Source organism: Eurosta solidaginis, chromosome 5 (assembly GCF_040869045.1).
Source record: "Eurosta solidaginis isolate ZX-2024a chromosome 5, ASM4086904v1, whole genome shotgun sequence".
Taxonomy (NCBI): Eukaryota; Metazoa; Arthropoda; class Insecta; order Diptera; family Tephritidae; genus Eurosta; species Eurosta solidaginis.
The window spans coordinates 26,079,363-26,151,451 of record NC_090323.1 but is presented as its reverse complement, the minus strand read 5'-3'; positions in this window follow the sequence as shown (position 1 = coordinate 26,151,451).

The following is a 72,089-nucleotide window of genomic DNA, read 5'->3' as shown; positions in this document are numbered from 1 at the left end:
TTTCTTGGCACTCATCTCCTATGACCACTTTTTATATATATAACATTTTGGAAAACACAAAAAACTTGATTATTTAGTAAATAATACACATCGAAATTCGATGTGTGGACTGATATTGAGACTCTTGATAAAAATTTTAAAATATTTTTGAAAATAAAAAATAAAATCAATTTTGATTTTGATGGTAGCGTGCTCCGCCTGCCACACCGTATGCCCTGAGTTCGCACCCCGGGCAAAGCAACATCAAAATTTTAGAAATAAGGTTTTTAAATTAGAAGAAAATTTTTCTAAGCGGGGTCGCCCCTCGGCAGTGTTTGGCAAGCGCTCCGAGTGTATTTCTGCCATGAAAAGCTCTCAGTGAAAACCCATCTGCCTTGCAGATGCCGTTCAGAGTCGGCTTAAAACATGTAGGTCCCGTCCGGCCAATTTGTAGGGAAAATCAAGAGGAGCACGACGCAAATTGGAAGAGAAGCTCGGCCTTAGATCTCTTCGGAGGTTATCGCGCCTTACATTTATTTTATTTTTTATTAATCATAAATCAAACCCCGCTAAACCTATAATAACAAAACTTGCCAGAGAGGTTGCCTTTTCAATAAAACAAGCTTCGAAGAAAAAGTGTTGCTGTTGTTGTTTGCAGCCTACTTTCGAGATACCTCTCTATATCCGATTCCCTGTGACCCCATTATGGCTCATCTAAATGAGGTGATATGCTCAAAATTGTTGTTTTTGTTGGAGCCAAAATCAGTCTCTCAACATATATGTCCTGATAGAATGGCCTTTGGACGGCTTCGCCACCTAGATCATATTATGGACGTACTCTCATAGATCCCGTATTTGACAGCAGAGGCAGAGAAATACCTCCACTGAATGCGGATATACAGATAGAGGAAGAACTGATATCCATTGCTGTTCCATGTTGTAGTGAAATATTGAGAAATGGAATTGACTGGCGTAGAACGCACGCAGGAAACAAGTTGGAGCAGAAATTGTCGTTTATAGTTTGATGAAAAAAAGCAGGGAAGTTAGGGGCTTAGGGAGAAATGGAATAGCTGGAGGAGAAAGAAATGTAGAGGATAAGGCGAGACGAAAGAAAAAGAAGAGAGGCATTGATATAGAAATATAGAGCGAGATAATGACAGTGAAAATATGATAAGTAGGAAGAGAAGGGAAGAGAGCAATTTGTAGAGGTATATATATGTATATAGCTGAATTTAATAGGTAAGGTAGGGGGCGAATTAGAGAGAAAGTTGGCCTGAATGTTTTGGTAAGGCGCAAATTGATGTTGGTGTTGATGAGGGATTGCTCAGACACGACTCTCTGAAAAAAGGCGGGTATTTTCCTCGGGTGTCAAAAATAATTTACCAATTATTATTTTTTCGTTTTTGTCGGCCTATTGATTAAGGATTATTGGTTCGAAGTTGAGCTCGTTAAAAACAAAAATTTATTAGGACCACTCTAATATGTACTGTACTCAATAAAAACCACAAAATCTTTTTAATTTGTCAAGCATAATTTTTCTGTTTTAATGCTAAGTAAACAGTTAAGATAGTTTTCTTAAAATACCTTTCTTTACTTTCTGCCCATTGAAAAAAAAAATCACAACACTTTCCTCTTTTCCCTGTTTCCCTTTGTTAACTTAAACTCAATTAATTGGCCTTTCAAATAAATCAAATTCACTTAAATTATGCCCATTACATTACACCTTTCTCTACTTAATCTGAAAGACTGTCAATATATTTCCACACTTTTACACATCTTCCTTCACCACCATGACTTCAGTTTTGCTTTAATTATTTGGTAATTTATGTTTGCAATTAATTAAATGCGTAAATGAATAAAATTTGGTTGTTAAGCTTGAAAAGGATATACACACATACAAACATACATAAACACATTCAATTTTGCCCTCTATGACCTCTATTAGCCATCAGGCACTCAATATATATGTATTGTAATGCTTCTTTGTGTTTGTTTACAATAATAATTTGGTAATTTAAGAGGCGCTATTCTATAAATCATTCAGTAACCTACAATAACTCAAAGAACCTTTGATGCGCGACTTACATAAATGCTTACAGGCAGGAATGAAATTAAATTTTAGTGGCAACCAAAATCAATTTACTCACAACGGGCGAGTTTGTGTGCGTCAAATGCTTGTTATTGACATTAACCGTTAGCTAGAAATTCGATAGCTAGCTTATCTTTGCATGACGATAATAAAGTAAGCATTAGGGTGGTTTCGATAGTTTACTTGCTGAAAAGTTCGAAGAATGCAAAGGAAAGAATATAGAGAGAAAGATGGAGTGTGAGTAGTGAAGATATAGAGAAAGAGTAAGCCAAAAAGGGAGACAGAGATAACCAAGTGAGAAAAAAATTGATAAAAAGAACGAAATTTAAATGGGCATCAAAGAACAACCAGAAAAAATGACAGAGAAATGATCTTCACAAAAAGAGGGATATGCCTACAGTACTTAGGGAAAGAAAGAGCTAGATTCTGTATTCTGGTAGGGAGAAGGTCCGCAGGAAAAAAGTAGGAGTAGAAATTGCCGTTTAGAGTTTTCGGAGGGGGAGAAAATCTGAGCCGAGAGGGAGAAAACGGGTAGAATTTCATTGAAGGGTAAAATACAAATATGAGAGTTTTCAAATAAAAAAGTGTTCGAGTCCATATACCAGGCAATTGTTTAGAGTTAGATGAAAAAAAGCAGGGACGTTGGGAATATAGGGAGAGCGAGAATAGCTGAGGGAGAAAGAAAGGTAGAGGATTAAGCGAGACGAAAGAAAAAGAAGAGAGGCTTTGATATAGAACTAAAGGGCGAGATAATGACAGTGAAAATACGATAAGGAGGCAGAGAAGTGAAGAGAGCAATTAGTAGAGGTATATGTATAGGTGAAATTAAGAGGTAAGGTCGAGAGAGAAGTAGAGAGAAAGATTGGAGATAGGAAGATGGAAGGATGTGATGAAATGGGTAACGTAGAAAAAAATAAGAGAAGCAGTGAAAAGGAGAAGGAAGAGCAGAAATAGTACAAAAGGAAGAAGAAGCAGGAGGAGAAGGAAAAGCACAAGAAGAGTGGGATAAAATGAAAATTATATCAAGAACGAGAGAAAGAAGGAGCGAAAGAGGGATAGCGGGAAGGGGCTGAACTTATTCTAGAAGAAACATAATAAGAAGTGGGATAATAGAAATGAGGAACAGTTGAAGAAGGAGGAGAAAGGAGAATGAGAAGGAGGAGGAGAAAGATAACGAGGAGAAGAATACCAACCAGAAGAAGAAGGAGTTTGGGGAGGTGAAGGAGTAGGGGAAGAAGAAGGAAAAGTTGGGAGAGTAGGAGATAAGAAGGAGAAGAAAAAGAAGGAGGAGAAGGAAATGAGAAGAAGAAGAAAAGTCGGAGAAGGAGACGAAAGGGAAAGGAAACCAAAAGAAGAAAAAGAAGGAGAAGAAACAGGGTTGATGGTAGTAGAATAAGTCAAATTATTTATTTTACCATATTTTGCTTCTTATTTTGGGTTGAAACGCACACCAGCTCGTGTGGAAAATTGCACATGTGTATGCCACGCAAAGTCTTTTGGAGTTTTTCATGTTCTGTTTTGCTTATTTTAAAACTGGTGCGCTTGACATGTTAGCCAAGACAGGAAACTGAGTACTGGTTATCTCAAAGAAACATATTCCTAATGAACGTGCAGCATACAAATGCTAAACTTCTATAATGTTTTCTCACTTGAATAGTGGCCGGCTGGGCTACAGTGTAGTCTGGTCTACTTAAAATTTTCATGCTTACTCATGACTCTTCATGAGTCTCGACTCTAATGCCATCTATTATTTAGAGTTAGCTACTTGCATTAGCGAAACAATTTTTAAGTAGAGATAGACTGCACAGGTAGACTATAAATATAGATTATTCTAGAGTCGTCTCAAATTTAACTGTTGCTTAGAGTTGCCCTATTCTTAACTGTTGTTCAGAACACTGGCCAAAGCTTTTAAAATAGCAAATATTTAGCTTGCAAAACAGAAACATGGACCGAGAGAGCGAAGTACATTCGCTCATAATTGATGTCAAGAATTACACCAGCGCTTAATTTCAAGTAAGGTTTGGAGCCATTTGTAAAAAGTATAGAATATAGGCTCAAAGACTCAGCGCTCTTACTTACTTAATTGGCGCTTAACCGTTTCAACGGTTATGGCCGTCCAACAAGGCGCGCCAGTCGCTTCTTCTCTCTGCCAACTGCCGTCAATTGGACACACCAAGGGAGTTTAAATCATTTTCCACTTGGTGCTTTCAGTGGAGTGGGGGCCGGCCTCTTGCTCTGCTTCCATAGGCCGGTTCCGATAGAAACACCTTCTTAGCCGCAGCGTCATCTTTCATTCGCATAACATAGCCTAGCCACCGCAGCCACTGCATTTCAATTCGCTGGACTATGTTGATGTCTGCATAAAGCTCGTACAGCTCATCGTTAAATCTTTTTAGGTACGTCGCAAACTAGTATTATAAAAAAATTCTCTAGCAAAAGCAATGATAGCGCGATATTCTCTGGTCGGTGGTGTTAATAGTTCAAGTCCCTGCAATATCCTCCAGCCCTTGCACCATTCGTTCCTTTTAATGTTGCTGGTAGGTTAGTGATCTTTTAGCCAAGTCTAACCCCTCTAATTTTTGAACTAGCGACACACATTTCTCTTTCAAAATTTAAAATTTTGAAACCGTTATTTAGCCTATAAAGTGCGTGCTTTATTTTGGATTAATCTTTGAAGTATTATTTCCTCTGAATGTGTTTGAATTCCTTCTTTCTTAGCTGCTTTAGAGCTGGATTAAATATGGAGATAAGAATAATAATATAATTACTTTGAGCGGTATATATCCTAGCAGATTAGAAGAGAAGCTCGTCCAATTTTTATCATGCTAACTTTTAAACATTTTTTCTACAAATTGGTGGGGCGTGACGTACATGTGTCATGCACACAGATGAATTTGCTCTGAGAACATTTTCATTTCAGAAATACACTGAGAGTGATTGCCAAAATCCCGCCTTAAAAAGCTTTTCCTTAAGGGAGACTCCCCGATGAAGATGCCAAATTGCGTACAAGCGCGTATATGTAGGTTAGGGTGAACTGGCCGGTCAATAAAGACCTCACATAGGCTGAATGTGTCCATAGTGTCACCAGAATTTGTTTGACGGCCAAACGGAAAAGCCCCAGTCAGCTGCTAGGACAAATTTTATAGAATAACTCCGTTCCCTTGGCAAATACTAGCAGTTTTCTAGGGCCCAGCTTAATTGCTGCCTCAAGACCTGGCAACTCTGCCGCCCGAAATAGCTGGAGCTTTGACCTGGCGAGCGCAGGACATGAACACGGAACGTGCTCAATCGTTTCTTACTGCAGCTCACACTTCCTGCACTTGCTGTTACTGACGAGGCCTAACTTATAAGCATGGGACACCAGAACGCAGTGTACAGTCAGTATGCCCATCGTGAGCCTTAAGTCTTCTCTCTTCAGAGATATGAGCCACTTTGTGAGTATAATATCGTAGTCTTTGCACATAATCTTAGGGTATATGTAAAAAATAATATTTTTCTTTTGCAGAAGAGCCGCCTGAAAATACCTATCAACAGGGTACAAATTCTAAGCTCTACAACAACAAAACATTTATCAAATTCATGAAATTTTTGCATAAGATGATGAGCAATAAAATTAATTTTTTCTTTCACTGTGTCTGTTCCATCTGACAGACAAGTCTCTTATTTCAATTAGTCAACATTTTATTGATCAAATTCAGCTACCAACTTTTGCAGTCACGCAATGCAAATAAAAATTAAGTGTAAAGCAACAAGAGGAAGCCATAAATTTTCTTCAAACTCACACGCATGGTTTGACGATTTTTCGCACTTACTGTAGCCTATCTATAGTATATAGTATATATACATACATATGCATAAATGTTATAACAACGGACTTCTAAAAGTATCGGCACGAGTTTTAGCACATTTTTGTACAACAAACGCCCATATTTTATCCATAAATTGGTTCAACAGTTGAATGACTTAGGTGTGAGTGGCAAGTAGGCAGGCAGGCAGACAGCTAGGCTGGCGAGTAACGCGAGTATATCCTACAAACTTTATTTGCTGTAAACTACAATGCCGTTAGATGCCTTATGGCAACCAAATACATATGTAGGTAGCAAGCAAAGATTCGTAAACAGGTAATATGAACAAAAGCAAAAACAACAATCATCTACAATAAAGCATAAATAAACAAGTACAGGTGCCAATTTTATCACCGTTCAGCCTGGCCAAACGTTCGGCCCACTTGTGCTCTCATTTGATCTGTCTCATTTCGATTACATGCAGTGATGCATACGCACACATATGCACTTAATTCAAAGATTTGTGGCAGCTGATTTGATTGCAATGAAATGGTTGACGTAGTATTTGGACGGTGAGTTTTTGGTAGCAAAAAGCAGTTAGATGCTAATGAATGCCTTGTGGGCAACCAGGCAAACATATTTTGAAATTAAATCGATTGCGTGGGCTGTTTATTTATGTTTTCGTTCGCACGTTTGTTGGCTTGCAGCGAAAATTATCACCTGAAAACGGTTTGTTGTTGGTCAATGAACGGTAGGCGATTTTGTGCTGTCAACTGGCGGTTATGTGAAATTGACAACAGTAAAATTGAACAGCAATGTCAGTGTGTTGCATGCTGACTTCCTGTGGGCGAGTTGAAATTTGGGGCAGGTATTTGCTGAGATGAAATTTGTGTATTGAGAATATGGGAGTTATTTTTGGTTACGAAGTGCTTTTGTTTTCAAAAGATTATGATTGAGACATTGCTGTTATTAAATCCAAAAGCTTTAGAAGCTTTTGTACTAGGAAAGAGCTTACGGTTATGAAATTTAAGCTAGAAGTTTTATTACCCGTATTAACATCTTAAAAAGGTACCTTTTCGGTAAAATTTTTGACACAAATAGAGCGATAGCGTATGTGAATACAATTGAGGTTTTGTAAGCTTTGTTTGCTCCTAGCGAAGGACTTTTAGTTTGTGAAGATTGGGCTTTAAAGTTTAAAGTATTTTTTTCGTTGAGATTTCAAATTAACGAGATTTTGGGGTAAAAGTATTCTGTCTGAGGCACAAATTTCTATTATTGGAGCATAGGAGCTTTTGCATAAAAATCTGAATATCAAAAAATTTAAGAAAAGAGCTTTCGGTGTAAAACGATTATGCCTGAAGCACTCTTTTATTAGCAATTTTGTATGAGAGCCTTAAATAAAAAAATACTTGGGGCGATTTACCTCTGAAGAGATTTGGGCTGAGATTCTCTTCCAATTTGCGTCATGCTCCGTTTAATTTCCCCTACAAATTGACAGAGCAGAACCCTAATGGAGTACTTATTTCACTCAAGCTTTAATAAAATGTGCCTAGATATAGTAAAGCTTTTAGATAAAGTTCAATGGAATCAATAACTGACTTACTTTCATTGCATAAACTTTTATAGAGGATGTTTTCAAGCGCTTTTAAGGTTTTGAATTGGTGGAGCATTTGTTGGGGTTTTAGCAGCCCTTGAGCTTTTTTAAGTATTAATAAACTGGACACCATTACAAATTGTGACGAATATTAGCAACACTAAGGGATGCTGTCGTCTCTAAGCCGATACTAAGCGGTGACTTGTATGCACATCAACAAATGAATCATTATGTCTACCCATATGTCCATACAAGCAGCGGAGAGAAAACGCACAAACACATGCATATATCTGAGATGCTCCCAAAAGTAGGCAATGTTTTGTGCAAGTATCGCTCACATACACATGCGCATATGAAAAGCTATACACGTGCATCTGTAGTTATAATTTTATAGCAGATAACTAATCGGTAGATTCTAGAAATGGAAGTGCCTAGAAGTATGCGAGTATAAAAGGCAGCAACAGTAGAGGCATGACAATCAGTTCGATTTAAGCAAGCTATTGGTTGTGAAGTATCAGTGTTATTGTGAAGTACTTTAATAAAGGCCATTTTGCAATATTGAAAAATTTAGTTATTTATTCAACAGTTTAGTGATTCGAACGTTAGCAGAAGGTTGCAAATAAGAGGAATTGCACTAAATTCGTTACAATATCTTTTGTAAACAAAAAAAAAAAAAAAAAAAAACAATTGGCTCTACTTAAGCATGATCGTGTACATCGAAGCTGTAACATTAAAACTAGCAATTTTTTTTATTCATAAGAGCTTTGAGCTCGTGCAGAGTTAAAATTTAAAAGATCGATAGCCAAAAATGAATAAAACCTTTTCCGAGATTCCTGAAACTTTTATTTTGCCAAATGAAACTTAACTTTAGTAAAAGAAATTCTTTTTTCAGTAACAAGCTTTTAAAGATATCGATTTTATCTCGAGTAAAATTATGCGTACGAAGAACTTAGCACAACGGCGGAGCTCCCTCCCTGGGACTTACCACTTACAATCGACATCAGCGACAATAACAGAAATAAAAAAGCTCCAGAAACAACAAAACACTTGCTAGAACTTATGTATTCAGTATTAGCTCAAAGAGCTTTCAAAAGCTTTGGAAGTTTTTATTTTTATTTTTTCCATGATCTAACAAGTTTGGTGATATTTTCAAGTACCTACAGTATTAAGAAAAAAATTAAAAGATACTAGGAAAAAGCTTCTTTTCACCAGAATAAGCCTTTTTTTAATGCCATAAGCAGGGTACTCTCTCAACTACATAGAGAAATATTATGATGTTTTTAATGCCAGCTTTGTTGGGCTTTCTCACATATAACCTCAAAATAGAAATTGCAAAAGCTAATTTACATAGCAAAGAATTGCTTGAGCAATATATATATTTAGTATAAAGCAGAAGTGTAGATTGATACTTCCTAGGCATTTTAATATATATACTTGTCATGTATGCGAGCTTATTTTATAAGAGACTTAAAGTTGAAATCGTTTTAATTTAAATTTAACTAATTTCTCAAATTTTCATCTGAAGTGAAATTAAAATCAAAAAATCTTCGACACCTCAAAATCGGCACATTTTTGAAAGCTTTTACTTTTCATTTAACTGCGTATGAGTAGTATATAAAATTCCATTTTCGCACTAAATTATATTCAAGGTCATGCACATGCAGAGAGCTCATTTATGAGAGCTCTTTTATGCCCCGACCAACTGCTTGACATTAAGTCGTAAGCTGCTTTTTCAGTTTAATGTATTTTTAGCACGTATAGCGCCATCTGTCGTCATCAACATAAAAACGCATACTTCAAATAACTCAACTGAGCTTTTTTACGACCGAATAAAATACCATTTACATTATTCAGTTTCTTATGCTGGTAGACATCGTTGTCATTTGGGACGTTGATGTGACATTTACAACACCATCAGTGAAATTTTATTTGCTAGAAGGGTGAAGCTAAAGGAGGGAGAGAGAAAAAGAGAGAGAAAGAGGCAAAAGGACATGATTCAGTAGTACGAGCATCAAAGGATTTCCAGCCATCGCTTGGTGCTTTGGTGTGCTATGACGTAGGCAGTTGCTAAGCTTTGCTAAACACGCAAGCGAAATTTCATGCGTATGCCGTCCTCTAGTATACGCGTCATTTGTTTTCATTATCGTCATCATTTAATACGAACTTTTACTTAGTGCTTTATTTCGTACTTAATTTAAGTGCAATTCACGCATTAAATTTTATTCTATTTAAAACGGAAGTTATAAATAAGAAATCTTAATGCCGTCACATAAATGTTGACTTTGCATAATTAAAGTCAAGGAGGATAAAATATGAGCTGGAAGGATGTAATGAAAGGGTTTGACATGAATTATTTCAATCTCGTTAGTGGTTCATAAAACTTTAATATTTATATGAAAAGAAAGCTTTATGCGGAAAGGAATGCTAAAGCTAAGTTGTGCCTAGCTTTTGTTTTCAAATGCTCTTACTGATATGAGAAATATATGCAGAAAACTGCGGGCAGAAGTGATTTTAAAAATAAATTAAATGAACCAATAATCGCATTCTTGAGTGGATTGAATGCCCAGCATAATCTGGCGGATCCAAATTTTTAAACTCGCTTATGACTCGTAGAGGTCGAAATGTCAGTTTAGGTATCATATACCTGGTCACATAATGGATAACCCCTGGGTTATGGAAATGAATTTTTCAACATATTGTGGTCTAGTTTGTGTTTCAATGGCATTGTAGTAGCATTTGCTAGGAAATATGCTAAATTTCTTAGGTAAGACGCCTGAGCCATATCATATTAAAGCCCGTTTTCAGCATTCTCGCTTAAAGCTTATTTTCTTTTTATTTGACAGAAATCCTTCTGTGATCTGACAGTCAAATAGTTCGTTAGCGTCAACCGTAACTGAAGAATATGGCCCTTGAAAGTTACGAAGAGTTTGTCTTAGTGATCGGTGAACTATACAAGAAACGAGATCTTCAGAATTGAAGAAATATTTACGGAGGCCTTTGCTTTAGATCAAATTGGAAGTGACTGTGATTGGTTAGTTTATGTTTCTAAAGTGGAGAAGAATAGGGAGCACCAAAAATGATACTGAAGAGAAAGGTTTATTCAAAATTTTACGGAAAATCGTTCAAAGATTTAGGCTATGTTTAAGTTGACTTTATACGAAGGGCCTTTTCTGGAACCTTGACATAGAGTGATACTCAATAGTCTTTACGCTTTCGTTTAACTCGTTTTCGGTAAGAAATCCACCTTGCTTTTTTCCCACATGCTTCGTAGGTTATACAGATTAACCAACTACTGTCAGCATACCATAATACACCACCTTGCCATTATGGAGCAGTCAGCTGCTTATGAGGCGCTGTTAACTACTTCTAGTGCGGAAGAAAACTTCAGTATGTGAATTATTATTTACTAACACATGTGAGAGAAATTAGAATATTTTACGTGAACAAGCACAAAAAAAGTAAACGAGTGCTACTGATTGTGCAGGGCTAGACATTAGCGATGAGTTTGTCAACACATCCGCCACCTACTCGCACACAGTGTTACGCAAAACCCACACTATGAGCTTTGTCTGTCTGAGCTGCGTATCTCCTATGTATAGGCAAATGATTACACTACCACAGGAAGATTGTTCTGAGTAGATCAAAATTACACAATTACAAGTCTGAACTTCTATTTCAGCTATAGGCACACATACGGAAAACTCGGCAATAGGGCGCTGGACATATTGATACATTCCCAACATGAAGCACTAGTCGTCATTATGATATAATGAAGTGGATTTCTACCTAACCTAGTTCTTTACTAAGCAAGCATTTTTTAAGGAGTATCACTGACGTTTTGAATACGAAATATGCGTTTGTGGTGGAGGTGAATCAGTAGAGTGTGTTGACCAATGGAATGTCCAAAGTCCCATACTTATAAATTGAGAATGCTAAGCATATTTGGGTAAGATTACACTCCCGACACAAAGTTTGGACAGATGCTCTAATTATTACCGACATGAGGAAGTGGCTAAAAATCTTGAAAAGGCTGTGCGAGAAGGGACGTGGGAACGAAAAAGGATCCAGCAAGAAGAGAATCAAAACGCGGATTGCAACACGGCCTTTACAATTACAGAATAAATATATACTAGATCTACACAGAGGTCGTACTGCCTCCAGGCCTAATAATAATAATAATTACAGAAGAAACAAAGAAGAAATAATAGAAACAGTTGAAGTATAGTTAAGGATTGGAGAAACGGCCTCTCAAACCTGAGAAATGACGACGTTAGAATGAAAAGGCAATCCCTTTATATGTAGTGATTGTATGGGCTCGGATTGGAGACATGGGCTCTTCAACCGGTGCAGCAAACGACATCGGAGGGCAACGCAATCGGAAAGTAATGAGGAAAAAAAATGAAGTAAAAAAAATAAAAAACAAAGATAAAAAAATAAATAAGAAAAACTATGCAACAAAAAAAAAAAAAAAAAAAATAAAAAAAAAAAGAAAAAAAAAAAAAGAAACAAAAATCAATGCTAAAAGAAGTTGCTGCTCCTATTTCGTAAGCGGTACATTAAGAAGCGAACGCATGGATTTTCCTGGAGATAGTACTGCATGGAAAGCTTAAAATAATTGAAAACAAAAGTGCTGCAACGTCATCCCCACAGACATAAAGCAAAGTAGAGTATGCAATCCAACTGCTGACCGAACACCACTCGGTACTACCGGGGTATAATGCTATTTATACAGTATCAAATATATTGTGGGTTAAATTCGCACACTGATTTGCACTGACTTTGAGGACTTGGGTCCGTTCTTTTATACAAAAAACAAATACATACAGAAACCTTAAGAAGTGTCACGAACCTTGGAAGTATTTTGGCCGAACTGAATCCGGCATGATCCGATTCTAGCAGCTGCTAGACTGGCCCAACTGCCTCAGAAGCTAATTTCTCGATCCTTAAAGATTTTTGTTATCTTCGAAAACTTGTGAAACCGTTTTTTGTTATGCATCTGCGCGGAACTTATCAGTAGTTGTAAATTCAGTGAATTACTTGTCCCACATCATTTCATGTCGTAGAAGACCATAATACAATATTATTAGTGAGATCGAAATATCATTTACTTTGATTCATTTATCTGTTTAACACGCTATATTTGCTTCACTGGTATGTTTCTGTATGTGTAACTCTCTGTTTGGATACAAATGTTAAGTTTACGCTTGTTGAGTTTTTTGCGATCAGTTCAATAATTTTTATTTTTTTATGATTTGTAGGCTAATCTGATCTAATTTATGCTGGTGCAAATAAAACGATTAATTCAGCTTACGCCCGACGTTTCGCTGAATATTTCAGCATCCTCAGGGGCAACACTATTTATTTTCAAATTAAATAAACAAACAAAAAATATTTTATGTTGAAAAGCACATACATATAAATTAACACAGTAGTTTTAAAGTAAACAAAATTCTACACTTACAACAATATCGGACAATATTAACATTTACTTATCAGTACCAACTTGTGTGGTAGTCTTGTCATAACTAATTTGTTTTCTGTTTAGACAAAGCATGTATGCTGCGGCAATATTATCGCTATCTTCCTTCTTGTTCATGGTCCTTTCCCTGTTTTCTAAAATGTGCAAGCTTTCCAAGGTATATCTCGTCATTTCTCTTTTCTTCTTATCAATAATTGTCGTGTTGGTAAAATCTGCTGTATGGCCGTTGCTAATCATATGTTGTGATAGGGCTGTAGTGCGTTTTTGTTTTTTATCTCTGCTTCGTGTTCGGCAATGCGAATACCTAGTGCGCGCTTTGTCGTCCCAATGTATGCTTTATCGCATTGCTGGTTTTCTTTTCCCATGCATTCAATTTTATATATGACGTTGTTTTTTTGTTGCTTGTCTATTGGAGATTCTGTTCTTGTTTATATTTTGGATAATGTATTGTTGGACCTGTAGGCTAGTGTAATGTTTTGTTGTTCGAGTATATTGTGATCGATGCTTGCACTTAATTTCGGTATGAACATATGTCATACTGTAGTATTTCTTTATATCTGTTCTTACTGTGTTAGAAGGTATGTTGTGTTGGTTGCTGGTTTTCATGGTTTCCTGGTTGATTAATTCGTGTATAAGGTGGTCGGGGTAGTTATTATTTTTCAATATTGCGTGTGTCTTTTCTAAATTAGCCTCATGGAAATCTCGGTGGCTTAGCGTTAGTATTTTGTGTATAAGATTCTTCGCTGTATTAATTTTGACTTGGTCGGTTGGGACGAAAAGAAATTGAGCAGGCGACCAGAGGATGTTGGCTTCGAGTACCAATTTAATTTGATTTGAGTTTACGCACTGGTACCCGTATTTCAGGTGGTTGGATATGTTTTGGTGTAATTGGTTGGTGTTTAATTAAACAATGTGCTTATGTATATGTATGTATGTGAATACCATCTTTACTAGCAGGTACGGATAGTACAGAAGAAAAAAAAAATACTTCAAATGACGTTTGAACAAAAAGTATCAAATGTTTAGATATTTCAAAATGGTTTCAAGATATTGATCAATATACCAACCCGTGCAGTAAATGTATTTCAAAGTTGCGCAAGCTTGAAATTCACTTGAAAGCCTGCTCTAATGAAATTTTTTTCTACGACGTTCATACAGAATCCAAATCTCCAAAAATGTTAAAAAAAAAAACATTTCATACTTATCGACCCACACTAAAATTCGCATGCTTTGCATGTAGTACATACTTGCGTCCTTACCCAAGTTATCCTACAAAATGCCGTGCCTAATTTTTCATTGGCTTCTGTGGCTTTACGCCAATTTGTGTGTAATTGTTATGGCGCAAGCTTTTCGAGTTTCGCTTTTATTTAAATTAAATTTGAAATATTTTTTGCTAACTAATTTTTTACTTAAGCTTGATGCAAGCGTTATTGTATTTGAAATCTTAATTTATGCAATTTATTTATTTTATTTTTTTGTTGTTACTTGCTTGCATTTGATATGCGCCATTCATACTTGTTGCTGTCGGCAATGTTGGTTTGTTATTGTTAATGCTTTTTTGGGGTTTCGACGTGACCGCAACAGCTTTTTGTCGCTTTGAATTTAAATTCAAAATTTTTGGGGAAAAATAACCAAACAATTTTTTTATTATACTCAGTTGAGCAGAGCTCACAGAGTATATTAAGTTTGATTGCATAACGGTTGGTTGTACAGGTATAAAGGAATAGAGATAGATATAGACTTCCATAAATCAAAATCATCAGGATCGAAAAAAATTTGATTGAGTCATGTCCGTCCGTCCGTCCGTCCGTTAACACGATAACTTTGAGTAAATTTTGAGGTATCTTGATGAAATTTGGTATGTAGGTTCCTGAGCACTCATCTCAGATCGCGAACGATATCGGACTATAACCACGCCCACTTTTTCGATATCGAAAATTTCGAAAAAACGAAAAAGTGCAATAATTCATTACCAAAGACAGATAAAGCGATGAAATTTGGTAGGTGAGTTGAACTTATGACGCAGAATTGAAAATTAGTAAAATTTTGGACAATGGGCGTGGCACCGCCCACTTTTAAAAGAAGGTAATTTAAAACTTTTGCAAGCTGTAATTTGGCAATCGTTGAAGATATCATGATGAAATTTGGCAGGAACGTTACTGCTATTACTATATGTACGCTTAATAAAAATTAGCAAAATCGGAGAAGGACGACGCCCACTTTAAAAAAAAATTTTTTAAAGTATAATTTTAACAAAAAATTTAATCAGGCCTGTTCTGAATTCCGATTCCGATCAATTTTTTCGGAATTAAAATGGATTGGTGTTCTCAATTTCGATTCCGACCAAAAATGATCGGTTTGAAAAGTATTGCCTCTGAGCAGTCGGAATGAAAATTAATTGACAGATTATACACAAATGTTGCGATATTTGTCTTTCAAATAATTTTTGTTTAATTCTTCATTTTATTTGGAAGAGTTGTGCGTATTTTTTTGTTTAAATTTGAGTTAAATTGGCATAATAAATCTTTCTTTAAAAACTTCTATCAAGAAATCTATTAGGCAAACAAATCGATGCTGATCGAAATGAAGTCGACCTGTTCTGAATTCCGATCCAGCGCATTTTTACGATTCGCGCGCACAATTGCACGTCTTCTTGCGTCTGCGCATCTAAAAACCATATCTGCAGGCATTTTTTAATTAAAATAAAATTTTATGTTACTTAAACCAAAACACATAAACAAAAACAGCTGATTAAACTGATTACCGAATCGGAATGAAACCGATTCGAAATCGACTTGGAATCGATTTTTTACAATCGGAATTGAGAACACCAAATAGAAACCGAGTCGAAATCAATGTCGTTTTACTTTTCATTCCGAGTCGGAATTCAGAAAAGGTCTGAATATCTTTACAGTATATAAGTAAATTATGTCAACATTCAACTCAAGTAATGATATGGTGCAACAAAATACAAAAATAAAAGAAAATTTCAAAATGGGCGTGGCTCCTCCCTTTTTCATTTAATTTGTTGAGGATACTTTTAATGCCATAAGTCGAACAAAAATTTACCAATCCTTTTGAAATTTGGTAGGGGCATAGATTTTATGACGTTAACTGTTTTCTGTGAAAATTGGCGAAATCGGTTGAAGCCACGCCTAGTTTTTATACACAGTCGTTCGTCTGTCCTTCCGTTCGGCCGTTAACACTATAACTTGAGCAAAAATCGATATATCTTTACTAAACTCAGTTCACGTAATTATCTGAACTCACTTTGTATTGGTGTAATAATGGCCGAAATCCGACTATGACCACGCCCACTATTTCGATATCGAAAATTACGAAAAATGCAAAAAATGCCATAATTCTATACCAAATAAGAAAAAAGGGATGAAACATGGTAATTGGATTGGTTTATTGACGCGAAATATAACTTTGGAAAAAACTTTGTAAAATGGTTGTGATACCTACCATATTAAGTAGAAGAAAATGAAAAAGTTCTGCAGGGCGAAATAAAAAACCCTTGAAATCTTTGCAGGTATTACATATATAAATATATTAGCGGTATCCAACAGATGATGTTCTGGGTCACCCTGGTCCACATTTTGGTCGATATCTGGAAAACGCCTTCACATATACAACAACCACCACGCCCTTTTAAAATACTCATTAACACCTTTCGTTTGATACCCATATTGTACAAACGTATTCTAGAGTCACCCCTGGTCCACCTTTATGGCGATATCTCGAAAAGGCAACCACCTATACAACTACCACCACTCCCTTTTAAAACCCTCATTAATACCTTTAATTTGATACCCATATCGTACAAACACATCCTAGAGTCACCCCTGGTCCACCTTTATGGCGATATCTCGAAAAGGCGACCACCTATAGAACTAAGGCCCACTCCTTTTAAAATACTCATTAACACCTTTCGTTTGATACCCATATCTTACAAACAAATTCTAGGGTCACTCCTGGTCTACCTTTATGGCGATATCTCGAAACGGCGTCCACCTATGGAACTGAGGATCACTCCCTTTTAAAATACTCATTAGCACCTTTCCTTTGATACCCATATTGTACAAACGTATTCTAGAGTCACCCCTGGTCCACCTTTATGGAGATATCTCGAAAAGGCGACCACCTATACAACTACCACCACTCCCTTTTAAAACCCTCATTAATACCTTTAATTTGATACCCATATCGTACAAACAAATTCTAGAGGCAACCCTGATCCACCTTCATGGCGATATCCCTATGGCCCACTCCCTCATAAAATACTCTTTAGTGCCTTTTATTTGATAGGCATGTCATACAAACACATTCCAGGGTTTCCCTCGGTTCATTTTCCTACATGGTTATTTTCCCTTATGTTGTCACCATAGCTCTCAACTGAGTATGTAATGTTCGGTTACACCCGAACTTAACCTTCCTTACTTGTTATTTTGTTTATTCGTGAGCTGGAGTCAGTGCTATTTTGATTAAAATTTTGGCAAGGCACGCGACCGCAAAGCTTTAATTGTGCAAATGTCTAGTAGCAGATATATGTGTGTGTCTTTCCATTAGGGATGTAACGGAGGTTCGATTATGTTGTCACGGAACATCCGTTTGATTCTATAAGTTGGAATTACATGGTTCGAATCTATTTGAATGAAAAAATGATTGAGAAATTTACCAAGAAATCGACTCGCGTAAGGCAACCAACAGTGCACATAATTTTTATTTCCACTATTACTGAAATAAATTCCTTTAAAAAACAATATACTTTAAACATGATAATAAACGCATGCAATGCTTACCATTGAGTTGTTCTGTCCGCAGGTTAGGTTAGAGAGATTATTCTTGAATAAAGAATAAACCGTCAGAACGCCCCAAAAATGTACCCGTATGCGCATATAAAGCTTCTTAGGCGGTTTTTCTTGGATAATTAGGGAATGATATAGTATATTCTCTTGTGGTTCTCCCAGGATCATTTGAGGGTGATTTGGGTATCAGTTTGTGGTAATTTTAGGCTGACTTTAGAATTTTTATGTAAACTCTCCCGGCGTCGTCCCATGTTCCTTGTGTAATTTCAGAATAATTTTGGGTACTGTTACGGGATGCTACCAAGAAAATTTGAGGAACGCTTCGCTTGCATTTGGGGGGTAAATTCGGGATAATTTAGTGACTTTTTTTTGGGTTCTGCCGATGTTATTCGGGGATCACAGCGAGGTAATTTATGAGTAGTTTCGGGATGACTTTAAGGACTCTCTCGAGGTTATTTAAGGTTAATTTCGGGACGATTTCGTGGTCCATCTGCCAAACTACCAGAATGCTCATTCCTATAGGGTTTTTGCAATAAATTTTCTTTAGATCTTCGTTTTTTCACTATCACTCAAAGTTTAGTTGTAGTGGGAAAGTATGTGCTTCGCCTATTCAATTGCTTAGTAAGTCAGAATACCAGCTTTAACTATGTACTTAATCAACTATAGTTTCTTTATAAGTAGTATTTCGGCATTCTTCTTAAATTTTTAATTAGGCATATTTCCTCTTAAACCTTGGTTCGACTATATTGGTGCCGAATGTGACTCCGATAAACAAAATTGTAAGCACCGATTCCGATAAATGCAATGCACAATTTCACGAGTTTATATGTCCACTAATAAAAAATTGAGTTAATAACGGAGTGCATACATTTAAAAAGTATGAAAAAAGTGATTAAATATTTATTCAAAATTTGTTAATTTTTGATACAATATTTTCAAAAATCGTTAAGCTAACAGCTTACCGTTATTTAGTAACCCAACCGAAGTTGATCCAATTTAGGTTACATATGCACATTTAGAAATTTTATACTTTTATTAATAGCGATTGCATGCAAATCCTATTTTGTGGTTGGAGATGTACATACAGCAGTGAACACGAAAATCGAAGCGCTGATTTCTTCCAAATTTTGATAATATAAGAAAATCTTCTATGAATTTTGTAGCTGAAACTATGCAAACCAATCTCAAAAACATTTTGAGAGACCTATAACTTGTACTTTGCTAGGATAAAATAGTTTGGGCTACATAACTACATACATGAAAAAATTCAGAAAACTTTAAAACAAAGTTTTTCGAAAATTATTTTTTAGATTCGGCTACAAATTTGCATGCTCAAAGAAAAAAAAAAAAACAAATAGCTACAAATAAAAAATTCGGAATTTTTCAATTTTTTTTGCAAAAATTTTTTGCGAATAGTTTGAATGGGCTATAAAACTACATGCTCAAGAAACTATGTAAAAATTTCTAAATTTTGTCAAATTTTCGATTTTTCTCGAAAAAGTGATTGAGATTGGTTTGAATATGCTAAGAAACTGCATACTTGAGTAGGCCATAAAATTATATATCCGAAAAAATTCAAAAAAACTCTTAATTATTAATTAGTTAATTAAAAGTTCTCGGATTTTCGAAATCGTCTTATAAGATTTTTTTGAATAGGCTAAAAAACTGCATACTTGAAAAAAATTCAGAAAACTCTGAATCAAAAGTTCGAAATTTTCATATAATTTTCGTATTTTTTCGAAAATGATTTTTGAGATTGATTTGAATAGGCTGCAAACTACTGCCTTTTCAAAAATATTTAAAAAATTATGAGTAAAATTTTCTAAATTTTTTTAAAGTTTTTTCTTTTTGCAATTTGTTTGAATAGGCTCGAAAAAACAACATCCTCAAAAAATTAAAAAAACTATAAATAAGAAGTTCGAAATTTCCGTAGAATTTTCATAAAATATTCGAATTTTTTTCGAAAACGTTTTTATAGGTTTGGTTTGAATATTCATATTCAAAAAATTTACGAATTTCAAAAAAATTTAATTAACTAAATTATTCGAGTTTAGTCCAAAACGTATTTTTAAACAGATTTCAATAAGCTTCAGAACTGCCACTTAACAAACAAAAAAATACAAAAACAGAAAACTCTGAACAAAAATTTGAAACATTCGAAAAATAGTATAGTTTTTTCGAAAAAGTTTTTGAATCAGTAACAAGACCTTGTTCTTAAACTACCGAAATTTAACTGGCGAAATTTAATAAAAAGTGCGACTGCTTTTTTCGTGTTCTCTACTGTGGGTACGCATTTTTTCTATTTTAGATATGTACTGCAAAGCTATTAAATTTTGCATGCTTTAGATTAAATGCATTCGGCCGATAATTAACACTTCATTTAGCTTCATATATTTACTTACCAGTATTTGAATTGGATTAAAGGGATACATTTCGTTTTATTTATTTATGATTTCAGGAATTGCGTTTGTAATTTTGTGGTGAACTTTTAACTTAGTTTTAGTATATTTATAGTACGTTTTTGTGGTAGCCAATAATACTAAAATACGGTGTTGAGAGACGTATTTTGTGAATGAGTGGGCGGGTGTCTAGGGTATTACAGCAGAAGAGATAAGAGATATGATAAATTTAAAGACACATCGTTAGCTTGATGTGAAAATGTGCTAAGTCAACTTTTACGAATTTTACAGGAGACGAAAAAAATTGAATAATTTTTGAAATACCCTTCTTTTTTTCAAACCTGTGAAGAGGATGCCTTAATTGCAATGCTTTTGCGTGTAGAAGCTTTGAAAAATATAAATAAAAATCTCGTATGCCAACCCAGCAGCTATTTTATGACTTAGCACAATTTCCGCACTCAAAACAAATTTTTCTCCTGACTTAGCACTTTTTACTAAATATGTTTTCCCATCACTGCTCCCCTTTAATGATTGAAATATAACACTAAAACTATATATTTCACAAAAACTACTATTTATTTGCCAAACTATTTCTAACGGTTCTGATCTGGACTCTTTTGGCGGATGGTGCGCAAACAATAATTTATTTTTAAATACAAACAAATGCTGTGTTGTGTCTTACTCCATAAAGACAACTGCTGCATACTTTATCTTCAAACTAAATGCCAAATCTCTTAATCGTTGTCCAGAGAGTAAACACCTGGATGTAATTTTTGACTACAAACTCTCTTTTTCTAGTCACAATGGCTTCATTGTTTAAAAATTTGTTGCAATGGTTTGCTTCAGTAGACGTAACACCAGTGACTTTAAGGACCCTATGACGTTGAAGGCACTTTATATATTCTTGGTCAGAAGTGGTCTTGAATATTGCTCAATAATATGGAATCCTTTCTATGAATCTAACTCCTATAAAATTGAGAAAGTTCCAAAAAATTTTACAAAATTGCTTTACGTATGCTGCACTGGCCAGACGGCCTCCCATCATATACCAGCAGGCGCAAATTGCTTGGCCTTCAGGCTTTGCATGTCAGAAGAACTTTTATTTCATTCATGCTTGCCTATAATGTAATAAACTTAGGCACGAAATGCTCTGATTTATCTAACTTGTTCATTCATATATTCCACTGCGTGATCTTCGGCGTAATAGATTACACAGGCCGACAGCATCTCAGACCCAGGAGCCGGACCAAATTTGTTTGAAGGATTTTGATGCGATGAATCGAAATTGGCATCAAAATTGCCCTATCACCTCTGGTTTTCGAGATATCCTAACCTAAAAGTGCAAAAAACACCGTTTTTGCCCATATTTGAGGTTATGTAGCCTTGCAGTTGTTTTTTTTTGGTCACCAAAATTAAAGGATGGCATATTTTAACAGAAGTCTTATTCTTTCAAATGGCGTTGAGTTTGCTCAAATATCACTTTTTTCGCTAAGATATCGTATTCTGAAATTTTGTGGTGTGTTAGGAGTGGTTTTTAGGGGTTAGGGTATATGGAAGTTGATGGGTTAACAGTTAAGTTGGTTAGCCCACTTGTGGTGTGAGATATCTAGATAAATGAGACTCATTTTAGGAAAAATATGCGAGTAAACGCTGTCCCTGGGGCTAAGAGGGTTAGCCTGCTTGCGGTATGATAGGGGTGGTTTCTAGGGGTTAGGGCTGCGTGTGACTTGGTACCCGAGGGTTAGATAGTGTAGGGATGTGGTGAGTTAGCAAACTTATGGTGTGAGACAAAATTTTAAGAAAAATAAGACTCAATTCAAGAAAATTAGTAATCGACTATATCATGTCTATGTTATCTCTAGCTTGAATTGTTTTCTATTTTTAACTAGTCTGTAAGAAAGCATGTAATTATCGACATGTAAAAATTGAAGTAGATAAAAGTCAGCGAAAAGCATTTATCAAACACCAAATGCATGTCTCAATTGGGTGAAACCAATTTCAAGGGGATGCGTTCGCAACCCTCTCAAAGGGCTGCCAGCACAATATGTAGCTTCTCCAACCCAATTGTCAACCTCGCCTACTCGTGGCGAATCATGTTTCATTGACAGCCGAGGCTCTGGCGACCTCAAGTTCCTCATGGAGCTAGGGGCGGGGAGGGCGGGATGGCCTGGAAGGTTGTGACTTAGCACATTTTCACATTAAGCTAACGATATGTAAAAGCACCAAACGATAACGAAAAATTAGTTTGCAAAAACTGCTGACTTTTAGAAATTTTAAAAACATAAAAAGTTGGCAATTTCTAAACCCTTTCTTTGGTTTTATGTCATTTAATATACAATGTAAAGGGTATTTTGGGGAAACATGTCTTATGACCAGAGCTGGGTGAATACAATTCCATTATAATACCCATCGTATTCCTAAGTAATTGAAAAAAGTAATCAATTCCTGTTCTGTACAGCAAAGGATTTGATTACCAAAATTCGATTCCCAAAAAAAAAAAAACACCAAAATGAATTTCATTTTTTTGAGGCTCAAGTTAAAAAAATTGTTTGTTTGTAATTAATATATAAATTAGTATATAAAAACTTACTCCGTTAGATGTGTGTCGGGTCTTACTTTTCATTTTTTTCATCAGATTTTTCTTGTGAGTGGTAACACCAACAAATATCAAACTATTATCCCCTTGATGCTCCCAGCTAAGTAAGGGCGTCCTCTTCCCACCATTATCATAGCGGGGTGGCTATAGGATTATAGAAGACTTTTTTATCATATATTTTTGGGAACTTTTCATCCCCTCAAGATCTTTTGAGAGCGTCCATACTTGTCCCTCCTGAACCATATTGTAGTAACTAATATTAGAGAAGACAATGACAAAGAGTCTTCCGTATAACACCTCACTTAATATCAGAAGCGTTTGAAGTGAAGTTAATTAAGGTATAGGCACTCGTGCAACTAAATTTTTCAACGCCAAAGCTTCTCTAAATTTAAAAGTTTGCTTAGAAAAAGATGCCTGGTTTTAAGAATATTTCACCTCCTTGTTTGAACAGCTTAGTAGTGAGATATTCCCCTGTGCTTTATTATTTTTAACTAGGGATATTTGCACTTCTACCTCCTCACAGTTCGAGTTTTTTCCTTGTTCCAGGACAAAGTACAGTTTGTACAGGTTGTACAGTTTACTGTCTCCCACACTTTTGGCAATAAGGCAAAATTAGTGTAAGTTATGATCCCCCATTATTCATATCATGCCTTTGATACAATGTATGTATAAATCCTATGTACGTTTGTTTGTGACTAAACTCCTCAAACTTCCCTATGGTCCACCTCCCAGGGTAGGGCACCTGTTAGAGGATTTTGATGAAAATTTGTGAGTGATAGCATCCAATGAATGGGGCGGAGCGCTGTTAACCTACTAAAGTGAGATTGTACAACTTAACGTCTATATATGCCCCAACAGAAAACACGACCGACTTAAAGAAGCGCATTAAGAACATGTTTACTCCCAGGGAAGTGAGATGTCTTCAGCTCTTGCTTATGAAAATAGTACTCAAAAATTCATATTTCATATTTCATATTTCTTTATTCAGTCTATGATTTACAAAAATCTTACAGACTATATTAAACATTATTAAACATAAGGTTTATTTACAGTAAACTTAATTTAAAATGGAAAATAACATATTTTTAAAACTTCGACGAGATATCGCAAAATCAATACAATAATTATTATTGATTGAGTTAATAGCAATTAGAGCGCGAGTGATCGGGCCATTAAGTGCGTAATTAGATCTAAACTGGTCAATTAAAAACATATTATATTGGCGCAAAGTCCGTGATGGAACATAAAAGTTCAAAGACTCTAACAGTATCGGGCAATCAATATTGCCATTGGAAATATCATAAATAAACATTATAGATGTAATTAATCTTCTACTTTCTAATGTGTGAAGATTAATTAGCTTACACCTAGAGATATATGGAGGAAGAGGCAGATCGAAGTTTATATCGTATAAACAGTACTTCATGAATATTTTTTGCACACGTTCGACTCTCTTATTGTGTACCTCATAATAAGGACTCCATATTATGGAACCATACTCAAGCCTTGACCGCACAAAGGCATTATATAATAGTTTTTTAGTATATGGGTCCTTAAACTCGGATCCATTTCTTTTAATAAAGGCCAGTAAGGAATATGCTTTGGGGATAATAAAATTTAAGTGCTCGGTGAATGTAAAAGACGAATCAAATACAACACCTAAATCCCGAATTTTATTCACCCTAAGTAACGGCTTATTAGAGACATAGTAAGACGAAATCAATTTATTACATAATTTGGAATAAGTTATGTAATAACATTTGTTGGCATTCAGCGCAAGCTTATTTTTACAGCACCACTCATTAAAATTATTTAACTCAGATTGTAGTATGAGAGTATCAGACTCGTTCTTGATTCTGAAAAAAATTTTCAAATCATCAGCGTAAAGGAGATAATTGCATTGCTTGAAACAAGCACTTACATCATTGATAAAGAGAATAAAGAAAAGTGGGCCAAGGATACTACCTTGGGGCACACCTGAGGTTGCTACATAAGGCGATGACTTTACGTTGTCAATAACAACAAAATTTATCCTATTGGATAAGTATGAATAAATCCATTGTAAAAATGTTGAGTGGAAACCCATTTTTCGCAATTTAGCCAAGAGAGCTTTGTGCGAAACTCTGTCAAAAGCTTTGGATATGTCCGTATATATGCAGTCAACTTGACAACCATGAGTAAAAGACGAGATGCAGTAATTCGAAAAAACGACCAGATTAGTTACTGTTGAACGCCCCGGAACAAAGCCATGCTGACATGGGCAAATATAACGCTTAACTGCGGACGATAATTTAAACATCACCGTTTTCTCAAAAAGTTTTGAAATCACGGGGATCTTCGATATTGGCCGATAGTTTGTAACGTCAATTTTACTACCACTTTTATGAATAGGTTGAATAAAAGTAGTTTTCCATTCATCCAAAAAGATACCAGACTTTAATGATAAATTAAATATATGCAACAAGGGCTCTGCAACGGAAGCTACACATTGCTTCAGGAAAAAAGATGAAAATTCTTGATAATCACATTGCTTGGAGCTCTTGATCGTCTGAATACTTAAGATAATATCATCAATATCTAGAACTAATGAGGAGAAGTCGAAACAAGACGTTATCTCATTCAACATATCCCCGTCGTCATTCCATAGATCATCAGTAGCAAAGTTTTCTTTAAAAAATTCTGCAAACAAATTGGCTGAATCACTAGACGATGATGAATTCTTGCCCTTGTAAGACACAGACAACGGTATTGTTGAAACCGATTGTTTGGAGCGAATGAAATTCCAAAACGATTTAGGATTCGATTTGATATTATTTTCGAAATTGAGAATATATCTATTGTACAGAAACTTATCAAGACAATTAAACTCCTTCGCGTAATTCAGATATTGTTGCTTGAGTTCGGGACTTCCTGATTTTTTAAAAAGTTTATGATATTTATTACGCAAATTTTTTAGAGTCTTTAAGCTTTTGGTATACCACGGCAACTTGTAAACCCTTGCCGGGAAACGAGGAATATTAATATTCATTATTTCCGAGATATTACTTTTGAATAAGTCAAAGCAGTCTGAAAGATTGCGATTATTAAAAAGAGACTGCCAGTCAATATTTGAGATCAAATTATTGATCAAGGCAAAATCACATCGGCTATAGTTGAAACCAACTTCATTATTGAGTTTAATATTTCCAAATTCATAAAACTTAATCTCCAATATCAATGGTACGTGATGTTTATCAGTATTAGATAACGGGCAGAGAGAACGAATTAAATTATAATTAAGATCATTACTAACAAATATAAGATCGAGGATTTTACCTAGCGTATTTTCAAAATCATTGATTTGAACTAACTGTAAACTATAAAAATTATCAACTAAGTACATTTCACTAGCTTGATTGACGTTAGTAGGTATGAGAGTTTTCTCACCTGGAAGATAATTCCATACGATTTTATTTAAGTTAAAATCCCCTAAAATACAAAATTTAGAATTCAAGTTAGTGCTCGAAACATGCATAATATTATTAACGTGATTTTCATAAACACTATCTACACTATTTGGTGGTATATAAGAAACACTGACAAATAGACATTCTGTTTTGCCTTTTATACTGATTATAAGCTGATCAATAGAAGTATCAGCGATATTAAGAGGAACCTCCGAGGTTTGTAGGCTTTTTCTTACAGCAATTAGCACTCCTCCACCTCGATAAAGTCCTGTACTTACACTATCACGATCTTTGCGATATATATTATACAAATTTTTATCAAAAAACTCATTACTAAAAAAGTCCGCAGTAAGCCACGTCTCAACAAGAACTATCAAATCGTATTCTTCACTAGAGGTAGCAGCAAATACAGCAGAGGCCTTAGTTCTCATGCCTGATATGTTTTGAAAATATATTGATATTGAGTTCTTTAAAGAACGGACATCATCAATTAGACAGGAATTGTAGCAGTCATTACTGGTGACGGAGCGAGGACTTATGAGTTGTCCTTTTGCACCATAGTCCTTTGAAAAAAACGAAACGGTCTTACTTTTACATCCGATGGCCAAATTGACGAATCGAGCAACTTATTATAATTAGATGCTGAGATCCCAAGCTTAAAATTAACACTCCGTAAGGACTTTTCATCTATGTTCCTTTTCGTAAGTTTTTGGCACCGCATTAATAAAGGCGAAATATTTGCAGTTCTTGATACATAGTCAACTATAGTTTCAGCATTCACAGATGGCTTAAAAGATGACAGATGAAGCCATTTGAATCGTACACTAACTTCTAAACTAGCATTAGAGTTACTACCAACAACTATTGGACGCGCCTTTTGGTTATTCATTCCATCACTTTGGGAACTATTTTTCAATTGCTCATTGGGATGTCCGGTATTAGAAGAATAAGAACGAAATGAAGCGACAGACTCTGCAGTATCAGAAACAGCGCCAGCTACAGCAGAATAACTACCAGCATTCACACTCCCAATATCAGCGACGCCAGCAGCAGCTGCAGCAGCATCTTCACCACCAACAAGACTCGCGCTCGCATGATCAAAATCACTAGCACTCAGTTGTTGAAGAGAATGAGATTGCACTTGACACTGCATTTTTCTATTGCTTTTTGTGGTTGTTTCACGTTCGGTTTGACGCCCTTTGTTTTTGACCGCGTTACAATAACATTGTCTTTAGCAGCAGAGTTATTTTTGTTTCTCTGTTTATTATTGGCATTATTATTTAACGACTTGAAAAAGCTACTGAGAGCTTTGAGACTTTTTTGAGTCTCTGCAATTTTGGTCCGCATAACGGAGGGCAAACCAACAACACAATTGTCACATCTGTAGAACAGATTATTATTGTTCTTTAATATATTAATAATATTAGCACTAAGTTTTGTGCATTTTATGTGCGTTTTTATTTCACATAGGCCACACATTAAATGGTCATCACCACCACACAAACTTGTACACTTAAGACAGCTATTCATCATTTAAAAATATGATACAAGCACAGCGAATAAAAACACGTCTGCTCACTGACGTTCCAAGTAAACTCTTCTTTCTACCGAAAACCCGGTAGATTCTCTAAAAGCTTGCACAAACTCATGCGCCATCTTTCAGATTGATATCAAAGCATGCCCTGTCAAATCTATAAAGAAAGAGATACCACAAATCTCTCAAATAAACGCGAAAGACTGAGGGCTAGAAGTCTACGAACTTATTGCGCCTCTCCAGTGTCGCTGTAGATCTGGTAAAATTATAAACGATCAGATTATAACGATATGCCAAATCCTGGGTAAAACCCATCATAAAAGAATTGAGGTGTACCACCTCATTTTCGCCGCTTTTCACAGGGTGAAAAGCGAGTTGAATGTCTGCAGATATGTCTGAATTAGAGTTTGCTTCACAACTTCGACGGTCTTGCCCATTTACGTTAAGCAACATCTTACAAGTATTGGAGATTGAGACGGATCCTTCCGAGTCATTCGAAATCAAGTTTGGTAGGTTTCAGACAAGAGGATTCCACTCGTGAGATTTTATTAACCTGATGCTGGAAAAGACACTTAAAAGAGAAAATTCAAACTGCGTTGATACAATCTTACCATACCTGTCTTGATAGAAGACAGTGGTCGTATTGTACAAAAATTCTCTTGTAGACCAAGAAGTTACTATGGCCTCTCACAATCACCTCTTGAAATATTTTTTGCACTGAGAATTCTCCAATAACTTTTGCAATTCCTTTAAAGAATGGGAGATTCTAAGCTAACAAAAATGTTTGCTACCTTTTGGCATTGTTGTAATTGGAAAATTTTTAATTACATTTTCAATTCCTTTCGAAAATACTGTAGCAAAAATTACATTTGCGCAAAGTATGTTTTTTCAATTACAAACAAAAATTTTTTTTACTGAAGCCTCGAGAAAAATGAAACAAAACGAAATTACTTTTGGTAATTCCTTTGCTGTTGAGGAAAGGAATTGATTACTCTCCCCAAGTACTTATAATGGGGAACTGACGGTAATTTAATTCTGAAAGTAATCACTACTACCCAGCTCTAGTTACTATGTTGTGAAATTTTAAGTTCGGAGCTTTTCAAGTTAGGAAAAAATGGCGAAAAGCCTCTTATCTGAACCCAAGACCGATCAAGAAAATTTGTTTTGGCAGTAAGCACCTGCATAAATTTCAAGCATCTAGCTGTTGAAATGAGCAAGATATGACGTAAAATCCCTTATCTTAACAATCGATTGTAAGGGAGATATATGGGGAAATCCGCCAAACTTTGGTTTTTTTGGAGAAAAAAATTTTTTTTGAAACATGGTATCACGCAAATATCTTTTTGTTAGGAACATTGAGGGGTAAATTGGAGCTATAGTGCATCGCCGTTACTCGTCTTACATAATACCTCAAAAAGATATAGTCAAAAGATCGAGCAAAATATATATAAATTGAGGCCGCAATGTTTAATATACATTTATTTCAACACCTCTGTACCGATTATATCGAAATTTTAAAAAAATATGGAGATATATGCAGCTGTTAGCTATGTACATTTTTTTTGAGAAAAATTTTTTTTTTTTTATTTTTGTACCAAATTTGTGTTTCTTTTGATTCACTTTTAAATAAAACCTGGTTTAAAAAAAAAAATTTTTTTGTACACTTTTTGACGATTGCCAATTTTTGTCGGAAATTTCGTATATTTGCCCCATGTGGAAACATCAATAACTTTCCTTGCGTGAACATTCCAAGATGAGGCAATTGACGGTATACTTCTGTGGTGTAGAGAAAAAATTAACAAACGGCTATGAAGTGATAAAAGTAAAATTGTAGATGTGCCCACAAAAAAACATGCTCCTGAAAAAAATTTACGCAACGAAGTGCTTCCACTTTTCTGCATCTACCTTCAAAACTGAAAGGGGCACATCGAATCGGAAGCCCCAGGTATTTTTAGTCCCTCATAGGCTATTATCGTGCATAATCCAAATTTCAATACTCAGTTGCCTCTAAAAGCCATACGCAAAAGTTGTAAATATTGAAAATGACAAAAAAAAGTATCGCTAATTTGATTGATGATAGTTTTGAGTATTGGAGGGGCACATTAATTTTGCTCATACTTTTAGAATCTCCGTCTCAAAAACAATATTCAATTCAAATTCCATAGCGTTTCAGCGATGCCTCAAAATTTTATCGAAAAAATTCAAAAAAGTATATCAAGGGTATCGCTTGAAAAAGTGTAAAAATCGACGTTTTTACGTTTCGAAGTTCTGCAAAAACTTACTATTAACTTTCTTGATTTTTAAAATCACCAGATCGGATAGTCAAAAGGTCAAACTTATTGTGTCTTTACTTTTTTCTGGCCTTAAGTTTTTTGCCCGTGTGTAAAACCCGAGTATCAAAAAAAGTAAAAGTTTTTGGGATTTGCCCATATATAATAGTCCTTTGATTCGGTCGGTTACAATAAATAATTTATAATTAAAATCAGAAAAATTGAGGGAATAGTTTGCGTTTGCGGACAGAAACGATTTTCTTTAACAATGTGGTGTTAAATATTTTTATGCAACATCACAATTGAAATATGACTGCTAAGTGATATGAAGCAAAGGGATGTGAAGAGATAAGCTACAAATGGCACATATGACATACGAGTAGGAAAATCATGGCGTAGTATATACACTAAAAAAAAACATCAGAAAAAAGCTGAAATTGATTTTCGCAAAGCAACCGTCCATGTTTACTAGGCTGGGTTCCTGCTTAAAAAAAAATTGTTTCTATTTCAGAAATACGGAGTCTGTGATGTTGGCAAGCATATGTCGAAACGCGTACGAGACTAAGCTGTGCAACCAAAGGGTGATTCGTTCGTTTTAAATACATCAACCAATGAAGTTCTTCTACGCCAACAACAAAACTGAGGTGCGTATCAGGATAGATATAGTTTATTTAAAAAGTACGTATAGATGTCGCTGCATAGACTGAAAATTTATGGTGCCTTTCCTTCAAAGAAGTCTAATAGATTTTTAAATAAGAAAAACGAGCTGCAAGTACGTATAATTAAACTCAAAAATATACAAAAACAAATTTAAACAGAAAAGTAATAAAAACGCAAACACGAACTCACTTGGCAAACGTGCCACGAGGCAAGAAGAAATAATTTAGCAACATAAAACAGACAAATGACAGACATGAACATGGGAACGTGTTTAAAAATCAAGGCTCTATGCAAGATGCGTACAAAATATATTTGCATGCACTCACATAAAAGTGTACTCTACATGAATATGTCTTATATGTGGCATGCAACAAACAGTAGCTGCAGCGAATAACCGAAAAAATCCTGTATGCCCCTCTCTTTGTCCACTATTTTGCTGCACAAAACCGTCAGTAGCAAACATATTATTGTTAGCTATAACGCACAATGTTGTTGTTGGCATGACAAAAAAATATTGGCATGCAAACAGCTAAATAACAACAACAACAAAAAATTCAGATATAGCGAAATAACGCAAAGCAAAGCTACGATAATAGCAAAATGCGACGTAGGCAAAGTCAAGTTTGGTATTCCAAATTGTGCATTTGACGTTTCACTGTCAACAAATGTGCAATATGCACACGCTAACACACACATGCGCACAAACTACAAAACAAATTTACGCTCATATCTTGTGACAGTTGAAGAGTAGTGACATGCTGATTTAAACGTGGCGTTGGCAACTAATTGCAAGCCATAAATTTACGCACAAATCACGTTGCATGTATGCATGTATATATAATAAGAGAGGGTGTGGGTAGGTCATGTTGCATATAGGGAGGGAGTGTTTTTCGGTGCACGAATTGCGTTATGCCGCATGCAGCGTCAACAACAACAAAAACTAAAACGCCACAAAATGTAGGTATCTAAAAAATTACATATGCAATGACAGTAGAAACTAAAGTTGCAACATGACTAGATGCGTGCGGCGGCAGCAGTGTTACAGCAATGCAGATGCAGATAAGGCAGGCGACAGCGAACAAAGACAAACAAAAAAAAAACCAAAAATGTGCTGCCACAAAATGCGAAATGCTATTAAAATCCAACAAAAACTTAGTATGTAGTAGACATTAAAATAGCGGCAATGACAACGTTACTGCCAGCGCTATGCAAATATAATTGCCACTGCTGTGTGCAATGCGTGTATGTGGCGTGATTGTCCAATGTTTATGAGTGCGTGTTGTGCACTTGTTTGTTTACTTGTTTCTATATGTGTTGTGTTGTATATGAAGGTAACTCAATTTCATAGCGCTCGTGTTTGCTTTGGGGCAAAACTAATTTATACTTTTCATGGCCGCTGCTGCGCTAATATGACTGCCACTCCTGCCTAGTGCGTTTGCGGCAAGCAAATATTATTATATTTTTGTTGCTGTCGCAGAAATGATGCCTTTTTGTTTTGCTGTTTGTGCTCACAATTTTGTTTAGCTATCACTGCAGTGCATTTAAGCATTATTTGCGTAATGAAAAAATTATGTAGCGCTTGCAACTGATACTTGCAATACGTAAAAAGTTATTGTTGTTGTTGTTATTTTAGAAATTTTTGTGTTTTTCGGACTAAATGTTATTTCATTTTGGACGTTGAGTCGATACTTGCAACATGCTGAGAAATTGCCTTTTTTATTGGTGCGCGTGTTTCAAATTATGTTTGCTTGTTTCGTGAAACATTGCTAATTGTGAATTGAATGGAGACGGTCGTATCTTATAACTTTAAACGAGCAATACTTGTTTGTTTGTATAGCCGAACGATCTCGGGAACGGCTCAACCGATTTAAACGAAATTTGGCACAGAGATAAGGTATCACCTTCTAAGACTTCCTACCTAGGTGTTGCCACTCAGAATATTTCACAAGGTTGCCACCTATTCGAAATAAAAAAAAAATTGCATGACATATGCCGATATGGGTATCAAGCGAAAGGTATTTCACTCCGCATTACAATAGGGACATTTTTGAGTAGGGCTGCCATTTAGGGTTGCCACCTATTCGAAAAAAATGCATGTGATATGCCGATATGGGTATCAAACCAGAGGTATTTCACTCCGCATTACAATAGGGACATTTTTGAGTAGGGTTGCCATTTAGGGTTGCCATCTATTCGAAATTAAAAAAAATGTTCATGAGATATGTCGATATGGGTATCAAACGAAAGGTATTTCACTCCGAACTGCAATAGGGTCAATTTTGAATAGGGTTACCAATTAGGGTTGTCACCTATTCGAAATTAAAAAAAATAGCATGAATATGCCGATATGGGTATCAAACGAAAGGTATTTCACTCCGCAATACAATAGGGACATTTTTGAGTAAGGTTGCCATTTAGGGTTGCCACCTATTCTAAATTAAAAAAAATTGCATGAGATGTGCCGACATAGGTATCAAACGAAAGGTGTTTCACTGCGCATTACAATAGGGAGATTTTTCAGGAGGGGGTTGCCATTTAGGGTTGCCACCTATTCTAAATTAAAAAAAAATTGCATGAGATGTGCCGATATGGGTATCAAACGAAAGGTGTTTCACTCCGCATTACAATAGGGAGATTTTTGAGTAGGGTTGCCATTTAGAGCTGCCACCTACTCGAAATTAAAAAAAAATTGCATGAATGGGTATCAAACGAAAGGTGTTTCACTCCACATTACAATAGGGACATTTTTGAGTAGGGTTGCCATTTAGGGCTGCCACCTATTCGAAACTAAAAAAAATTGCATGGGATATGCTGATATGGGTATCAAACGAAAGGTATTTCATTGGCATTTGAGGTTATACCTAATCGAAAAAAAATTGCATGAGATATGCCGAAATGGGTATCAAACGAAAGGTATTTCACTCCGCATTGCAATAGGGACATTTTTGAGTAGGGTTGCCACCTATTCGAAATTAAAAAAAATTGCATGAGATATGCCGATGTGGGTATCAAACGAAAGGCATTTCACTCCGTATTACAATAGGGTCATTTTTGAGTAGGGTTGCCATTGAGGGTTGGGGTAGTTAGAGCATATAGTACTCTACTTACTCATATTCTATTGAAGCTTTAAAGGAGAACATTAAACTTAAAAATCTCCCGAAAAAAATCTTATACATGATTCGACTTAATTTTATTAATTTCACACCCGCTAATAAAATAGAAATGCAATATGAAGGCACCGTGGCAAATTCTAGCAAAATATATTTAAATGCATATTTTTGGAAAATATGAAATGAATAATTGCAATTTCTCACAGATTATCTACTAATAGAAAGACATCTCACCATGGTAATTTGCTACCGATGAACACTAGAGGCATATGTTCAATTTTAAAACGCCATCTAACCATTTAACTACTTACCAACAGATGGCGCTTAGGGAAGTAAGTTAACATTTAATTAAACTAATTGATAGTTGTCATTCGTGAGATTTACAAGTTTTTGGAATGTAATAAAATTGTGAAAATTTCATAGTGTATAACTAAAAAAATGTTTGAAATGAATAATTCGGCGCATGAAGATACTCGAGAAACGTTTCAAGCATAGCGAAACGTTGCCGAGCAAAGCTCTATCGGCCAGGTACACAATTTTTTAAACTTGCAACCTGTTGAAATGTCTTCAAGAATATGGTTGTAATTATTTAGAAATGTTTTAAAATTGTTGTTGCTGTCTTCTTATAATACTTGCAACATGTTAGAAAATCAATTTAGATTGCTTTTTTATTTTTGCTGTTTTTTTCAGTGGACGAAATGTGAAGCAAGTTACGAAAATATGCTTGAATGTCGCTGTGACTGGTATCGGCACTATCTGATAAGAAAAAAGGTCTTATTGAATATTTTTCCGCGATGTTATTGCAGAAGGAATAGTTCAACATGTGGCAAGTTTTACGGATGCTTGCAACATATTTTCAAACTCAAAGTAATTAAGTTGTAGTTCGTTGAACATGGATAAGGATATTGTAACGAATTTAGGGAAATTCCGATTCCAAACCTTCAGCTAACGTTCGAATCGCTAAACTGTTGAATAAATAACTCCAATATTCAATAATGCAAAATGGGCTTTATTAGACTACTTTGAAAGTACTTCACAATAACACTATTTTTCACAACCAAAAGCGTGCTTAAATCAAAACTGATTAGTCATGCCTCAGCTTGTGCTGCTTTTATACCCTCGGTTTCCTCGTTCACCCATTTCTCCTAAGGTCTAGTAATTTCGTGAACTTCATGTTTGGTTACCAGCCATATACATATATATTTGTAGTTTGTAGCCATATGCGTGTGTATATGTGAGCACCACTTCGGCCAATGACTACATGCGCTTGTGAGTATCTCTCCGTCGCCTTGTGCGTATGTGTGTAAATGATGATTGATTTGTTTACGTACATAGGAGTGGCTGCTTGCTTTATTGTTGTTGTGCCTTCATTTAACAACCGCTTAGTCATGTTAGAATCACTTAGTGATGCTAATATTCATCACAATATGTTACATGGTAATACATAAATAGGAAATGATCAAAATTCGACTACAGGCAGATATTGTATTTCTTTGGAAACAAAAAGCAAAATGTTTCACGTTGATTTAATACTTACGACATGTTCAAAATCAGCACTTTGCAGAATTTTACTTATTTCACTGAAATTTTTTTTTAATATGAACAAAAATTTGAACTTCTTTACAATTATTTAATTCTTGCAGCATGTTTATAGTTAACTAAGATTATTTTTGAAGTTGATCGAAAATGGACAAACATGCTTTGCACGTTCTACTGTTACTTGCAACATGCCCGAAAGTTGAAGCACCGTGTTGCGAAACTGACAAAACTGTTATTAATGATTCTATAAATGGAAAGAATGCTGTGGGAGTTTAAAAAATTCCTGCATTACGATAAAGCATTGTTATTTCAGCATTAAAAAAAAATTATAATAATTCATATATAGCAACTTTAACTAATACAGGCTATTGTAAGACTCCTTCATATTGCGGTAGTTATTTAAATACGCTGCACATACAAATGATGCGTGCAACATATAAAAAACTTGTGCAACTTGACTTGAACTTTTCTTAGTTCCTTCAAAAATAAAAAAGGGTGTGTTGCATATAGCATTAATACTTGCAACATGATTGTAAAGCAGCTTTTTTGCACTGCTGAGTTGTTGTAATGTGAAAAAAGATATGCTGCACCATGAACTACATAGGTTTTGCGAATTGGATATGGTAGTTTGGTGGTTGTTGTAAATAGAAAAGAGTGTGTGTGCCTACTGCATTTATATTTGTAACATGTTCGAAAATATGTTTTGTTGCAGTGCTATGTTGTCGTAATGTGAAGGAATTTATCTTACACCATGAAATAGGGTTTGTGACATATTATAATGTGGTATTTTTTGTTGTTGAAAATGAAAAAAGCGGTACTGCCAACCCCTTTAAATGCACTAATGAGTCAATGTGTTTCTTTGGAAAAGTGATAATAGCTGTTGCACTCTTTTTGCTTACTTGCAACAAATTGGTACTTGAAACATATTGCTACAGTAAAATTTTGTTGCCTTCGTAATTTTCGGTATATAAATTACAAGTTGTAAATGGAGATAATGATAATGAACAATTTCTACTTTTCTGTTTGTTGCTGTTGTTGTTCCAATTCAATGAATAAAACATAAAAATGGAACTTGCAACTTATTAAATTGCCTGTATTATTAAATTTTTGCTGTTGAATTTAAAAGAAAACGCATGCAAAGGCCTGCAGCTCTTCAAAATCGAACTTGCAGCATGCTAGGTAACCCATTATATTAGTTAATGTTGCTGTACATTTAGAAAATGTGTAGAAAGATTTGTCAGATTTGCAACATATGGCGCAACGCTAATTAAATATAGTTGGCAAAGAGGAATAGAAGTGGCAATTTATCAGTCAAACAGACCACCGCTGTATAGCTAAATAGTTAGCGCAGCGTGCCTAAAGCGTACTGATGATGAAGGCGTAGCACACTTCGAAATGGATCTATCTGCGCAGCTATGGCAGGTTGTCTGAAAATTTTTCTACTTACTATTCCAAAAACAAAATAAAAATTTTCAAATTTAGAAAAATTAAAAAATAACAATAATTATCATTAGAAAAAAATTATTGTTCTGGCTTTGAGCTCGAATCGAACCTTGAATAATTTATCAATAGGCCGATAAAAACAAAAACAATTGTTAATAAACCATGAGCACTTGGGAATGTCAAACAAAGTAATTGACAATAAACAAAAATCCAGCATTATCAGTGATTTGCACCAGATGGCGCAACACTGAATAAATATAGTTGGTAAAAGAAATAGAAGTGGCAAATTTGCCAGTCAAGCAGAGCTAAATAGTTAGCGCAGCGTGCTTAAAGCGTACTGATGATGAATGTGTAGCACCCTTCGAAATGGATCTATCTGCGCAACAATGGCAGGTTGTCCTGGCCTTGAGCTCGAATCGAACCTTGAAATGTTTTTTTTTTTTAATTCGAGGGAGTGCCCTGGTTGGCTGGTGCATGTCACTATATAAAATACCACGTATCTTATATAAATTAAGATTTGTGTTGTCGATGATGTCGGGACGGACGTGATTCCGAGCACCATAGTAGAAGTTTGTTGATAGGTTCGTCATAACTAATTTTCAATCTAGCATCCCTTTCTAATGGTTGAACTAAAAAAAATGTACTGGCGATGATGTTGGGATGAACGTGATAGCGAGCACAATGGTAGAATAGTTGAAAAAAAAGAGAATCATTTCTTGATGATGACGGATGAACTCGCTTCCATGCACCATAGTAAGAGTTTGGTGATTGGCTTGAAATTATTAGTTTTCAACCTATAATCAATTACTCATAGTTAAACAAATGTAACTGTATTGTTGATGATGATGGTATGAACTGGATTCTAAGTACCATAGTAGGAGTTTGTAGATCGGTTTGAATTGATCAGTATTCAATCTATCATCCCTTTCTCGAAGTAGAAAACAAAAATAATACTGGGATTCTGACCACAATTGTATAAGTTTGGTGATAGTTCGATATAGTTAGTTTATTGTTTATGATGTCGGAATGGACGGTAACGCGAGCACCATAGTAAGATTTTGTATATGGGTCTGAAATGATTTATTATCAAATTTTATGATTTTCTCTTGTAGTTAAAAAGTCGTGTTGTTGCTGATTCCGAGGTGGACGGGATTCCGACCACTATTGTGTAAGTTTGGTGGTAGTTCGAAATAGTTAGTTTTTGTGCTAACATTCCTTTCTCGTATTTGATAAAATATAATTATATTGTCGCCGCTGTCGGGATGGACGTGATTCTGAGTACCACAAAAGGTGATAGGTTCCGAAAGATGAGATTTCAATCTACCACCCCTTTCTCGTATTTGAAAACAAGAAAGAATTGTACTGTTGATGAAGCCCATAAGAGTGGGACTTCGATACTTCGACATCACACTGCGACTTCTATCATCCTGTTCTCGAAGCTGAAATTTTGATAAGGAGGCGATAGTGTACGTAACTAATTTTTATTTCAATTTTATAATCGTTAGTATACTATTGAATACGTTTATTAAAAGTCGATATGGACGCGCTGACGAGCAACACAGAATGAGATTTTAAATTATTAAGAGTGTTGTCGGATTAGACGTAATTCCGAGCAGCTAATATACAATTATCACACAACAACTAGGGCTGCACCGAAAGTTTGGAAAGCACTTATTTCAAAGCCACCTGCCCAAGTTATTGCATTAAATTGTTAAATGTAACAAATATTCGCTTGTTTGTTGAAATCCAGACAGAAACAGCAGAAAGAGTCGTGCAATTCAAAGTTTAATATACATGTGCCTAAGAAAGGTGATTGAAAATGGTTAGATGTCCTCAAGAGGATGCTGAACATCAACTCATTAAGCAAAATTAGGCTGTCTAACATGCCTCTAGTTAATTTCGCAACAAGTGTGCAACAAGCATTTTTCCGCGACTTCTAAAGTAGGTAGGCATACAAGTTTCCGACGATTCGAATAGGGAGCTAGATTTCGTCCTGGCTTCCCTGAGGCGTCCGAATATAACGACCCCAATTAATCAACATGAACCTAACGATGTGGGTTCCATACGACTGAATATTTCAAAATAGGTCTCAGTAACGAGTTGAAACAGATCCTGGTAATATACGGGTCATTGCATTGTTATATTTTTTACTTTTTTGTTGTTGTTGATATTATTTTCATATTTCGGCAATTATTACAAAGCGTCCAAAAACCTATTCGTTCATTTGTACACCCAGCTTTACGTTAAACTTGCTACTATTACTGCATAATTAATGATTTTGCGCATGTTGCAATGTGGAAAAAAGAGTGCTTTTTGCTTTTGTAATTTTCATGCACCGAGTTTCTTTAACTGCACCTTTTCGTAACGTATGCAACAACACTTAAATGCATTACAAGCCGTTGCCACAACTACCAACCAGCAATGCATGTTTTGTGGCATGCCACATGCTGTTGCATATATGTACATATAATACCGCGCAAAATAACAAACAACGCGCTTTTCATTGGAAGCTCCCTTGCCTGCTATTATCAATCTCATAGTTTTCATTATTGTTGTTTTTGCTCTTTTTCCCACTTGTTACAACAAACCATTGCGCGCGCTGCGGTATTGTTGCATGTCATTATTATCTATTAAATGCGCACATAAAAATCACTCAACTCACCAGGTCAGTTGCGATGTGCATGCTTGTGCAACACGGTAGCAACTATGGAGCGCATAGCACAGCTGCATAGTTCCCATGTGGCATGCAACTGCTATTAGTTGGTGCCACAAATTGCTACTGGCTGCCATTTGCTGGCTACGGCTGCAATCAAAAACACATCCGTTGTGTATTTGTGCAAACATATTTTTCTTATATTTTTTATATCTACGAGTAGATAAATATTTCGTATGGCTTGTGACAACTCAACATGCAACATACATGCAGTAAGTCCGTTTTCATCTGCCCCATGAGTGACAGTTTGGAAAATATCCGCTAGCAGTCATCAACCATGCAAAAACGATTAGCATGCCAATTTATTGTGCTTCGATTGCTGCCACTGGATAATTACGCTGTTATACGTATTAAACGTTAGCTAGTTCCAACAACAACAAAAATTACTACAATTACTGCAGTGCCAACACGATTCAGCCAAACAACAATTGTCTCTCATGTACAAATTATGTTGCCACTCAAATATTAAAAAGGCCACACAAGATAATCACCACCACCAGCATCTCGGTTGTTGTGTTTTCGTTCCAATCGGAAGTGGTAAGTTGCTTGTGCCACATAAGTGCCATGTAACAAATAGCAAACAATGGGAGCGTGTACACAAGTTGCATGTTTTGACAAGTGTATGTTAGTTAAATAGGCGTTGAATTGTGTCAGTACACTGTAGTTGGTGAGCGCCACAATGGCTATAGATAATGGCTTTCTGTGCTCATACACAATGCACAAGTGTCAAATTAGCGTCAACGCGCTTATGAGCTTTATAATTTAAAGTAAATATGCCATAAAGATATATGAGCGGAAATGTAAAAAAAAATAAAAAAAAAAAAATAAAAAAATATTAAAAACTTCTTGAAACATGTTGCATGCCACAATTTTTTTATTTTCTTTCAAAAAGTGACATAATATTTGTGTGTAAACTATTTCTCCTTTTGTCTTTTACTCTTATCACATGCATGCTATATGTTGTATGTGTATGTGCTAGAGATATACGCCGCCGATAAACGCCGCCGCCGCCGCCGCCGCCGCCGCCGCCGATTTTGTTTGTTTTTCGCACGCCGCCGCCGAATGTCAAAAATATCGGCGCGGCGGCGGCGGCGTCCGGCGCGGTACTATTTTTCTACTCTTTAAGACTGATTAGGCCATTTATTGTTCATGGCGAAAATTGGTCGGATATGGTCGAAAGGGGTATCAAGGGATGTGCATCACTGCCAGTTATAAGAAACTAATTGCGAAATATAAATCTTTCTAACTGTTCAAAAGTTATTTAAAAAAACAAACTGATTAGTCATGCCTCAGCTTGTGCTGCTTTTATACCCTCGGTTTCCTCGTTCACCCATTTCTCCTAAGGTCTAGTAATTTCGTGAACTTCATGTTTGGTTACCAGCCATATACATATATATTTGTAGTTTGTAGCCATATGCGTGTGTATATGTGAGCACCACTTCGGCCAATGACTACATGCGCTTGTGAGTATCTCTCCGTCGCCTTGTGCGTATGTGTGTAAATGATGATTGATTTGTTTACGTACATAGGAGTGGCTGCTTGCTTTATTGTTGTTGTGCCTTCATTTAACAACCGCTTAGTCATGTTAGAATCACTTAGTGATGCTAATATTCATCACAATATGTTGCATGGTAATACATAAATAGGAAATGATCAAAATTCGACTACAGGCAGATATTGTATTTCTTTGGAAACAAAAAGCAAAATGTTTCACGTTGATTTAATACTTACGACATGTTCAAAATCAGCACTTTGCAGAATTTTACTTATTTCACTGAAATTTTTTTTTAATATGAACAAAAATTTGAACTTCTTTACAATTATTTAATTCTTGCAGCATGTTTATAGTTAACTAAGATTATTTTTGAAGTTGATCGAAAATGGACAAACATGCTTTGCACGTTCTACTGTTACTTGCAACATGCCCGAAAGTTGAAGCACCGTGTTGCGAAACTGACAAAACTGTTATTAATGATTCTATAAATGGAAAGAATGCTGTGGGAGTTTAAAAAATTCCTGCATTACGATAAAGCATTGTTATTTCAGCATTAAAAAAAAATTATAATAATTCATATATAGCAACTTTAACTAATACAGGCTATTGTAAGACTCCTTCATATTGCGGTAGTTATTTAAATACGCTGCACATACAAATGATGCGTGCAACATATAAAAAACTTGTGCAACTTGACTTGAACTTTTCTTAGTTCCTTCAAAAATAAAAAAGGGTGTGTTGCATATAGCATTAATACTTGCAACATGATTGTAAAGCAGCTTTTTTGCACTGCTGAGTTGTTGTAATGTGAAAAAAGATATGCTGCACCATGAACTACATAGGTTTTGCGAATTGGATATGGTAGTTTGGTGGTTGTTGTAAATAGAAAAGAGTGTGTGTGCCTACTGCATTTATATTTGTAACATGTTCGAAAATATGTTTTGTTGCAGTGCTATGTTGTCGTAATGTGAAGGAATTTATCTTACACCATGAAATAGGGTTTGTGACATATTATAATGTGGTATTTTTTGTTGTTGAAAATGAAAAAAGCGGTACTGCCAACCCCTTTAAATGCACTAATGAGTCAATGTGTTTCTTTGGAAAAGTGATAATAGCTGTTGCACTCTTTTTGCTTACTTGCAACAAATTGGTACTTGAAACATATTGCTACAGTAAAATTTTGTTGCCTTCGTAATTTTCGGTATATAAATTACAAGTTGTAAATGGAGATAATGATAATGAACAATTTCTACTTTTCTGTTTGTTGTTGTTGTTGTTCCAATTCAATGAATAAAACATAAAAATGGAACTTGCAACTTATTAAATTGCCTGTATTATTAAATTTTTGCTGTTGAATTTAAAAGAAAACGCATGCAAAGGCCTGCAGCTCTTCAAAATCGAACTTGCAGCATGCTAGGTAACCCATTATATTAGTTAATGTTGCTGTACATTTAGAAAATGTGTAGAAAGATTTGTCAGATTTGCAACATATGGCGCAACGCTAATTAAATATAGTTGGCAAAGAGGAATAGAAGTGGCAATTTATCAGTCAAACAGACCACCGCTGTATAGCTAAATAGTTAGCGCAGCGTGCCTAAAGCGTACTGATGATGAAGGCGTAGCACACTTCGAAATGGATCTATCTGCGCAGCTATGGCAGGTTGTCTGAAAATTTTTCTACTTACTATTCCAAAAACAAAATAAAAATTTTCAAATTTAGAAAAATTAAAAAATAACAATAATTATCATTAGAAAAAAATTATTGTTCTGGCTTTGAGCTCGAATCGAACCTTGAATAATTTATCAATAGGCCGATAAAAACAAAAACAATTGTTAATAAACCATGAGCACTTGGGAATGTCAAACAAAGTAATTGACAATAAACAAAAATCCAGCATTATCAGTGATTTGCACCAGATGGCGCAACACTGAATAAATATAGTTGGTAAAAGAAATAGAAGTGGCAAATTTGCCAGTCAAGCAGAGCTAAATAGTTAGCGCAGCGTGCTTAAAGCGTACTGATGATGAATGTGTAGCACCCTTCGAAATGGATCTATCTGCGCAACAATGGCAGGTTGTCCTGGCCTTGAGCTCGAATCGAACCTTGAAATGTTTTTTTTTTTTAATTCGAGGGAGTGCCCTGGTTGGCTGGTGCATGTCACTATATAAAATACCACGTATCTTATATAAATTAAGATTTGTGTTGTCGATGATGTCGGGACGGACGTGATTCCGAGCACCATAGTAGAAGTTTGTTGATAGGTTCGTCATAACTAATTTTCAATCTAGCATCCCTTTCTAATGGTTGAACTAAAAAAAATGTACTGGCGATGATGTTGGGATGAACGTGATAGCGAGCACAATGGTAGAATAGTTGAAAAAAAAGAGAATCATTTCTTGATGATGACGGATGAACTCGCTTCCATGCACCATAGTAAGAGTTTGGTGATTGGCTTGAAATTATTAGTTTTCAACCTATAATCAATTACTCATAGTTAAACAAATGTAACTGTATTGTTGATGATGATGGTATGAACTGGATTCTAAGTACCATAGTAGGAGTTTGTAGATCGGTTTGAATTGATCAGTATTCAATCTATCATCCCTTTCTCGAAGTAGAAAACAAAAATAATACTGGGATTCTGACCACAATTGTATAAGTTTGGTGATAGTTCGATATAGTTAGTTTATTGTTTATGATGTCGGAATGGACGGTAACGCGAGCACCATAGTAAGATTTTGTATATGGGTCTGAAATGATTTATTATCAAATTTTATGATTTTCTCTTGTAGTTAAAAAGTCGTGTTGTTGCTGATTCCGAGGTGGACGGGATTCCGACCACTATTGTGTAAGTTTGGTGGTAGTTCGAAATAGTTAGTTTTTGTGCTAACATTCCTTTCTCGTATTTGATAAAATATAATTATATTGTCGCCGCTGTCGGGATGGACGTGATTCTGAGTACCACAAAAGGTGATAGGTTCCGAAAGATGAGATTTCAATCTACCACCCCTTTCTCGTATTTGAAAACAAGAAAGAATTGTACTGTTGATGAAGCCCATAAGAGTGGGACTTCGATACTTCGACATCACACTGCGACTTCTATCATCCTGTTCTCGAAGCTGAAATTTTGATAAGGAGGCGATAGTGTACGTAACTAATTTTTATTTCAATTTTATAATCGTTAGTATACTATTGAATACGTTTATTAAAAGTCGATATGGACGCGCTGACGAGCAACACAGAATGAGATTTTAAATTATTAAGAGTGTTGTCGGATTAGACGTAATTCCGAGCAGCTAATATACAATTATCACACAACAACTAGGGCTGCACCGAAAGTTTGGAAAGCACTTATTTCAAAGCCACCTGCCCAAGTTATTGCATTAAATTGTTAAATGTAACAAATATTCGCTTGTTTGTTGAAATCCAGACAGAAACAGCAGAAAGAGTCGTGCAATTCAAAGTTTAATATACATGTGCCTAAGAAAGGTGATTGAAAATGGTTAGATGTCCTCAAGAGGATGCTGAACATCAACTCATTAAGCAAAATTAGGCTGTCTAACATGCCTCTAGTTAATTTCGCAACAAGTGTGCAACAAGCATTTTTCCGCGACTTCTAAAGTAGGTAGGCATACAAGTTTCCGACGATTCGAATAGGGAGCTAGATTTCGTCCTGGCTTCCCTGAGGCGTCCGAATATAACGACCCCAATTAATCAACATGAACCTAACGATGTGGGTTCCATACGACTGAATATTTCAAAATAGGTCTCAGTAACGAGTTGAAACAGATCCTGGTAATATACGGGTCATTGCATTGTTATATTTTTTACTTTTTTGTTGTTGTTGATATTATTTTCATATTTCGGCAATTATTACAAAGCGTCCAAAAACCCATTCGTTCATTTGTACACCCAGCTTTACGTTAAACTTGCTACTATTACTGCATAATTAATGATTTTGCGCATGTTGCAATGTGGAAAAAAGAGTGCTTTTTGCTTTTGTAATTTTCATGCACCGAGTTTCTTTAACTGCACCTTTTCGTAACGTATGCAACAACACTTAAATGCATTACAAGCCGTTGCCACAACTACCAACCAGCAATGCATGTTTTGTGGCATGCCACATGCTGTTGCATATATGTACATATAATACCGCGCAAAATAACAAACAACGCGCTTTTCATTGGAAGCTCCCTTGCCTGCTATTATCAATCTCATAGTTTTCATTATTGTTGTTTTTGCTCTTTTTCCCACTTGTTACAACAAACCATTGCGCGCGCTGCGGTATTGTTGCATGTCATTATTATCTATTAAATGCGCACATAAAAATCACTCAACTCACCAGGTCAGTTGCGATGTGCATGCTTGTGCAACACGGTAGCAACTATGGAGCGCATAGCACAGCTGCATAGTTCCCATGTGGCATGCAACTGCTATTAGTTGGTGCCACAAATTGCTACTGGCTGCCATTTGCTGGCTACGGCTGCAATCAAAAACACATCCGTTGTGTATTTGTGCAAACATATTTTTCTTATATTTTTTATATCTACGAGTAGATAAATATTTCGTATGGCTTGTGACAACTCAACATGCAACATACATGCAGTAAGTCCGTTTTCATCTGCCCCATGAGTGACAGTTTGGAAAATATCCGCTAGCAGTCATCAACCATGCAAAAACGATTAGCATGCCAATTTATTGTGCTTCGATTGCTGCCACTGGATAATTACGCTGTTATACGTATTAAACGTTAGCTAGTTCCAACAACAACAAAAATTACTACAATTACTGCAGTGCCAACACGATTCAGCCAAACAACAATTGTCTCTCATGTACAAATTATGTTGCCACTCAAATATTAAAAAGGCCACACAAGATAATCACCACCACCAGCATCTCGGTTGTTGTGTTTTCGTTCCAATCGGAAGTGGTAAGTTGCTTGTGCCACATAAGTGCCATGTAACAAATAGCAAACAATGGGAGCGTGTACACAAGTTGCATGTTTTGACAAGTGTATGTTAGTTAAATAGGCGTTGAATTGTGTCAGTACACTGTAGTTGGTGAGCGCCACAATGGCTATAGATAATGGCTTTCTGTGCTCATACACAATGCACAAGTGTCAAATTAGCGTCAACGCGCTTATGAGCTTTATAATTTAAAGTAAATATGCCATAAAGATATATGAGCGGAAATGTAAAAAAAAAATAAAAAAAAAAAAATAAAAAAATATTAAAAACTTCTTGAAACATGTTGCATGCCACAATTTTTTTATTTTCTTTCAAAAAGTGACATAATATTTGTGTGTAAACTATTTCTCCTTTTGTCTTTTACTCTTATCACATGCATGCTATATGTTGTATGTGTATGTGCTAGAGATATACGCCGCCGATAAACGCCGCCGCCGCCGCCGCCGCCGCCGCCGCCGATTTTGTTTGTTTTTCGCACGCCGCCGCCGAATGTCAAAAATATCGGCGCGGCGGCGGCGGCGTCCGGCGCGGTACTATTTTTCTACTCTTTAAGACTGATTAGGCCATTTATTGTTCATGGCGAAAATTGGTCGGATATGGTCGAAAGGGGTATCAAGGGATGTGCATCACTGCCAGTTATAAGAAACTAATTGCGAAATATAAATCTTTCTAACTGTTCAAAAGTTATTTAAAAAAACAGGCGCTTTGGATGTCAGATTAACTCGTACTTTGCATCACCCAATTCACCAAGTTATTAAAACAAAACACTAAAAGAAAAGTTATATAAAAAATATATATGCTCACATTGCATATTTTTTTCAAAAAATGAATGAACAATGAATTCAAATAAAATGACCCAAGGCGAACATGTTTTCAAATTGTCCTCAAGTTGTTAAAAAAAAGCAAGTTGCCCAAAAAAGGTGCCGATTTTTAAAAAAATTGTATATTGCGATTGGCTCAAAGAATAAGCGAAATCAGTGATGCAAAATCCTTTAGTAGGTTCTAGGGGCATCAACACTCCTTTGAAATATTTCTTACCTCAAACTTAAGTTAAGGATATATATACGTATGAGAAGGATTTGAAAGATCACTTGGGCTTACATTTAAACACCTGTTGTTTATTTGCGAAACTATACAATAGCGTCTGAAATGTTAATTTTGATTTTCACATTTCATCCTTCAATATCCAAGTCTCCCGGTTTGACATTTCCTAAAGTTGGCGGCCCTTATACAAAACTAGTCCCATGGAGTGAATAACATTGTTTATAGCCTACCAACCAAGTTTAAATATAACCTACGCGTTACGGCTCCTTTTACAAATGTCAATACGTAGGCACATATATTTACCAGGTGAGGCTTTGTCCTTCGAAAGAACACTCAAAGTGGTGAAGCAAAAGCTTTTCCGAGACAGTCGAACTAATGACCGTGTGTGCTACTACCCTAACGTAGTGGACAGTCGAACTAGTCTGAAAACTGAAGCTACGCGGTCATCCATAATGAGCTCTTATATCATAATGTCGGAAAACAGCAGTTTACATCTTTCAACTTAAAATCGGTCGACTTTCATCCTAAAATATCGTTTTGATTTAACGAAGACTATTGAAATCAATGTTTTGAACACAAACGTCTGCAAACTTTGGTCTACATTTTAAAAATTTTATCCAGGGTGCTTGTAAAATTTTAATTATATAGATGCGCCGAGGATTATAAGATTTTCACGATGAGTTACGCATTGACATCCACTTAGACTGCTTATGATTTCGAAAGCGGCATCCTTGGCCGAATAGTTACTTCCTAGCGTTTCAGGGTGTTTCTCTGGTGAAGTTCGGCAGCATAGCGCGACAAAAACATCCGTTAGAAATTCTTCGGAGCTACACTTAGACCTTGTAGGAAAGTGACGTCGACGAAGGTATGAGTTCGAAGTCGCAGTCCTGTATCTTCTGTGATGGCATATGGCATGAGGAGGCGTGGTAGCGACTGATGGTTGGGATTGCTATTGTTCGCACATGATTTAAAGAAATTGTGTTCGCGATGATTGTTAGGAGTTAACACCAGGTGAAACCACACTTTGCACGAGCTATACAGACAAAAGTGTGACTATTTTATGTATCTCTATTTCTTTTCAATTTGTAACCGATCTGTGAGATTTTGAGGCAAAAACCCCGGATCTTTCCGAAATGGCCAAAACGTTGATTTCCTTAAATACATACAAACAAAACTTGGTAAAAGTCTAGTTGAGGGGTCGACTGCTGATACGCTACCAAAAATATCGAGAGAGGTGTCAAACGACGCGTCTTAACATCAGTGTTAATAATCCGAGGGCGGAAAAGAAAAATTGTATCTCTGTTTGGAGATATTTGCAGTTGGTGTTGGCGATTTTCATGTGCTTGTTGTATGGTTGTGGGTAGTTAGTATTATACTCCACGTTAAGCAGTACAAGCGTGTAAATAAATTTTGTCCTGAAGGCTATTACCGACGGTAATTCGAAATATATTGGCAGAACGAAGAGCTTGTGTTTTATGAGTTTTTGCAAGAAAAACATAGACCTCGAGCCAGCAAATTGGAAAGTTAAGAAGAAAAGGTCGATAAATCAATATTTTTTTTTATAATTTTTTTAAATAGAAAAATCAAGCTTTTGAAAGTCAGAATACCGGCGTATGCTGGCGCGCCGCCCACGCCGCCGCCGCCGGTTTATAATAGAGCCTACGCCGCCGCCGCCGATAAAGTGATCGGCGTAAACCTCTAGTATGTGCATGCCACACGCCAATCCCAAATACTTAAACATCTTTTAAATCTAACTTTTTTTTTTAATTTCTTGCTTTAAAACTTACGCTGAAATACCGGTTCGTGTGTGGTTGCTTCTGCGGCTCGCCGCTGCGTTATTACATTGAAAAATTAGCTTAAAAAATTTGTTATTTGTGCTGTATATCTTAGGTTCCGGTTGGTTGCTCATTTTGTTCTTGCGCGCGGCAGCATGCACGATATTCACAGCTGCAGCGAAACAATGTCACGTGCTAGCGCATGCAAATCTCTAACTAAAACTTAATTAGCTGCTGTCATGTGACAGAAAATGTAAATAGGGCAAACGAAATGAGTAGCAACACCGTAGAAAGAGCGTTGTCTGACTAAACAAAATTCCAAAAAATGTAGGTGGTGAAATTTTTCAAATCAGGATCTAATTTGAAGCAGTGTAATGTCAGACGTAATATATTTAGTAAAGATCGAGCTCAAAATGCCAACTGCGTCGTTCAAAAAATTAAATAAATAAATAAATAGAAGGCGCGATAAGCTCCGAAGAGGTTTGAGGCCGAGCTTCTTCTACAATTTGCATTGTGCTCCTTTCCATTTTTTCAACAAATTGGCGGAACGGGACCAACGTATTTAACGATGACTCCGAATGGCATATGCAAGGCAAATCGGGTTACATTGGGAAGCGGATATACACTCGAAGTGCTTGTCAAATCACTGCCAAGGGGCGACCTCGCTTAGAAAAACTTTTTTCGATTAAAAAAAAAAAATTATTATTTCTAAATTTTTTGATGTTGCTTTGCCCAGGGCTTGAACCCATGATTATTGGTGTGGTAGGCGGAACACGCTACCATGCATCAAGGGTGTTTAAGTGACACTTAGCCTTAAAGAATCCATAAGAGTGTTAGAATTTGTTTCACGACTAAACGGAGGAACCCCAATCAGGTGCCAGGACGTAGTTATAGAATCACTCCGCTCTCTTGGTAAATATTAGCAGTTTTCTAGGACCCAGCTCACAAAACTCGCATAGGACATTGCTTTGACAAAACACCAAGCACAAGGCATCTGCGACCCTTAGTGAAGCTGATCATAACTGCAGTTGATCTCTGATCTAAGGAATATAGCAACAGGTTGTAGCTACGACGCATTTGTTTCAATTGTTGAACAGCAGACTAAATTTGGCCAAATAAGTTTTGAGTTCATAACAGGCAGACGTGAGAGTGGCTCAGATGTGCCATTGCGAGCCTAAATATCCTCGTCACAGCTGTTCGGTATGATGATATACCTCGCAACCAAGATCACAGGTGAATTTTTAAGCAAGCCTCAACTAGATAATAAACAGTTGAATCATGGCGGTACCAAGCAGGCGGTATAAGGCTAATCATCAGCTACCAGCTAATTGCTCTTTTTTTTAAAGCTGCTTTGACATTTCAACTTCTGGTGCAGTGCCTGCCGCTACTTAGTTATTTGGTTATTTTCATTTATTTGCATATTCGTATGTACTGCTTTTGGAGTTACTGGCTTCGAGCTCTACAATTAAATAAATCTAAAATGAGTACTAAAAAATCATGAGACTCTAGCCAGTTTGATCTCTATATTAAGGTTGAACTGATTTTTTTTATTTGGGCATGCCCTATAGGAGAGTAATTGTATCCGTTTATGCCTAAGCGGGCATTATCGGACTGGTTCTTTTAATACCCCCACTAATACTATCAGCCAGGTATAGCACTTGTTTCTACTCTACTCTTCGTAATTTCCTTATTGTCGGGCAGGTTCTCTTTGACCCTCGTTTCTTTAGGCATGTCCTTTGAGACAGTAATTGCACTTTTTTTTGCCTCAAATGTTACTGCCAAACAAATGCTTTTTAAATCACTACGGCTATGTTCAAGCAGTTCTTCGTTGTACTTCTATGGGCAACGACGTATAGGTCTTATTTGTTGTATATACGGTGGGCAGATTCTTTCTCTATGCCTAAAGGAATATTTTCAATTATATACTTTTTTAGAATTCCTACAAACTAATTATAATTTTGCTTAGTCTTGTACTGCCGTACCCAACGGGCCTCCCTTCCTCTCTTCAATGTCTTTGTATTCTCTTCTACGTAATCTTATAATTTTTTTCTTAATCTTGCCTATCTATCATTGTCTATATCTTCCTCCAACTCCGAAACCCACTCTCACTCCGATTCCCACTCCATTTCACACTTCCTTTCTCACACCTACCCAACCTTGATTTCCTAATATATGCAATATATATACCAAATATGGAATGCCTGCTTCCAGCAGGTGGAGAATATGCCCAAGTAGCTTGTGGAAGTATTCAAATCATACAGAGATATATTACTTTTAAATGCGTTTTACTACAAAAATGAGAAAGTCTTGAAGTTTGGGACTTGCTGTTTTTCATTCGTGTAACAGTTTAAGTCACAATATGGATACGGCACCGTTTCGAACTCAGTTGAAGTGATACACTGAGTTACGTTGAATAGTCCTACAAAATCTTTGAGAAAACATTATTGTTACGCTTTTGAAAAATTATTGACACAGTATTACCACGTCTTATCTCACCGAAACCTGAATTACATATTTCGGTACCCGCTGATTTGGCATCACAACCATATCAGCTATTGTAGCATTTGCAGAACGCCAAAATAAACCTGGAAGCTGCATAACTAATCCAGATGGTAAAATTTTAATTTGGTGTTTGAAACTTTTCCACTCAAATTTGTGTAGCATACATTTGTATGTATGAATGTAGTCTAAATATACAGCAACGAACACGAAAATAGCAGTATAAATTTTTATCAAATTTCATCAGCTATACTCCACTTTTTTATTTTCTATATTTTAAGAAAAACCTCAATGAGTTTTATAACAGAAACTATTCAAACTACTCTCAAAAAGATTATCCTAAGATTTCGAAATTTTTTTGGATTTTTTCGAGTGCGTGGTTTTGTAGCCCAATCCATTTTAGTCTGAAGTACACGTTTTAAGCAGGGGCTGAAACTGTTATTCCTTTTATAATATAAGTCCTTGCAACACTATTAATTTTGGACTTTAAATATATTTGGATCAAGATAAAAATTACTTTCGGATTTTTATTTTTTGAGTCCGATAGAACTAGTTAAACTCGGACTTTTAAAAATAAAAGTCCCGAAATAAAAGTTAAATCAAGACTTTTATTTTTTAAGGCCGAAATAAAAGTCCAGCTTCATAACAAAGAAACGGCTTAGCCGAATTAAAAAAATTTGGTACCAATCGATTCTCCTGGATTCCTAAAATTTAAAACCTTATGGACTTTTGAAAATTTCTGTTAATAATACTAGAAATTTATCATAAACCAACTAGATCGAAAATCTCGTAGTATAAGTGGTGAACTTGTAGTCGATTTTTGCAATAAATTTCGTTCCAAAACAACTATTAGAGTGAAAATTGGTAAACCGCATTCTGCTATGATAGGAAAGCTTTCAAAAAAAAAAAAAAAAGGAATGGTCGTAATCGGTCAGTAGCCACGCCTCTTTCTGTATATAGAAATTTCCGCACAGAACATGCAATATTTGAGTATCTAAAGAAGCCACGTTATTTAAATTTGGCACGTAAATTACTGACATTGCATGTAGTTGGTCTACATAATTTTTTTGGACAATGGTCGTGGCACCAACTACTTTCCAAATAAGATTCTTTGGACTTTCAAGTGCGATAACTCGTACATACTTTGAGCAATATTTTTGCAAATTGGTAAGCGAACTTCATATTTGTATTTGTACATGCCGACGGAAAAAGTTTTAAAATCGAATTAAAGTCACACCCACTTGTATATAAAAATACCAAAACTGGCTACTTGAATTCTTTACTAAGTACGTGAATATGTCGGAGTTATTTCGGAACTATTGCGGGATCATTTGGGGATCCTTCCGGTATCATTCCTGGATGACTTTCGGGATCCCGTCTGGGTCATTTCGGGATCATTTAAGGATCCTTCTGGCATCATTTCTGGATAGTTTTCGGGATCCGTCCGGGATTCGTCCGGGATTCCGTGAGGATTATTTCGGGAGTTTTTCCGGAGTATTCCGGGATCATTTATGGATGGTTTTCGGGATCGCGTCGGATTTATTTCGCTATCATTTGGGGACTCTTCCGGTATAATTTCTGGATGGTTTTCGGGATCTCGTTAGGGTAATTTCGGGACTATTTCGGGATGATTTTGGGCCCTTCCGGCATAATTTCTGGATAGTTTTCGGGATTTGTCCGGGATCCCGTCGGCATCATTTCGGGACTATTTTGATATCATTTAAGGACTCTTCGAAACCGGTAGTTCAGCACACATGATTTTTTGAATTATGAGCTTTTATGGCCATGTGAGTAAAACTATGCTGCGCTCGTACGGAAGAAAATTAAAACGCTCTTCGGGAAAATATTTTCAAAAATCAATGCTGATTTTGAGACTTGGAACTTCTATTTTGTGGCACTAAAATTTATTGAACATTACAAAACTTCATACTAAAAAAAGTCCAGAAAAATCTCAAAAGTGTTCATAAATCTTAAAAAAAAGATCGAAATTTTCATAAATTTTCACAAATTTTTGAAAACGTTCTTGAGTTTGGTTTGCATTACAGAATTCCTAAGATTTATTTCTTAAATTGCCGAAAACAAAAAAAGGCAAAATTCAACTGTCGAAATTTTATGAAAACTGCCGTTGCTATTTACTTGCACATTGCTGTATGTATTTATCTAGTAGTACGAAAGAAAACTTAAGCGCTGTTTGGGAAAAATATTGTCAAAAATCAATGCTAATATTGAGAGACTTAGAACTTCTATTTTGTGGGGCTGAAATTGATTGAACATTACAAAACTGCATACTAAAAAAAGTCCAGAAAAATCTCAAAAAAGTTCATAAAATTTTAATAAAAATATCGAAATTTTAATAAAGTTTTCACAAATTTTCACATATTTTCGAATATTTTCGAAAACGTTTTTGAGTTTGGTTTATCACACAATTCATCAGATTTGTTTCTTAAATTATAGAAAAAAACACAATTTAACTGTCGAAATTTGTGACCCGGCCTATTGAAAGTGGCTTATGACTAAGAAAAAAAACAGCTGTTAACAGCTGTTTCTCGCAAAAAAAAAAAACAGCTGTTAACAGCTGTTTTTCGCAATTGTTTTTTTTAGTCATAGGCCGTGTCACATTTTATGAAAACTGGCGTTGCTATTTACTTGCACGTTTCTGTATGTATTTACATATATTTTGTTAAATACTATGATAAAGTTTTGGTTTACATCGATTAGTTTTGCTTGTTTTCAATGGATTTTGTGGCTGATACTTCTAACTCAGAAAAGACCATAAGTGGACTAAATAGTAAAACAGGTGAGTTCAACAAAAGCTTTCAAAAGTTTTAAGGATATAAATTTGTTAGTGTTGATGTTATGTGCTAATTCGAAAAAAAGTGCAGTTTGTGGGGGAACCTCCTAGTAAAATGTGAAGCTGAGGAGTTGAGATGAACAAATATTTTCGAGAAAACTGCAAGTATCGATGTTACATATGTGCACGTGTTTGTGTGTGTGTAAAATTGCTGCTTGTGTGTATTTATTTGTGTTCTGTACTGCATTGTTGTATGTGGTTTCTTGCGGTATTTTATAGCTTAATTGATTTTCTGTTGTGGATTTTCATTCCGTTATAAAATTCACACGAAACGTCACTTGCAAAAATGTGTGGCAAGTATTTGATATTAAATAAGTACATGAAGTTATTTTTCAACTATTTTTAAATACAAAATTGGTTAAACTAAAAGTGTTGATATGAATTATAAAAATAGCCATGTGTTGCATGCACAACAAAATACATAATTATTTACTTTCGTGCATCTACAAAATTCCCACGAAATCCTTGTGTTTACACATAATTTTACTTGCCACAAATTTTCTGTTGTTCTAGGCTTTATTTGCATGCAACACGGACGATCATGCACTCAACTAAGAAACGCTAAATATGTTGCCATTACACTTGCGTTGCACACAAAAGACGTATAACAACAAACGAAGCAAAAATGCGGCTCATTAATCGCTTCAACACGCGTTTGACATAAACAATTTGCAACATCTGTTTTAGTTATGGTAGTTGCAGCTACGTTGCACATATATTATGTGTACTCATATCTTGCATTAATAGTTGTTTTTGATTTTGTTATCTTCGCAAATATCGTCATATGGCATTGAGTTGTTGGAAAGAATCTCAAATAATGGCCTATTGTACATAATACGTATTTTGTAATGTGCAACATCAGCTATGAATGGCTAAAGGGTCAGTTATACTTACAGTGCATTGCATGACAAAACAGTACATAGCAAGTGAAACATAAACGTGATTATACTTTACGTAGCGTACATAGACTATCGTTGACAAGGGCAAGCACACACACAAATAAAGTTTGTATGTAAAATATACACAACCGCAAGCAAGCAAGCAATATGTGCTGTGTGTGATGCTCATTTTTCCACTCTTTGCAATAACAATGTTAATAGCACGGGGGGTGAGAGAGTCGCGCGCATAACACATACATGAAAATCAAAATTCAACAGACTTCTATGCAATGCACTGCATAGTCTTATCAAGTACACGCAAATCACAGATATTGTTTGTGAGAGCAATGTTGCTGTGCCCTGCTATGCTATGTAAGTATAACTGACCCTTAAGTTTGCTGCGAAAAATGTTCTGCCTTGGGCGCTTGGCTACATGAAGCTATGCTATTGTAACGAATTTACTGCAATTCCGCTTATTTGCAATCTTCTGCTAACGTTCGAATCACTAAACTGTTGAATAAATCACTCCAATATTCGATAATGGAAAATGGTCTTTATTAGAATACTTTCAAAATAACACTTCTATTGCTCGACAGATAGCGTGCTTAAATCAAACTGACTTGTCGTGCCTCAACTGCTGCCGCTTTTATACTGTGCGGTTTCCTCGCCGACTTATTTCTATGCGCTTCTATTTCCAGAATTTACTAGTTAGTTATTAGCTATAAATTTCTCAGCTATAACTACAGATGCACGATTTTATAGCTTCTCTCATACCCCATGCGCGTGTATATGTGCACAATTATTGCATACTTTCGGGAGTATCTCAGATATATGCATGTGGTTGTGCGTTGCGTCTCCGCCGCGTGTACGTACATATGTGTAGACATAATGATTGATTCGTTTATGTAGATACAAGTACTGTCTGCTTTATTGTTGTTGTGGCTTAATTTACTTAGCACAAGTGTCGGCAAAAATGTTGTTTGGATGTATTAGTGAGAGCGCTTTGATCGCACGAATCAATTAATTCACTTATCATTCTCTTGTTAAACTGCAACGGCTAAGCACGCAATAAATAATAAGTTATTGATGCGCACAATTGCAAGCGAATATTTTATGTTGAACAACGCCTTTGGGCAAATTCAATGCCCGGATCAAATCTACAGATACAGGATGCTGCTTGATAGGAATTTCAAAAAGACCTGCTTTTTGATCAATTTTTATAAAGGTAGTCCTTAAAATGTTTTTATACTCAGTTGAGTAGAGCTCACAGAGTATATTAAGTTTGATTGGATAACGGTTGGTTGTACATATATAAAGGAATCGAGATAGATATAGACTTCCATATATCAAAATAATAAGGATCGAAAAAAAATTTGATTGAGCCATGTCCGTCCGTCCGTTAACACGATAACTTGAGTAAATTTTGAGGTATCTTGATGAAATTTGGTATGTAGGTTCCTCAGCACTCATCTCAGATCGCTATTTAAAATGAACGATATCGGACTATAACCACGCCCACTTTTTCGATATCGAAAATTTCGAAAAACCGAAAAAGTGCGATAATTCATTACAAAAGACAGCTAAAGCGACGAAACTTGGCAGGTGAGTTGAACTTATGACGCAGAATAGAAAATTAGTAAAATTTTGGACAATGGGCGTAGCACCGCCCACTTTTAAAAGAAGGTAATTTAAAATTTTTCCAAGCTGTAATTTGGCAATCGTTGAAGATATCATGATGAAATTTGGCAGAAACGTTACTCCTATTACTATATGTACGCTTAATAAAAATTAGCGAAATCGGAGAAGGACCACGGCCACTTTAAAAAAAAAAAATTTTTTTTAAGTAAAATTTTAACAAAAAATTTAATATCTTTACAGTATATAAGTCAATTATGTCAACATTCAACTCCAATAATGATATGGTGCAACAAAATACAAAAATAACAGAAAATTTCAAAATGGGCGTGGCTCCGCCCTTTTTCATTTAATTTGTCTAGGATACTTTTAACGCCATAAGTCGAACAAAAATATAGGAATTCTTTTGAAATTTGGTAGGGGCATAGATTTTATGACGTTAACTGTTTTCTGTGAAAACGGGCGAAATCGGTTTATGCCACGCCCAGTTTTTATACACAGTCGTCCGTCTGTCCTTCCGCATGGCCTTTAACACGATAACTTGAGCAAAAATCGACATATCTTTACTGAACTTAGTTCACGTGCTTACTTGAACTCACTTTATCTTGGTATGAAAAATGAACGAAATCCGACTATGACCACGCCCACTTTTTCGATATCGAAAATTACGAAAAATGAAAAAATGCCATAATTCTATACCAAATACGAAAAAAAGGATGAAACATGGTAAGGTAATTGGATTGTTTTATTGACGCGAAATATAACTTTAGAAAAAACTTTATAAAATGGTTGTGACACCTACCATATTAAGTAGAAGAAAATGAAAAGTTCTGCAGGGCGAAATAAAAAACCCTTAAAATCTTGGCAGGTATTACATATATAAATAAATTAGCGGTATCCAACAGATGATGTTCTGGGTCACCCTGGCCCACATTTTGGTCGATATCTGGAAAACGCCTTCACACCACTCCCTTTTAAAACTCTCATTAATACCTTTAATTTGATACCCATATCGTACAAACTCATTCTAGAGTCACCCCTGGTCCACCTTTATGGCAATATCTCGAAAAGGCGAACACCTATAGAACGAAGACCCACTCCCTTTTAAAAATACTCATTAACACCTTTCATTTGATACCCATATCGTACAAACAAAGTCTAGAGTCACCCCTGGTCCACCTTTATTGCGATACCTCGAAAAGGCGTCCATCTATAGAACTAAGGGCCACTCCCTTTTAAAATACTCATTAATTCCTTTCGTTTGATACCCATATTGCACGAACGAATTCTAGAGTCACCCCTGGCCCACCTTTATGGCGATATCTCGAAACGGCGTCCACCTATAGAACTAAGGCTCACTCGCTTTTAAAATACTCATTAACACCTTTCGTTTGATACCCATATTGTACAAACAAATTCTAGGGTCACCCCTGGTCCACCTTTATGGCGATATCTCGAAACGGCGTCCACCTATGGAACTAAGAATTACTCCCTTTTAAATAGTCATTAACACCTTTCATTTGATACCCATATCGTACAAACGCATTCTAGAGTCACCCCTGGTCCACCTTTATGGCGATATCTCGAAAAGGCGACCACCTATACAACAACCACCGCTCCCTTTTAAAACCCTCATTAATACCTTTAATTTGATACCCATATCGTACAAACACATTCTAGAGTCACCCCTGGTCCACCTTTATGGCGATATTTCGAAACGGCATCCACCTATAGAACTAAGGCCCACTCCCTTTTAAAATACTCATTAACACCATTCGTTTGATGCTCATATTGTACAAACAAATTCTAGGGTCACCCCTTGTCCACCTTTGTGGCGATATCTCGAAACGGCGTCCACCTATGGAACTAAGGATTACTCCCTTTTAAAATACTCATTAACACCTTTCATTTTATACCCATATCGTAGAAACGCATTCTAGAGTCAACCCTGATCCACCTTTATGGCTATATCCCTAAATGGCATCCACCTATAGAACTATGGCCCACTCCCTCATAAAATACTATTTAATGCCTTTCATTTGATACACATTCCAGGGTTTCTCTCGTCTCATTTTCCTACATGGTCATTTTCCCTTATGTTGTCACCATAGCTCTCAACTGAGTATGTAATGTTCGGTTACACCCGAACTTAACCTTCCTTACTTGTTTATTATCTTTTACTTACTACTTTAAATTCCACTTGCATATACAAATAGATCCCTATAATTTTCCTAATAAATACATACGTTTTTTACTATTACTATTAATATTTACAAATTTAAGACTGACACCTGATTGTACTAGAAATAAATGGGCAACAAAACTATATATGGGGTATTCCATCCCATGGAATACCCCATATACATTAAAAAATTAAGAATTTAGATGAAAATCCACCGAATTTTTAGTATTATTTTCAAATAAAATTTACAGTTTCTCTATTGGATCCTGTTGCATTTTTTCGTATTAAATTAGTTAAATTAATGCATATTAATAAAATGTATTTACGTAAATACTTGCATATATTTTTCGCTGCACAACTAGCGATACCAACACTCGATGTTGCCACGCCAATTGCTCATTGCAGACTGAACCATTGACTAAACAAAGAGCGCAGGCTATCTGTGTGAGTTGCTCACCATCTTAAGATGTATGAAACGCCGATGTCTAAACGCTAAGTCTTAGCATCAGACTAGTATCACTTATTGTCACTAATATTCGCCGCACTATGAAGTTTTTCTTGGTATTCATAAAACTAAGGCCATCATCATGGTTAGCTCAAAATTGCAAGTTTTTTTGCTTTAAGTTTTGTTGTTTTTCGCGAAATGGAACTCTGTGGAGCAGTAGCAATTTTATAAAAGTTCACTAATTAATTTCTGCATTTGTAAGAACCAATTATCATAAATTGTGCAACTGAAATTATGCAAACTTACCGTTTTTCAAAAACTTCGAAATTACTTGAAGCCGTTCTGCAAATTCTAAATCTTCTTGCAGACTTCAACAATTTCGAAAAAAATTTTAAATTGATTTAAAAACTCTGAAAATTCCAAATAAAAAAATTCGAATTCCTCATGCAGACTTCTCGAATTTTCGATTCTTTCCGAAAACGTTTTTGAACTCGATGTGAAAATTCTGAAAATTCCAAACAAAAAATTCGAAATCTTCATGCAGTCGAATTTTCGATTCGCGGCTTGCAAATTTCGAAAATTCTCAATAAAAAATTTTAAATTGTCATGTATATTTCCCGAATTTTGATAACAATTTTGAAATTGGTTGGCAAATTCCGAAAGCTCTCAGTTAATAGTTCGTAATTGTCTGAATGTCGAATGTGTGAAATTTTTCGAAAATGTTTTTGAAATTGGTTTAGCATATTCTGAAAATTCTGAACAAAATATTTGAAATTTAAGTGTAAATTTCTCGAATTTTTTTGAAGCTTTTCGAAATATTTTTGACCTCGAATTTTCGAAACTTTTCGAAAACGTTTTTGAAATTGTTGTGAGAATTCTGAAAATTCAAAATCTCCATTGAGTCGAATTTTCGTCTCGTAGCTTGCAATTTCCGAAAATTATCAATAAAAGATAGGAAATTGTCATGCAGACTTCTCGAATTTTGACAACGATTTTGAAATTGCTTGGAAAATTCCGAAAATTCTCAGTTAAAAGTCGTAATTGTCTGAATGTCGAATTTCTGAAATTTCTCGAAAACGATTTTGAAATTGTTTTCTGAAAATTCTAAACAAAATATATGAAATTTACGTGCAAACTTCTCGAATTTTCGGAACTTTTCAAAAATTTTTTTTTCAGTAACGCAAGTCATGATACTTTTTCTTAAATTATCGAGAATAAGAAAAACGAACAGCTTGTTAGGTATGCCATATTATTTGTTATCGTATTTTCAAAGGCAAAATCATTCACTAAAGGATTAGGTACTGTTGCGGATATGAGCAGCCCTTGGAAGGACTGTAACGTTTCGCTTACGGTAGGGTACTAGCACTCCTGTCTCGGAATGGAGTTTTCTACAAGTCTGCCGCAGTAGTATTCTTAGTCCACTAACCAGCTGGGGCTCCTGCAGTTTACCTCTATACTAAGTCCGCAGGCTCTTGAGGTAAAATCATAAAGTAGCACCTTGAAAATCAAACAGTTTTTTTGTTTTGTAGTGTGATTCTCCACAAGAAGATAATCACAAGAAACTGTTAAGCGAATATTTTGGAAAGCTGTGTACTTCATAGCTTTTTAAGATATTCTGCATAAAGAAAATACAAGGGCAGCAGGGCGAAATAGACATGTGAGGTTGTACCAACGAGCGCTTCGCAAGTATCCTTCTTCTTGTAGCACTACTTCACCCCTTAAACAATTGCCACCGCATACGAAGAGTTGATTCCATAATACTATTTTAAAGATGGTGATGCCATGTGGGGCACATTAAAAGCAGGTCGCAATACCTCCTAATTCGAGTTTGATTCTGGATAAGTACAACGTTAACGTATTACAATTTCCAGATCGAAGTGTGGTGTGACTCTACCTAGCGAGTCAGTTTTCCTCTATTGCAAGTTTTGAGTGTTAAATTCTATCTACTGGTCGAAACTCGACTAGAGAATTTGATCATTTTCATGCTCTTCGATATCAAACGACTTTTAGTGTTTACGATGATGTCCGCTTTTTTGTCTAGACGTGGCCAATTTTCCAATTGAATGACGAGGTTTCTGCGAACTCAGCAGAAAGTGATGGTTCAGTATTTTGTTTCTCTTCTTTATTGAGGTTTATCTTTGCCTCATTGTATCATAAGTAGACATCTTGTAGCAGTTCTGAGCGCAGTGTTTTGGCAGGCCTGTAACATCCTCCAACATTTTTTTTTAGTCTGACGACCATACCAGTTGGTCTATACATCATCCGGAAAGTAAACAACTGTGACTCCATGTGGTGAAAAAAGGAGTTCCGTAATGTATATTTAAAACATATATATGTACAAAGGTTACATAAAGTTACAGCGGTAGCCACGCGTGTTTGCGCTTCGTTCCACTGTCGGTTAGAGAGCGAAAGAGAAGGACCATGAAGTCACAAAGTCAGCGAGCTTGTGTTCACGTACCCTGAGTGTGGAATAAGACATCTACTCCTCGTTCAACCAAAATTCAAGGTTACTTCCGCTGTAAGGGTAACTCCTTCCAGTAAGCAGGCTGGTAGGAGTAGATTAGTTTGCAACTAAGCTAAAATCAGAAAAGAATTTTAAAAGGTGGGGAATATGGAAAACATACTTGCCGCGCTATAGAAGTATCGTTCATATAGGAAATACAAAATGAGTCAATTAAATTTACAGTCATGCACTTCACATGTCATGTGACAATAGTATTGAATCTTAAGGTTTGTCGTGAGCATAAATATTATTGATTGAAAATATGAGAGCTGAATGTGTTGAGAGCTTCTAACATGTTATAAACATTAGGGCAATTCACCCATACTCGTAAATGTCTTGAAATTATAGCAAAGTTGTAAGTGGGAAAATGTACATATCATATATGTAAGTGTAGCAGTGTTTTTGTATATTGCGTTTGAGTATATTGCTCAATTAATTGACAATGCGTGAACAATATAAAATCATATTCATTTCGCTAGATATCACATAATAATTTACCCTTCAAACGAATCAATTGCACCGTCACTGCTATTGACTGTCAGCTCGAGGAAGTAGGATTCATAAGAACTTTGCTTGCTTGCGTCACAGCAAAAGTCCTCTAACGTCAATGTTACAATAATGTGTCAAATACAATAATAATAAAAAATGATTGCTATAAGTATGACACAATAACGAAACATAATAATAACAGCAATAAAAATGTCAATAGATGAAAGCAATAGCGTGCAAGTCAGTGCACGGACTTTTAAAAAGAGAATGTTGGTAGACGAAAAATTAAAATAGTGGTAGAAGTTGGTATATTTTTTTTTCAAGAAAACAATAGCTACATTTTATATTTGTACAAAACAATTCATATTTTATTGTAAAACAAATAAAGCACATTTCACGGAAATAAAACTTAAAAAAATGTTAACAAAACAAAAAAATTCATGTAAATTTGTATATACATAGCTTATGCCTATATCATACTTGCTTTTTTCCTGTATTTTGAGCTTGAAATACTGAGGAAACTTTAACGATACGTCTCATTACAATAACAATTTTCCAATGTACCAGTATTTTTCTGCCACAAAATAACCGATTTTGGCATGTAATCGTTTACTTAAAACTTTTTTATTTTCGTTTAAAATTATTCGTGAAAAACTGATGAAAATATCGCGGGAAAATATTTGCGAGCTCATTTACTACCTTTCTTTCATAAACAAATTTATTTCTTGTTTGAATTTTTTGCACAAATTTTTCAAAATAAAAACTGAATTTCAACAAAAAAAAAATTGTCAGAAAAAAAAAACAAAAGAAAAATCTAGTTCCATATGGGCGTTATTAAATACAAGGAACCAAATTACCTTCTACAAAGTAAAATCTTAATATATAAAAACACGTGTCTCACAATTGACGCCAATGGACCCCTAAACTACTGAACCGATTCTGAATTTGTTTTGCACACCGTGTGTAGTTTGATCTAACTTGAAATATAGCATAGGTGACTGGTTGACTAGGGTCTCGAGATATAGGCCAAAACGTGGACCCGGGTACCCCTAGAGTGTGTTTATAGAATATGGATATCAAATAAAAGCTGTTGATGAGTGCTTTAGTAGAGGGTAATTTTCATACCCCTGGGTGACTAGGGTCTCGAGATATAGGCCGAAACGTGGGCCCGTGTACCCCTAGAGTGTGTTTATAAAATATGGATATCAAATGAAAGCTTTTGATGAGTGCTTTAGTAGTGGATAATTTTCATACCCCTACTAGGGTCTCGAGATATAGGCCAAGACGTGGACCCGGGTACCCCTAGAGTGTGTTTATAGAATATGGATATCAAATGAAAGCTGTGGATGAGTGATTTAGCAGAGGGTAATTTTCATACCCCTGGGTGACTAGGGTCTCGAGATATAGGCCAAAACGTGGGCCAGTGAATGCCCGGACAGTGTTTATACAATATGGATATCAAATGAAAGCTTTTCATGAGTGCTTTAGTACAGAGTAATATATTATCCAGAGACGGACTGGGACTGGGATTGGGACTAGGACTGGGACTGAGACTCGGAATGGGTCTGGGACTGGGACTGGAATAAAATACATACCACCTTCTGGGACAGGCAATAAGGGATGCAGAAGAATGAGAAGAAATTGAGAGAAGAGAAAAGAGAAAAAGAGAAGGAGATTGAGAAAGAGATAGAATGAGACGAAGATGGAGATAGATGAAGCGAAAAAGACGGAGGGAGGAGTGAATAAAAGGATTAGGAAAAAGTAAAGAGGGGGGCAGGGCAGAGTCAGACGGAAAAAGCTTATTAAAATGTATGCAGATTGGCCAATTTAGGGCAGGACAACGTCTGCCGGGTCTTCTAGTTTTTTATAAAATCTTATTAATTTAATTGGAGGCTGAAATAAAGTCCGTCCGATACAATATTCTTTTATTAATATTTGATTGGAAATGCTTTGAATTTTTAATCTATTATTTATTATAGAGAACTACCTTTCTGCGGCTGCACTAGTGCGAGGTAATATTGCTAAGGAGCACATTTATTCACTCAAATTTTCTTTTAGAAGACTCTTTTCAGTTTCAAATTTTATCCATCCTTTAAGAATATCGTCGGAAAATATCTTTTCTATTATTTCCTTATCATATAAAATTAATGATCGCCATTCGTTGTTAGGAATTTCCATGGAAGTCTTGTAAAATGGAAAAGCTTTAAGTAAGGGAACAATCATTGTCATTTCACTAGAATTAATATTTTGTGCATCAACACTTTTCAAAAGGTTTAACTTTTCGTCTTCGAAATTGAATCGTTTCTTAATTTCCTTACAAAGAAAAATGTTGGTAGATTTTTGGGTTTTGGTGATGGTAGTTGGTAGATCTACCAATAAAGTTGTAAAGTCCGTGCACTGGTGCAAGTACAATTGAAATATAAAAACAAATTCTCAATCTATTTTTGTATGGCTTTTGGTTCCTCATGCTTTTTGCCTTTTAAATGCTGCTCGCTTGAATTTTGTTTTCATTTACAACTTTCAATTCAATAAATACCTTTTAATGATTTGTTTTGATTTTATGATTATTGCATAATTGCAATACATGCATATGCGCTTAAAATAGAATAGATGTTCACTGTGTGCGCTGTAGGAATTATGAGAGTGATGAATTCTGGCTTAAAAACCACACATACTTTCAATTGGGAGAACATTTTCTGTTTAAGCAATATTATAGATTTTGGAGGGTGAGGTATAAGCAACAACAATAATTTGCCTTATTACTTTACGCGTTTGCGTATATTTTGTACCATCCTAAAGGGGTATATTATTTAGAAGGTTTCGGTATACAATTTTGTGTTTGAATTGAGAAAACTTTGTTTGAATAAAGTAAAAGCATCTAAAAGCGTGTTAGAGTGTAAGCTGTTTCTGGAAAGAACTGGGACAGAGAGAAGCATACATCTATATTGGGTCCCAGGGCATATGGGAATAAACGTGAATGAAAAAGCAGATGAACTAGCTAAAAATGGTGAATCCCTTGAAGCTTGCTCAGTAGACGTCCCAATTACATTGTGCGAGATTAAAATAATTCGAGAGGTGCACATGATCGACCAAGCGGGAAAGGCGTGGGTTCAAGCGCGGGGCTGTAAAGTGTCGAAGACTATGTGTAGGTCTTACAACCTTAGACTAACACAGTTGCTCCTATCATTAAAAAGAGAGGACTGTAGACTCATGACGGGTATTCTGACTGGACACTGCCGTCTGGCGTCACATGCCTTTAAATTAGGCTTGGTCAGTGATAGCAGATGTAGCTAGTGCGGGTTGGAGTAGGAAATGATCGAGCACGTTTTGTGCTCGTTCCCTACGCTTGCCAGGCTAATACTCCAGGAGTGATACAGCTGTCAGATCTAGAAGCAGCAAGTGGTTTAAGTGCTAGAAAGCTTCTAGTATTTGCCAAGAGAACGTAGTTATTTTATAGCATTGGTCCTGGTTTTTGATAGGGGTTTTCAGTTTAGTCGTTAAAACAAACTTCTGGTAACACTACGTACTCATTCATTTTATGTGAGGTTCTCATAGACCGGTATGTTGAACGAGCCTAAAAATATTCCACAAAATAGTGTATAAAAAGTGTTGCTATGCAATATTTAGAGGAAAATTATAAAACGTGCAGTGGGGCATTTAAATGACTAAGTAGATAGCGGCATCTACCTCATAATGCATGTATATGGGCGGACTCGGGTCAGAATTCATCGCCCGAAAAAGCTAGGCAATGAAGAAGTGAATTTAAGAATTCAATAACAAGATTTCTTAGTTTTTAATAAATCTTACCATCAGTTTGAGGGAAAAGCTGTTTTATAAATTTTTCTGTGTTGTTTTAATTCAGTCTGAATATAGGTCTTGGGCAACATTTGAGTAGTCACTCTTTCCTTTTCCTCTGTGCAGCCTTATCGTTTTGCGACCTCAAGATTATAAATATGACCCAGGAAAGACCCAGCCAATCAATCACGGAGCGATCCGAAGTGAGAGTGACTTCTTGTTTTCTCTAAGAGTAATTATGAACAGTTTCTGCATCTTAGAATACCGCCATTGAATATGGAAAGAGATGAACAGGCTACACATAGTGAGCTGGCCGAGTCATACTGTGATTCCTTTTGGGTTTTTATAAACCACATTCGCATGCTTGTTTTATCAAATCGTTAGTCGAAACCATTTAACAATACACAAATCGAGTCATAAGTGTGCGTTCAAAATGATGCTATAAATTTTAAGTGTCATCACAATTACGAGTACAATTAAATTTTTGGAATTAATTGAACGTGCAGCAAAATAGAGTTGAGGCTTAGCTATCTGAAATTGTTTAGCAAGGATTTGTTGACGTTATTTCCGTTAAGGGAGTTTATGATATGAATACTGAGATAGATCTTTCTTGATCCCGTTTCGGAGATAAGCAGTTTTCTTAGTTAGAACGTTTTCGGACTGGCAGGCGAGATAGGGTGATATTCGACCTTAGCAGTCGATATGTTGTTCGATAAATACAATCAGGCAAAATGAACTCTCCTCGTTTTTCTCCATGTTACACTTAGTAAGCCAGAGATTTAATCCCTGGTAGGGATTACCACTTTACACTGGTTTATTCGACTTAGCACCGCTAGGATGGGCGACAGCTGAGGTGTGAATGAGGAAAGTGTGCCGCATATGCTATGTCACTGCCAATAATTGAGTAGAAGAAGGATAGCTAAACTCGGTCAAAAGTTAATGATCTTACGAAAGTATTTAAACTTGAAAGTAAAGTCATAGAAAAATCTCTGCAACTAATTTTTTTTTATGCTCGGCATTTGGCGCAAAAGGTATAGAAACCGTATGACATCATGGCCGATTTGTGGCCTATGTGTGGGTCATTTTAATCCTAAACTTCGCTAGATGAGATGATGTTTCCCTGCAGTTAACGGTCCCAGCTTGTGTTGTAGTGTACGTTTTCTCATTCTACAGCCTAATGCTTATGAAATGCCTCCTTTGTTTATGTAGCAATGCCAAACTGATATCCTAGTTCAGACCCGTCGGTGAGAACTGTAGTGGAATCTGGCCTGCAGTTTTCAATATTCGTTTTCTTTGTGCTGAAATTTGTTGATGTGTTTGCTGACGGCATGGGGAAACATAGAATATAAGCGTAGGGTAGTTGTAAGTAAAGTGTGCGGGATCAGTATGCTGTATGGTGATAGGAAGGGAAAGGAAGGAAGGATAAGGAAATGAAATAAACCGTAAGGAAAGGAGAAAAAGGAATGCAACGGAAAGGGAAGGAAAGAAAATGAAAAAGAAATGAGAGGAGAAAAAGATCGAAACCGAAGACAAAATCGAAGCCAGAATGGAGGCGTGCTTGCTAAAGATGGGTTATTGGCGTGTTATCCGTTTCTTATCGAACTCTTATCGGTTTATTATAGGAGTTTTATCGACGAGATGTGGACGTAAATTGTCGATTTTTTATCGACGTGTTTTAAATTTTTTATCGATAACAATTCTTATCAATGAAGTACCGGTTTTTTATCGACGAGTGGAGACGAACGAGTTTGTTATCGCTATCGATTTAGTTCTAGATTAATTATCGAAAAATTTCCGATATGCTGCTCAAAAATGTTCGGTTTGTTACAGAAACATTTGTCGATTTATTTTAAAATCGATTTCTTATCGAAATGTTGCCACTTGGTTATGGGTGTGTTAGCCACTTTTCATGGACGATTCATCGGTTCTGATCTGAAAAAACTCGGCCATAGCAAGCGGATAAAAAACCGATAACTCGTTGTTAATTTTGCTTTCGATAATACGCCGAAAATAAAAATAATTTTCGATATGGGCTATCACCAATGAGAAGCCGAAGAGCTCTTTTCAGATAAAAAATAAAAAAAATGTAAGGCGCAAGAACCTCCGAACAGAGTTTAGGCCGAGCTTCTCGTCCAATTTGCGTCGTGCTCCTTTTAGTTTTTCCTGCAAATTAGCGATACGAGACCTACTTGTTTTATGCCGACTCCGAAGGGCATCTGCAAGGCAGATGAGTTTTCACTAAGAGCTTTTCATAGCAGAAATACCCTCGGAGTGCTTGCCAAACACTGCCGAGGGGCGACCCAGCTAAGAAAAATTTTCTTCTAATTGATAAAACTTGTGTCTAAAGTTTTTATTTTGCTTTGCCTGTAGCGTGAACCCAGGATCTTCGGTGTGGTAGGCGGAGCATGCTACCACCACACCACGGCGGCCGCCATGGTTATCAATGAGTTTCCGATTTTTTATCAAAAAGGTATCGATTTACTAAAAAAAATTATACATTATCTTTAATCGACGAGTCTTTACTTTGTTATCGAAAATTTATCGATTATCTATCGAAAAGTTATAGCCATCGAAAAATTATCGATTAGTTATTGTAGTTATTGATATGCGGTCTAAAAGCTCTCGTCTTGTTACAGAAAATTTGTCGATTTATTATCAAATTGATTTCTTATCGGAATCTACACATCACGTCTAATATATATAAACAATCCTAAGGAAAAATCAATTAGTTTTCTATACCCCAACTTCATAATCGTAATGAGTGCTCTCGGAATGCATTTTATGGATCTTCTATCGAGCATACAAAACACAATACACTCAATTAAAAAGTAAAAATTAAGGAACCCTCAAGTCAGCAATTGAAGCACTACTAACAAATAAGGGCAAATGACAATTGAGCTTGTAAATACTTTCATTGTTGTTGTTGTAGAAAAAAACAATAAAAAAGAAAAACTATTTCTCTGCATGAGGAATGTTGACATTTTTCTGTCGTTTATTTGTTTTTATTGTTACTTTACGCATTGTTTCTGCTTGCCACATACTCACTGAATATATCCACTCATGTGCGTGCGCAATCACTAAAGGCTACACAGCTCCATTCATACTTACAATTGTCTTTGCCTGCTCTGCGTCAATCAATGAGCCGTAAATTGATCTCATTAGTGGAATAAGCACCACAAAAGGGTGTAGCTTGATAGCAACTCTCTGGCATTGGCTCGACTCTATCTTTTTAGCTCCGGTCTGGCGATCTATGTAGCTATCGTTGTTGTGTGGCAATTAGGCGTATATGCGTTTCAAGTGCCTGGAGCTGTTGTTATGCTTTTATTTGCGTTGCCTGCCACATTATACAACAAGTGATGTACTTCGTTATATTTTTTGTTTTTCTGTTTTGTTGTTTAAAGTCACTGGGAGAAAAAACTAATCTACTTCATTCAAGTCGCACTGGGTTTCTGTGTCAATACTGTACAATGAATGCAACATACAATGGAATGCGTGCGTTCGAGTGTAAATGCAATCGCAATAAATTATTTGTTGAAGCATAATTGGATATGTAAAATAAATGATTTAAGTACGTTGTAAGTGTAGTCAGTTATGGAGCAAATCAAAAAGGGTAGTTTGTAATACAATTTATGTGAAAATATTTAACTTTTTGACCTTTAATTGCTCAGATTGATTGCAATTTACTTATGTGTTTTAAAAAGAAGCCCAAACAGAAATATAAATCTGAAAGAGTGAAGTTGTCAAGGCGAATCCATACCAAGTGGTGGCAAAGCGAATTCAACCAATTCACCGTGCAGAAGAATGTCAAGTCAAAAGGAAATTTTAATTGATTTCGATAAACTGACATATTAAAGTACAAGGCGTTGTATGGAAAATATTCAAGTAGAAGCAATCAGCTGTTGGGATAATAACACCTGATACTGAATTCGCCTTGGAAGTTATTCACCACAGCGAATTCCAAAATACAGCTAAAATTTTTCGTGAAACCTCGTGGTATTAATTCTTCTACTTTTTGAATTCCGATAAGTTTAGAAAAAAACTTCCATTAACCAATCTCAAAAAAATTTTCGGAATTAGAATTCGAAAATTCCTAACTGCTTATTTTGTGTTTTCTGCAATTTTTTTTTAATACAGTTTTGTAGCGCAATTGATTTTAGTTCGACAAAATAAAAATTATTGGTTTCTCGTAATTTGTATTGATTTCGACAAATTGTTTTTTTTCGAAGAAAGTTTTATATTTTCCTCCATACGCTGGAATGTAGCTTTATATGAAGGAAAATCCTCGAAAAATTTTGTAGAGTTATCAAAAAAGTTTTAGTGTTTAGTTTGCATAGTTTCTTTTACAAAATTCATGGCAGTTTTTTCTTAAATTTTCAAAAATATAATCATTAGGTGACAAAGTTTGAAAAAAAGCGCCACTGCTAATTTAGTGATCCACCCTGTAGTATTAAAAAAGAAGGTTGGAGCTAAAACAACAAAAAATTGTATGCCAGTCCGTTTTGTAAATATCGAAGAGTTAGATTTTTGAATTTTTTTTATATCCTTATCTTCAGTTTTTTTTTAGTTTTTTTTTATAAATTCACTACAATACATTTTGGATTCAACGTCGATGAAAAAAAATCCCTTAAGTTCACGAATACTTAAAGTTAGTTAGACCTGTATATATTGGATCTGCTGTCGAAACAGAAGAAACTACAAGAAGTAGAATACATCTATAAAAAAAAAAAAGAAACCAAAAGGGCACCGCTGCCAGAAGGTTGAAAAGACCTACCAGAGTTAAAATACTTATTAAATTTTTTATAAATTTCTAAATTAGAAAAAGTGAATTAGAAATATCAAAAAGTTATATAATGCTTATTTAATACTGACCACCGTGGTATGATGGTAGCGTGCTCCGCCTCCTACACCAAAAATCCTGGGTTCATCACGCCCCGGGCAAAGCAACATGAAAATTTTAGAAACAAGTTTTTTCTATTAGAAGAAAATTTTTCTGAGCGCGGTCGCCCCTCGGCAGTATTTGGCGATCACTCCGAGTATATTTCTGCCATGAAAATCTTCCCCCAATTTGTAGGAAAAATTAAAAAGAGCACGACGCAAATTGGAAGAGAGAAGCTTGGCCTAAAATCTCTACGGAGGTTATCCCGCCTTACATTTATTTATTTATTTAATACTGACAAAAACATACATAACATTGATAGATGTAAAAGTTGTAGATGAGTTCCATACTCAAGAATCTTTTCTACAAATTTTCCCAGAGTGAAGACCAATTATTGCTTCTAAAAAGATACCAATTTACGGCAGTAATCTTGAAAATGTGGGCTAAACACACCTCTAGCAAGTAATTTAATTCCTTCGAACCAAGGGCTAAGAAATATTGAAGTCTCTTTCTGGTACTACTCATACAACTTTCAGTATGTGACTTAAAGTACAAGGTAACCCTAGAGTTAGCAAAACTTGGATTTGTTTTAATGTTATATGGACTAAAAGCATTTTCAATCGACACCGCAGTTTAGAAGCAGAGGGAGGGGGAGACCTCAACTAAGTGGGGAGAAACAGGTGGAAAAAGACTTCATCTCCCTTGATGCTTTCAACTGGCGTCAGTATCGCGAAATAAGTTTTGCTGCTGTGACTTGTTACGAAACGGTAAAAATTGGCTAAGCGATTAAGCGCCAATTAATGATGAATGATAGAGTTCATCGAGTGAAGAGCGAAATATCACCCATCCACCAGTTCGAAAATGCCCTACCTCAGCATAGTTTTTAAAAGCACTGCTCTGCTTCAGAAATGTATAGAATTTATGCTTAGTGAGCGAGTTTTTAAAAATAAATTTGAATCAATAAGCACAATGGCACGTATTTCTCTGAGCGTTTAGTAAACATTTGAAATTCATTGCCTTCCTAAGTTCAGTTCATTAAAACAGAACACCATACAGTATAATCTGGCGAACAATGGCGTTATAGATCCATTGTAGTATTTTGCACGTCAGGTATCCGGAAGTTTTTTTTAGATCTGTGACTCTTTTAGTTAAGTTTTTTTTTTCTGTCACTCTTTTACAGAATAACAACGCGGCTTTCTTTACTCGT